This window comes from Atractosteus spatula, unplaced genomic scaffold, assembly GCF_055471065.1.
Source record: "Atractosteus spatula isolate fAtrSpa1 unplaced genomic scaffold, fAtrSpa1.hap1 Scaffold_178, whole genome shotgun sequence".
Lineage (NCBI taxonomy): Eukaryota > Metazoa > Chordata > Actinopteri > Semionotiformes > Lepisosteidae > Atractosteus > Atractosteus spatula.
This window is the reverse complement of record NW_028296739.1, coordinates 15-72103: the sequence shown is the minus strand read 5'-3', so window position 1 is coordinate 72103 and position 72089 is coordinate 15. Positions and strand designations below refer to the sequence as shown.

Sequence of the window (72089 nt, the reverse complement as noted above, 5' to 3'; positions counted from 1 at the left end):
TCCCTGTACATATTTGGGTAATGTGGCACACACCCAGCAGGCACTTTGGTTGGTTTTCTTAGCTGTCAGATAGGAGAGGCCTAAAAAGGAATTAATTCCATGTTCTCCTTTGTGGGAGAGATGATCATTAATTCCTGCGGAACATAGTCCTACAGCAACAATTATTCTTATAAACAGAAATGATTTCTTTCTGAGTCTGTAAATGGGGATGAGGCTCGTCGGCAGTGTGGCGCGTGGATCCAGCGATCTTTTCCTTCCACTCGAACCGCAGACTCGGTTGTCAACAGGATCTGGTAGGGTCCGTCCCACCTGGGCTGGAGAACCTGTGAAGGAAATTTCCTGATCCACACCCACTCTCCTGGGATGAGGTTGTGCCCTCCTTCAGGTGGTGGTCCCCACGCCTCCAGGACCTGCTCGCGGGCTCCTTGGGTGGCCTCTGTCAGCAACTTGCAATAATACAAAGGAATGGTTGATCCATCTGAGGAAACCCCAGTCTCAGCACCTGTAAGAGAACTTGTTTCAAATTATTAAAGGCGGCTTTTGCTGCGGGAACCAAGGCAATCTTGTCCTTGTACTGCACTCCCCCCTTAAGCAGATCTGTTAAGAGTTGTGCTCACCCTGTAAAAAACATTGCACCCAGGCCCTGTTAAAATTTCACAATGCTAGACACAAAAGGGCCTTATCATAACTGCTTCTATTAGACACTCTAAAGCTGAAGCAACTCAGACTTGTGGGTTTCCTCATCAGGGGAAGCACTCAGAATACCATCAACATACTGAGTGATCACAGCCAGTTGAAGCTACGTGATACCCTGTTCTGCATAGTCATTCTTTGTAATGCATAATATTCCAACCCAATAGATCTGGAATAAAACCACCCATTAAAATCTGGTACTCGGCAAGTAAAACTTGCTGTCCCAATACTCCTGTGGCCTCCTGCCATCTTCCCCTATACATTGCTCTATAGTACACTGTTGAACAGAGGAGTGAAACAAGCAGGACAGTAGTGCTCCAGTATCCCCTAACAGAGAAACCAACACTCCATTAACAGTACATTTTTATCCACTGGACTGGGACAGACTTAGGGAGGCTACAAGGGATTTACAGGATCTAATCGTTAGGTAAACAGATTTTCTCACAAGACGTTATTCTCCCCAGTCTCGATTCTAAACCTACAGCGTTTCAGCATGTCTGGTTTCGAGACATTCGAATAAAACCAAATTGTTTCCACTATTGCAACTAATTGTGTAAATTACAATTTATAATAATTTATAATAATACAAAAACTGTTTAACTACTTTTACGTCCACCAGTACTGTACTTATACGTTTCAGACGCTCTTATATTTTCCAATCTCCTTAAGTTGATTTTCGTCAAGTCTCTTTAGTTACGTCTCTAGCCAGTCCCGCTGGCTAAACACACTCACACCGTCATTTAGTATACCAAAACTCACAGTTACACACATACATGCCGGCACACAAATTCATAAAACACACATACACATCGAGAATATATTTTTCTCTTCGTAATACAATGTGCTGTATTCTTGTTTTACTTCTACATGAATCCTTTTAATTCCTGAAGCGCACTCCAGGTTCGCTGCATTTCTAATTTCGGGTGCGGTACTTTAGCCCACCGGTCAATATCTTACGGTTTTGGATTTGATCGTATGGGGGAAATCAGGGAAGGTAGGTGCGATTGCAGACCCCCTCGACGGGGTGCGAGACAGTGTTAGAGTGGCGCTGTCATCAACGGCGCCAGCCCCTGCTACATCAAGTCCTTTCCCACTTCGAGTGAGAGTACAGATCTGCGGGCGCCCTCCCTCTAACAGGGGAGACCCTGATCCGTCTTTATCACACTCATACCAAGTGTTATCCCAATCAGACCCCCCTTCTCCATATGGCCACTGAGGGAATTGATCCCAATTATTTTCGTTTCCTGCCTGTTTGTTCCCCTGTGGGAGAGCAGGATATAACTTAGTCGCTGGCTGCAGCACATTAACCAGTGCAGCGTGACCAGAAGTTAATTCCTTCTTTAGTTTCTCATTCTCCTGTACTGCCTCTTTTAGCTTTTTTTTTTATACTCTTTCGTAGCGAGTAAAGTATATTTTCTTCCGGGTTTTTATTTTCCCCGTAAACACACTTTTAAGTCACATCCCAATTTCTTTCTTTTTCGTCATGTATCTGCCACTACTGGTGCCGGCCGTGCACCAGGGTGGGAGCTACATGCTTGTGCTTTTGCCAATCAATACTCATATGCTTTCTTTACAGGCGTCTTCGCCCCAAATTCCCTCTGACAAACTCAGCTTTTTCCATATTTTTCTCCTTCTTTTCCGTCAACTTACACTTTTCCGATATTTAAACGGACCCTTCCACCACTTTCTCAAACCATCAGTTAGCGCACATGTTCGGTCTCTTTAAGATTTACTTTTGTCGTGTGTGAGGTAACAGCTCATTCAGTAGGGGGATGCTTTCACTTGAAAAACCTGTGCATTCCTGCACTCATTCAGCCAAAGGCGTCTGTTACCTCCAGATCTAAATACCTCTCAGAGACTTTAGAGAGGATTTACACCGCACTGTTCACAGGTAAGAAACGAGACCTCGAAAACCCCCTTTCTTGATCAGTAATTCACCATCCCCAGAACGCCAGCATCGCTGCTTTTGCCCCGGGGTGGACTTACGCACTGAGCTCAATCAGGGCGATTCTCGGGTCTCAACGTCCTTTAAATCCTGCTACTTAATGCTTTGCTCTTTTATTATGAGGTGTGTTTATGTTAGTGTCGTGCGTGTGTATATGTATTTCACAAACAAGGAAAACACCAAAAACATACATGCATATATCTCTTCTACTCCTGTTTCCTTTAAAACAAAAAAACCCACGCCACGCCAGAAACCACGCCACTCCAATCTGTGCACGATCAAGGCGTAGCTAATCTCAGGACCCCGGGCGTAATTAAAGCCCACACCAATCCTGGATTATACGTGCATTTAATGCACCACTCAGCTCCAGAACCCCGGGCGCAATTAAGGCCCACACCGATCCCGAGCCACAGAACTCCGGGTGCAATTAAGACCCACACCAGTCCTGAACTACGTGCATTTAATGCACCACTTGCTCTAGAACCCCGGGCGCAATTAAGGCCCACGCCGATTCTGAGCCTCAGAACTCCGGGTGCAATTAAGACCCAAACCAGTTCTGACCTTCAGAACTCCGGGTGCAATTAAGACCCACACCAGTCCTGAACTTCACGGTAAGGGTCCAAAACCCGTTCAAAACTCCACGCGCAATTAAGGCATACACCAGCTTCGAACGCCTGTACACAATACCGCGGAACCCCTGCCAGACCAAATTCTGGGCTTACAGCAACCAACCCATTACATACACCGGTGCCTTCCCCGGGCCAGAGGAATTCAGAAACTCACGTTTACTCCGTCATCTCGGGCGATTCTCGCAGGGAGCAGAGATTTCCCAATCGGTCAGAGAGAGTCGGGACTTTTAAATAAAAGAGGAGTCCTTACCTCTTAGTTATGTGCGCGCTGACCGTCTCTCCTGCCGATGGGAAGTTCTGCGCCTTCTGGAGCATCCGCCGACTACGCCAAATTTGTTGTAACAGAAGAAATAAGGTTCTTGATCCTGAGATGAAGTAAAACAGATGAGTTTATTGCATGCAAGGAACAATAAAGCCGAAGTCTTGTTTCCCGCAAGAAACAACAAAACCGAAGCATTGTTCAACGTACTGTTACAAACTTTTGGGTTATATAGTGTTTTCTTCTCCGTTTCTGACGTCACTCGGTCTGATGGTAAAGAGGGGGGTTCATGGTATTTGGCCAGTTTACGATGTTCTGGGCAAATGGTCAGTTTAACATTACACCCAGGGGGGTTCCTAGCTTGCATCTGCAATCCTTATCAGTTAACCCCCTTTCCTGCCATAAACCCCAGCTTGTGACTTAGAAGTCTAAACCCCCTACAGAAAGGATTAAATTCAAACCCCCGTCTTCACATCTTTCTTCAGCTGCAAGATAGCAATGCTAACCACTTCGCCACCATTATAAATGGATGGATATTGAAGTGGAAATCTAATAAGTAAATTGATTCTTAAAAATGTAGAGAGCTTTGAAAAAAATATATTGGTGCTTTTAGATAATATATTTCAAGGATGTAACTGCTGTGCTACAGTGCGTGCAGAATTTTAGAAAACAGTTCGTCAACAAAGTACACTGTTTAGGTTAGTTTAGAAGACAATGTACCAAAACAATATATGCTGTCTGGGTCATTAGAATTAGCTGAAAGTAACCGATAAGCTTTGAATAACAAATCTAGTTTTTCTTCTCTCGCTCTATGATGTAATCTGTTTTCTCTTAGAGAAAGGGGAAGTTTTAGAAGGGACCAAGTGCTGAACTTTTTTACAGCGCAACGTCTTATAAAAACCCTGTACTGCTTGTAACAAATTGAGTCTCTGGTTGCACTTTGCGAAGTGGCAGCAGGGCTCCCAATATTGCAATATTGAAATAAAGACCTTACTCAGGTGAGAACTCTCTTTTGTGGCTTCCTTGATAGTTATATTTCCATGACAATATCTTAGTTATCTTTCTAGTTCACAGGTTTGCATGCATGATTTAATTTTGAAAGCCACTGAGACATCAGGTACTACTGTTGTATTTATGAAAAAGAAACAAAACAAAAAACATACTAACAACTGTGCCATCCTACTCCTTAGTTAATACATTTTATTATTCATAAACAGTTAACATTGTTAGCAAAATATTTTGAATTATATTTAACCCTATTTTTTCTTTAGTTTTGTATTTAACTTATTATATGATAGTCAGACTTAATGTATATTTGAACAATGAAAATATATTTTTACAAGATGCGGGGGAAAGTGCAACATCTTATTACAGTGCTAAATTTAATATTATTGATTGCTAATAGTTTATGCTAACACCTAACTTTCTTAATTCGATGTATTTAAAACAGTGAACTAAGTGTAACATACTATTCAGAAATACAATCGAAAATAGTTTTGTGGTGTTTGTATGGATGAAACGTTTCTAAAATGTATAACGTAACAAAATTAAAGACGATTAAAATCTGTAATCTTTCCACTTGTAATGTCATTAGACAGAACAACACGTTTCTGGTTTGTTTTAATTAGTATTAGTTAGTAGTTAGTAGTTTTAATTTAATTAGTATTGCAATTCGCACTGATTCCCTTGCGAAGATATGGACTTAAGAATATTCGTGCCTGGTCAAAAAATGGCATTAAGCACTTAAAATTAATATGGTTAATAATAGTAAACTGTAACATGCTGTAACAAGATCGGTTAAACTGCGAAGAAAATGCTTTCAGAGAAAATGTTTCAGGTGTGAAGAACATAGATCTCCAATGCAATTTCAACCAAACCTGTTCCCACACACCCTGCCCCCACTACCATTAGAATATACACAAAGCACTGAAATCTTTCGAGCTAATGATCAGGTGACCCGAGAGAGAGCGAGAGAAACACCAAGGGGTGCGGAACCAGGGAACTATTTACATGGAAAACGGGCGATCTCCCCAGACTGTCCGCCCGTTTCACTGTTACCTGGATACCTCTTTATTTAGAACTCACTAACACTGATTTTTAGTTTAGAAGGATTCAAGTAGGGTTTTAGATGAAAGGCAGCGACCTTAATCAAGCCCAAATCATAATTGAACCCATTCAGAGCCTACATTACATTTTAGCGTTTCATTCTGAGCAGAAGACCCTCACACCTGAAGAAGGCTTGCGTTTTCTCTCTTCTCTTTTAAGCATGTGTACAATGTGTAATACAATTACAATGTGTAATTACAATGCGAATCGTATGAGGGTGGGGGGGAGGTGTCTTTCGCTGGAAATCTCGCCTGCTTCTACTTTACGAGCACAACCCCCTCTCTGCCGGAGTGCTGGCTGTGACGAATTAAACCGGTTTCACAGGTTTCAATCACAGACCATGTGACATGGGAGTCAGGAAACTAACACACAGCGCCACCGGATTTGATAACACTATAAAAACGCTATAAAATAATGTGACTAGGCACAGAACAAGTTTACAGCACAGTACAATAATAAATGCTGACCATGACTTTAGAAGCATAAATTGCCTTACACTCAATTTAAACACAAGCTGTCTTTAGCCCTCTAAGCTGGTTCATACAGAAATGTAGAGATCCAGGCTCAGAACACACAGCTTCATTAGCGAATACATATGCAGGACAACTAGAGAAGACGTTTTACAGAGGATGGATTTTTAGAAACATCCCATCAGTGACATCACTGAAGTCAACTCCTAGGTACTGTAACTGTCGTGTGGATAGTTTCACAAGAATCAGACAAAGGTTTAAGCATCGCTTGTTCTAGATAAAACTGCAAAAAAAACAACAACAACCCATAATGTACTTCCTTGCGGCTCTGTTTGCCCAAATCATATATTCACAACGTGAAATCTAGAAAATAATATTACGTAACCAAAATCCGCAATATGGAAACAGAACCTGTGTAATTGTTGATAGATGATGTACTCGTAACATTTTTTCAAGACGAACTACAACATTTAAAAAATGACTTGTATGTACTTGATATCTCTAATCAATCCACGGGTCCCAGCACAAAACGAAACTAAAACGCATACCGTTTCGCGCTTCTTATTAGTTGCTCAAAAGTAATTTGACCGTATGAAATGCATAATATAAACCTAGAAACATATACGTGAGCAGTACTTAAGCACTGTAGTATCGGTGTTAAGACATACCTCTCAGTCTCCTCCTCTCTTGCCAAAACCCGTTGCTTTCTTGCTGTGGTGAGATTGGTGGTAATGCAAAGACGCCACATACTGCCGACAGACGAGAGTGTTGCGGGAGAAGAGAGAAGTGATGGAAGATTGAAGAGTGTCCTAGGTGGAGCCAAGATGAAGTGTCACAATTGCATAGGGGAGGATTTCAAATATTTAAGATGGTAAAAATAACCGGAAGTGATCCCCCAGTCCGGCGCAGTCTGACGTACTTCTGTCATATAAAGTAATACTAGATGTCGAACTGGAGCCTCACCATTTGCATAAGTGAGGCTCCAGTTATACATCTAGTTTCACTTTAAATGACAAAACTGAAGAGACTTAAAAGAGCTGGAGAGGATTTCTTACAACTTTTGAGCCGGCACAGTTTTCGAAAACGTTTTCTTCACGCTGCACTATACAACACAGACAGCCAAGAGTCTCCAAAACAAAACAAATTGACAGATAGGAGAAAAGTCCCACTCGTCCTAAAGTTCCCAAAATCCAGCACTGAGCGTAAACAAAGTGTTCAAGTAGCGTGGGAATGCTACCCCTAATGCTAGCTGGAGTTTGAGTGTCTGGTTCAGAGTTTGCTCAAGAGTTTACCTTTCACAGATGCGCAAAGATGAATGTTGAGGGTGCACGCTTCAAGGCGCCTTACAGTGCAGGGAGTTATTAGAGACTATTCGTGACGTGTGCTCGTTCCCATATACCGTACGCCCCGGGTTGCAGTGCTAGGATGACGTCCAATACCGCTTCGGCACGTAACGGCATTATATTCAAGTGCAGGACGTGAGGGTTTTATTTTGTTCGTTTTGTTCTGCTCTGCTTTGCTTTGTTTTGCTTTCCATGGCGTTCGTAAGAGCGTCAATAAAAAGGCGATTCCTGCATCTAACACGAATGTAAGAGCTATTTCAAGTGCGGCTTCTAAAATGCTTGTAGACATTTGTCTGTTGTTGATTGTTTTTTTGTGTCTAACAAAGTGCCATTTTCCTGTCCGGACGGGGAGACTTTATCATTCCCACATGAAGCAACCCTTAATTCCTCGGAGGCGTGTCTGTCTGCAAGGTTTGTATTTTGGAAAGGTTTTTTTTTTAACGGAGAACGACTTTGAAAAAGATTTCCGCCGGCGTCTCGCGATCCGTGTGAGATTGTAGCAAGAACATGGTGCGGCTTCTTAAATGCTTGTGGACATTTGTCTGTTGTTGATTGTTTCTTTGTGTCTAACAAAGTGCCATTTTCCTGTCCGGACGGGGAGACTTTATCATTCCCACATGAAGCCACCCTTAAGTCCTCTGAGGCGTGTCTGTCTGCAAGGCTTGTATTTTGGAAAGGTTTTTTTTTTAATGGAGAACGACTTTGAAAAAGGTTTCCGCCAGCGCCTCACGATCCATGTGAGATTGTAGCAAGAACGCAGCAACAGCAGTGCTCACTGTAGTCGTGGCCGAGTGGTTAAGACGATGGACTAGAAATCCATTGGGGTCTCCCTGCGCAGGTTCGAATCCTACCGACTACGGTGTTCTCCTCACGTCGTCGTGTGCTGGCGCAAGCAAGGAAAAATGCCTTTCTGCTTTTCCTGGTGGTTTTAAAATGCGAGATCGCTTGTACCCGCTGCCTTGGAAAGAAATGTCTACATGTTTACTTGCACATTGTCTATTGTTTGTTTGTACATTGTCTTGATGCACTGTTTGCACTTTGTCTTGTTTTTTACACTTGTTTTACAATCGAGAGACCTTCTGTAAGTAAGAATTCCATTGTACCAGTACCGGTTACATATGGCAATAAAGTTCAAGTTCAAATGCTTCAGCGTCCGCAAACGGCATTTTGCAGCTGGAAGCAGATGGCGACGCTTTTTGCGGTCGCGTGTCTTGTGCCCCATTTCCGGCCTTTAACATCGAATCAATAAAGCTGTTAGAACCGACACCATAGGTGCTTTTCTTACAACTTTTGATCTGACTCAGTTTCGGAATGCAATTCCTGAACACTGTGAGAGACAACCTACAGATGCAGCCATTCAAAATGAGCGGTAAAAACCCGTGGTACAGTAACCAACCCGCAGGGCACCGTAGGGCACCGCGGTAAGTGATTGGCTGGCCAAAATGACCGACAGGGGCACTCGTGGTGCATTGGTTGGTAGTGAAAAGATTTAATCATCTAATGTCTTTACTGTGCACATTTCAATCTGCTTAGTTTTGAATATTTATATGGAATTTTACCACTAAAGGGAAATTTTAGTAGCTGAGCATAAAAAGAAGAGGAGCATAACGCATCTGAAGGTCATAAACGATATTAATTTAGGAACATAAACATTACTGTATGTACATAAACTGTACTGTGTATGGCTGGTCTTGATAGTTTAAAGAAAAAATACACACCAGTCTTCCATTTCTCCCTAAACATTTTAAGCATGAAAGTTGTATGAAACGGTACCCAAATATTTGATTGCTGTATAGAATGAATTTTAATTTTTAAAAATTATTTAACACGAAAATTAAGCTGTTTACATCTTCCGCCTGAGAACAGTCACCCGTTGCTACCCAACGCAGAAACACAGCCACTAACTAGCAAAGAGAGGATATTAGCTAGCTAATATGATAAAGAAATAAATGATTATTTTGTTTATTTCTTTTGCACATTTATTTGAACATTTCCATCGATTGTACAAGCACTTGGAAACTGTCCAATCCCTAGTTCATCAAGCATTTACCGGTCTGGTGCCGGTCTGTGTCTTCTAGGATATAATGCCAGCGAACTCTTGTTTTTATGTCCACTATAACTACGCTGGGCAAACGTTCCGAGGTCAAATTCTTCCAGCACGGGGGTACCTTTAAAGCGGAGACGACGGCACCGAAATTTTTTGGCGCGCCTTCTCTTTAAAGCCCTGGCCAAATATGAAGACAGTACGTACAGTTATAATTCAAACGGAATTAAAAACTACACATCCCAGTTACCATGGTGGTGCTTGTGATCATTGCGTTTAACCAACGAAACAGGGCGAAAAATCAGTCACATGACTTTGGGGCAGAGTTTCGAAAGCTTAACCTATCAGCAACAAAGCGAAATTTACACGATAGGCTACCTCAAACTGTCAGTTACACGACTGTGTATGTCGCTTAAGCCACTCCTATTTGGCATTTTAGTTATGGAGGCGAGAAGACGCCCCCTCTCTGGGTGTCTGATTTGCCGCCATCTTTAACTGTTCGGTGTCCGAATCGGAGTAGCTACGCATACGAAATAAAGTTAATCCCAACTACAAAACATATATTTTTGTGGTAAGAGGGCGCAAAACATCAGTATTTACTGCTATTAATTACTGTACGATTTATAGTTGAAATCTGAGCCTAGATATAAAGTTAGATATAAAGTTAAAATCTCGACAAAGCAATGTAGGAAATACAGAGAAAATAAATCCTTTCTGACATCTAAAATCAGTTTCGATCAAGGTCTCTAAAACGAACAAGAAAAAGAGGATTTTCGGAGGGCAATTACGCTGTGTTTATATAGAATAACTGATTTATGAGCAATCTAATTTCTTGTTCGTTTAAAACAGTGAAATGTCAGCTGCAAAAGATCGCACCAGAAACAGCACTCTCTCTGCCTGTCATAGACGTTCAGGAAAGGCTGAATGAAGTCATGTCAAGTACAATAATTCGGTGATCAATAATAACAGTTGTAGGACAGTATACAGATGCAGCCATTCAAAATGAGTGAGGTATTTCGCGGCATACCCCGGTGGGCGTGTCGCAGTATCACGCAGTATGACGCAGTTAACGTGGTGTCACGTGGTTAACTATCCGGCGTCGCCTTGTAAAACCGCCAGGGGGAGCTTAACCTCTCATGTACAGCATTTGAGCCTTTAATTTTGAACTGTGTATTACAGCATGTTAATCATCAGTCATTAAAATGTTGGTATATTTTATGAAAGCAAGATTGCTCAGTTGGACAAAAGTACACAACCTACCTTTATCAGAAATATTTATGCATCAAAGCCTTTACTGAAGATATTACTAATAGTATTAATAATGGATGACTTTGGACAAGCTGTATACTCAAAGTATAATTTCTTTAGCACATTTGTACAAGCACTTGGAATCTGTCCAAGCCATACTTTGTCAGGCATTTTGTTTTACTTCAACGGGCATAAAAACTTCCTTGCTTTTAACAGGGCGTTTCATAATTTCTAACTACGAAAATGATTTAAAATGCGACACCTATCATTCAACTAGAGCTTAAAATATCACAAGGATCCTCAAGAGCACAGCAAAGAGTGTATTAAAAGACACTTGTATTTATCAACGCTTTCTTTTCCGTATACCAGATTTTATGGAACCACTTCAGAGGGGTGTCAGCCAGTCAGATTCCAGGAATCGGCACTTTAAAGGAAAAATACACACCAGTATTCCATTTCTCCCTAACGATTTTAAGCATCGAAGTATTTAACTAGCATGTGAAATAGCGTGTGAAAAAGTGGTAGTTTTAAGCTTTTCTGCTAATATAATATGGAATCGCGTATCTAAAGAATTTAATAACGGTATTCGTGTGCTGCGACAGGGCTGTGTAGGGCTGTTTCGCCTGTTTGTTCATGCGTGCTATCTTGTAGCCGACTGGTCTAGGTGCGTGACTACCAGCTGGCAGGTTGTGTGTTTGAATCCAGCTGGTGCTAGACTTTTCTTTTAACAAACATTTCTTCGAAAAAATAGAATAGCGATATTATGGACAATCAATTGACTTTTATATTTCAAAATATCGCAACATGATCGATATTTGCGATATTTTGAACATATCTTCCCTTCTGACAGTGGTTCCTGCTTCTATTGTGTGTGTGTGTGCAACAGAGTAAATTTTTATAGAGAAATGGAGGCTGGACAGTATGTGTTACAATATAAACATTTATATTGATTTAAATCGTGTTCTGATTTAAATCGCAAACGCGTGTTTAATTATATGTGTTTTTTAATCATAATCAGGCAAATGCAACATAAATTGATAGAGTATCTTTGTCTTCTAAGTATCTTAATAAACTTTCAGCATAGCTTTCTACCCATCAAGATTTATATTTCTTGGGATTTTGGGATCAAATGTGGAAGGATTAGATTATAATCGTTTTTATTTGTCAAATACGTGATTGTATTTCTGAATGTTATGTGACACCTACAGTAGTTCACTGCTTTAAATACATCGAATTAAGAAAGTTATGTGTAGCACTTTAGAACTTTTTTCTGAACCAGGGAAAATCTGATCATGTTTCTCTATAACAATAATAAAAAACTTTATTTTACATATCGCCTTTAAAAGTGGCATCTCAAAGCAATACAGTAGATCGAAAAACAGTTAAAAGGGACCAAATTAAATACCAGACAATCGCAAACGCGTTTTCAATAAAATTATTTTATTCATTCAGCAGTTTGTGAGAGGGACATCCAGCAGGGAGAGACACACACACCGGTTTTCATTGACAAAATTGTTTTTTTTCAATTCCTCTTGTCTAACAGGAATGTTTTGTTTGTGGACAGACTGTTAGACAAGAGGAAAAGACCGCCTCCTCCTACGAAGCATTAATCGCGTATCTAAGGAAAATTGCAGTATACCTTTGTTCATGCACATCATTATACAGTACAGTATCTCAATTTGTATTTCGATTAAAAAAAATCGTTTGCCCAGCCACTACTGTTGTTATTGTTTTTATCCTGTAAAGCGTTTCCTTTTTCTGCGTTTTCCATTTCCTTTTTCTGATCACTCGCTTTCTGGATACACATCTCACCTGTCCTGTTCTTTGTTTTCCTGGTTTGCTGATTATGCCTGCTGCGGTCCACTCCTACCCTCACACCTAAAGAATACTATTTTAAATTTCTTGGCGCAGTTCATTAACCCTTGTATGTGCTGTCCGCGCCGAAAATGCAATTAAAAAAAAGTCAAAAAACGCGCTCAAAATACAATTTATAGCTTAATAAGATACACTCCACAGGCAAAATTAAAGACAAAATTAAAGACGATTAAAATCTGTAATCTTTCCACTTGTACTGTGAGTCATCGGACAGTTTCTGCTTTGTGTAAGGATGGTGAGAAAGCTGTGCTCAATGTATTTAAGGGACTTAAAAGTTAAAGGAGATGCTTCATATTGCTTGACTAATTTTAAAAACCAAGTTATAAATGCAGACGCTCCCTCGGTGCCGCGCCGGGTGTAAATATCAAAGTATACATTCCCAACAAGAATTGTACCCATCTGTCATGCAAATAAAACACCTTGAATTGAATTGAATTGAGGGAGAGAGGGGGGTAGTGGGACAGAGATACTGTAGACAGACTCAAGGCAAATAAAATACTTATGGGTACGCAGGCATTCACGACAGCAACATACGAAACGTTTGCACGTACTGTATAGTTAAGTTATTACTTGGTTTTCAAAATGCAACGAAATACAATATTGTTGTTGCTGCTGTTCTGGTTGTTTTTATCCCGTAAAGCGTTTTGAGAAGCCACCTTTAAAGGCGATATATACTGTAAAACCGCTGATTCTTATGGAATGTGTTCCGCAGGAGATTTAAATTTTTATTTATTTATTTTTTAATCACGTATCTTAGGAAATCTCAGTATAACTTTGTTCATGAACAGTGGCATGTTACATTATCATTCGTTTTTTAACAAGGCTCGCCAGCTAATGTGAATCGAAACCTGTCTTGCTAGCTTTTAAAGTCGTGCATGTGTAAACTGTACTAGAGGGCATGCAAGTTACTCTGCCCCTTTCAGCTGCAGGGAGTCCCTCTGCTGCAACACACAGCAGACAGAACGGGAGACTATTGCCTTTCATATCTGACTCCAGTGAAGTAAAAGGGGTGTCTAAAGGGGTGATTTCAGACCACATTCTAGTTACTTTATTTTGTTTACTTTTAACATTTTTGTAATTTACAGTAGATGTCACAATAGAAGCCCGAAGCCTATTATACTCAGTCTAGCCTTGGATCCTCTGAGTCCCATGACTCAGTCTTGTCTGCTTTCCTAGAATAAAACCAGTTAAGTCTTGTGTACTATGCAATTTATATTTTCCGATTCCATGCATTCCCTTAATGTTTAGAGTTTACTATATTCTCCAGACTCAAACACATAAGTACTAATAGCTCTGTCCCTTTAGGAGACTCTTTGCAGTACTGTGTCCCACTACCCCCATGAATTCTTTAGGTTGGGTCTAATATTTTCCAGTAATATACTGAATGGGATACAAAATGCTGTCAGGCAGGTAACAGAAAAGAGAAAAATATAAATATTTCCATTTTACAGACGTTCACACATTTATAACATTTTGGCTCAATAAAAAGCTAACCCAATAATTAAATGTGATAAAGTATAGTTTGGATGTTTATACATTCATGTTAATCGTATTCTTGATTTATTTCATGTTTCATTTGCTAACTTAGAGCATATTGTGCAATGAAGAATAAAATAGCTGCATGACAAGTGACTTCCTTCTCTCAGTGGAAATTAAAAGATAGCCTGATAAATTATAATAAGACAGTAAGAAAGGTTCCAATCAGGAGGAGACAATTCTTTCCATTTTTTTGTTTGATTGCTGGTAGCAAACTGATCTGAGGATCTACTCCAGCTCTTTCTCTTTTTATCATACAGTAAATCTTATTTTCTTGCTTTCTGAAACACAATATAACAAAAAATAACCTCACAAAATCAAAGAAAAAATCCTTGCTCCCCCCCCTTCCCTTGGCAGTACTTCCTCCCATGCTTTTAACTAAGGGCATCTAAAATACTGTCAAACAGCTACAATGGTATCTCTGTACAAGGCTTTGACTGTGTCAATCACAGCACCTACCATTCCCTTACCAGCAACAACATGGATTCTAACACTCAGACATTAAAAAAAGTCAGGCCAAGAGAGAAAATACCGAGCTTTACAACATGCGGTACCAGTAACATTTTACCCACAGTAGACTCACCAACCAGATGTGTTTCAGTTTCTGTGATAAGCCTAGATTAATCATATCCTCTCCTCTAGTAGGAGCACCAAGTGTAAACATGTAACGCCCCTATTAAAAATAATGGCAAAACAGAAGTTCACTCTTTCTAGAACATACCTTCCTATGGACACTCCTAAAATGTATAAAATAGTGTCCACAGCATCTCATAATAGAGGCAAATGGGGAACTTCAAACTCATTTCATACAATGCCATCCATGAGGGGTTAAATACACCCTGAGAGAAATTAATTTCTGGATAATTCAACGGCTGTGATTTCTGGAATATGTATTATCCCAAATATTTTCAAAAGAAATTGAATCATTTCAATGAATCTGTGCCATTCAAGTACCTGCTCCAGACAGTAACCACTGCTAAGGGTTTATATGAAGCTTGCATTAAAAGACTTTAAAAAAATGTCATGTTCCCATAAAAAAGTCATGCCTTGGAGTATAGACCCCCAAAGGAATGCCATAGACTCAAACTGCAAAATAAACACATACAGAAAGAAAGTATTTGTATTGTGATTGCAAATCCTGGTATGAGTGATTGGTATGACTTTCCTCATTACAAATCTCTTATTAGAATTTAAATTTCTCTGTAACTCCAGGTCAGAACAGAGAAAATGTAACTGCCTTAAGGAGTTTACAATTATGAAAAATAGAAGGATAAGCATGATACGTATGTCTTCTGTCATTTTCTAAGTCATGTTACTGAGCACCAAATCTTATTGAGAATATGAATCCATTTAAGGTTTATACCATTAAAGTAAAGGTTTATTCCATGCTGAAAATGTTTGTACCAGACTTTTTTGAGCCCTGTTTAATTGTGTCTGAAGTCTGATGTTGTAAATTTTATTGTTAAAAAGATCCATGAAAATGTCACTACTAAAGTTAGCTGGTACTGTTGGTATTGTAAGTGGCAAGTAGAGCTCATATTTTAGATTTTGTGTAGTTGCTAGCTTTGAACTGTGTGTTGGATGCACATGAATTGAAGGAATGGGCAAACATAGCTGATGCGGATCCACAGAGCCAGCATATTAAGATGTTTATAATTAGAGGCAATTTGTTTAAATAACTAGGTATGGATACTGATGTGCAAGAGAGGTGGAAAGGCTGTTTCCTTAAGCCAGCCCTATAAAATGTTTTATTCTCAGTGAGATGCTGCCATTTCATAGTGGGTTTCTAACACTGTGTATAGTTCCATCCACACAGTGCCTTTACTTCCATCCATTTCTAATCTCTTTATCCAGTACAGAGGATTTGGAGCCTATCCCAGTAAGCGACGGACACAAGGCAGAATACACCCTGGACATAGCGCCAGTCCATCACAGGACAGACAGACACAAACACACACACACCAGGGCCAGTTTAAATCTAACCTCAGAACCTTTCTTTTCAGAAGACTTAGTGTCTGTATCTGCTTCATTTTCTAATTTTGGTAGCACCTCTAACTGCTTGTCTTTCTTATATGCATTTACTTTGTAATCTGTGGTCCTTTTATCTGTTTTTACATCTACTGTATTGCTTTGAGATGCCACCTTTAATGGTGATATATCAAATAAAGTTTTTTATTATTGTTATAGGGAAACATGATCAGATTTAAAAAGATCTAAAGTATACTAGTTTGTCACTCTTCTCATTCCCTTTGCTAAATGACTTTTCATACTAGTCTGATCAATCTAACTGCCAGTTTTCTGTGCTTTCTCTATCCTGCTAGATTTGCAATTATTCTGAAAATTTTCATCTTGAAATAACTCATTTCTAAATACCTTTTTCACTGTTAACATCTTGCAGCAACTCTGCGACAAAATATACACTCTGACAGTTCATCCCGCTACCAACATTAAATAAAACAAATCTTAAGATTTCTAGATTTATGTCTTTATTTAGTGGTTTCATTAGTGACAAAGGCTAAACTTTCTTGGAAAAATGTCTTTTATGTGTTGCGGAAAAAACTGACTCGCTTTAACAAAATATGTTTACAAATCCTTTCACCTGGCATTTTCGTAGTTAGAAATTATGGAACGCTCTGTTAAAGGCAAGGGAGTTTTTATGTCCGTTGCAGTTCTTTTGCAACATGAATATAATTATATCGTTATTAATTTCTTGAGATATGCGATTCCATATTATATTCCCTTTTAATCAAATTCTAAAAGTATGCTTGTTGACTCCGGTATCGCGTTAGTTAAAGACTTCGATGCTTAAAATGTTTAGGGAGAAATGGAATACTGGTGTGTATGTTTTCTTTAAAGTACCGAGACCAGCCATATACTGTATGTTTAAGTTCCAAAATTAATATCGTTTATGGACTTCACACGCGTTGCAGTATGCTCCTATTCTTTTTATGCTTAGGCACTAAGATCTCCCTTCTGCTTTGTGTAAGGATGGTATCAAAAGCAATCTTAAGTGATGACAAACCACTACAATAACAACAGTAGTGGCTGGCTCAATGTATTTAAGGGACTTAAACGTAAAAGGAGATGCTTCATATTGCTTGACTAATTTTAAAAACTAAGTTATAAATGCAGACGCTCCCTCAGTGCGCTCCTCTGGTGCGCCGGCTCTTACACAGTGCCTGTCTGCCGAAAGCATTACAATATACATACCCAACACTGCTTGTACCCATCTGTCATGCAAATATAACACCTTGAATTGAATTGAATTGAGGGGAGAGGGGGGGAATACTAAAGACAATACTGGCTCAATACCAATACGGGCTTTGACGTGCTAATGCGTTGGTTTAACAGTCCGGGTGTGGCAGGCTTCCAATGTCAACTCGACTCGATTGGAAGACAATGAACGTATTTTAGCCCTAAATGAATTAATAGCAAACATGGTTTACATAAAATACATTTTTCCAAGAAAGTTTATAATAATACGATCTATAGTTGAAATCTGAGCCTACTTTAAAAATAAAGGAAAAGCATTTTCAGAGAGCAATCACGCTGTGTTTATGTAGAAAAAGCGATTAGGTTTATGAGCAATCTAATTACCTATTCGCATAAAACGCTATATAAAATAAAGTTTATTTAGAGATGAATGATCAGTGTCGCAGTTTAAATAATGGGAGTCAGGAAACTAACACACAATTAAATTTGCCTGTGGAGTGTATCTTATTAAGCTATAAATTGTATTTTGAGCGCGTTTTTTGACTTTTTTTTAATTGCATTTTCGGCGCGGACAGCACATACAAGGGTTAATGAACTGCGCCAAGAAATTTAAAATAGTATTCTTTAGGTGTGAGGGTAGGAGTGGACCGCAGCAGGCATAATCAGCAAACCAGGAAAACAAAGAACAGGACAGGTGAGATGTGTATCCAGAAAGCGAGTGATCAGAAAAAGGAAATGGAAAACGCAGAAAAAGGAAACGCTTTACAGGATAAAAACAATAACAACAGTAGTGGCTGGGCAAACGATTTTTTTTAATCGAAATACAAATTGAGATACTGTACTGTATAATGATGTGCATGAACAAAGGTATACTGCAATTTTCCTTAGATACGCGATTAATGCTTCGTAGGAGGAGGCGGTCTTTTCCTCTTGTCTAACAGTCTGTCCACAAACAAAACATTCCTGTTAGACAAGAGGAATTGAAAAAAAACAATTTTGTCAATGAAAACCGGTGTGTGTGTCTCTCCCTGCTGGATGTCCCTCTCACAAACTGCTGAATGAATAAAATAATTTTATTGAAAACGCGTTTGCGATTGTCTGGTATTTAATTTGGTCCCTTTTAACTGTTTTTCGATCTACTGTATTGCTTTGAGATGCCACTTTTAAAGGCGATATGTAAAATAAAGTTTTTTATTATTGTTATAGAGAAACATGATCAGATTTTCCCTGGTTCAGAAAAAAGTTCTAAAGTGCTACACATAACTTTCTTAATTCGATGTATTTAAAGCAGTGAACTGCTGTAGGTGTCACATAACATTCAGAAATACAATCACGTATTTGACAAATAAAAACGATTATAATCTAATCCTTCCACATTTGATCCCAAAATCCCAAGAAATATAAATCTTGACGGGTAGAAAGCTATGCTGAAAGTTTATTAAGATACTTAGAAGACAAAGATACTGTATCAATTTATGTTGCATTAGCCTGATTATGATTAAAAAACACATATAATTAAACACGCGTTTGCGATTTAAATCAGAACACGATTTAAATCAATATAAATGTTTATATTGTAACGCATACTGTCCAGCCTCCATTTCTCTATAAAAATTTACTCTGTTGCACACACACACACAATAGAAGCAGGAGCCACTGTCAGAAGGGAAGATATGTTCAAAATATCGCAAATATCGATCATGTTGCGATATTTTGAAATATAAAAGTCAATTGATTGTCCATAATATCGCTATTCTATTTTTTCGAAGAAATGTTTGTTAAAAGAAGAGTCTAGCACCAGCTGGATTCGAACACACAACCTGCCCGCTGGTAGTCACGCACCTAGACCAGTCGGCTACAAGACAGCACGCATGAACAGGTAGGCGAAACAGCCCTACACAGCCCTGTCGCAGCATACGAATACCGTTATTAAATTCTTTAGATACGCGATTCCATATTATATTAGCAGAAAAGCTTAAAACTACCACTTTTTCACACGCTATTTCACATGCTAGTTAAATACTTCGATGCTTAAAATCGTTAGGGAGAAATGGAATACTGGTGTGTATTTTTTTCTTTAAAGTACCAAGACCAGCTATATACTGTATGTTTATGTTCCAAAATTAATATCATTTATGGCCTTCACACGCGTTACAGTATGCTCCTATTCTTTTTATGCTCAGCTACTAAGATTTCCCTTCAGTGGTAAAATTCAATATCTACAACGGGCACAGCAAAGACGTTTACTGTACTGTAAGTCTTTCTACGACAGACCAACGGACCACGAGTGCCCCTGTTGGTCAACCAATCACGTACTGCGGTGCCACGCGTCATCTTGCGTCACACTGAGCGACGCCACCTGCGGTACGTGTCTGTAACGCGCACTTTGAATGGCTGCATCTGTATAAGGAGGATAAGGATTTTGAAGTTGACTCGAAATCTGATAGGTAACCAGTGCAAGGACTTGAAAACAGGTGTAATGCATCCCTGATAGGATTCTTGCTGTCATATTCTGAACATATTGAAGATTGCTCAGTGTGGATTTAATTTCCCCAGTGAACAGGATGTGCATTTATTAATTCTAGAAAAAAAGCCTTTCTTGATTTCTCTAGTTCCCTTTAAAATAAACTATTATTCCGCAATGCAGAGTATTACATGGCCAGTATTTACACATGATATTTGTGATTTAAAGAAATTAACACAAGCAGCTTTTGGAGATTTTAAGTGTTGGCTGAGTTATTGCAGGATAAAAGACTAGAGATGTTGGCAAGAAGAAGATAATTTGGGGAAAGCTGAGGAATACACTTATAACAAGAACACTTCCTAATGGGGTTAGGCATACTTTTGATGAAGATGATGAAGTTAACAGACTATATGTTTACATAGATACTGAAATAAGGATTGTATTTTAGATTATGTGTAGTTGCTGGCATTGAACTGTGTGTTGGATGCACATGAATTGAAGGAATGGGCAAACATAGCTGATGCGGATCCACAGAGCCAGCATATTAAGATGTTTATAATTAGAGGCAATTTGTTTAAATAACTAGGTATGGATACTGATGTGCAAGAGAGGTGGAAAGGCTGTTTCCTTAAGCCAGCACTATAAAATATTTTATTCACAGTGAGATGCTGCCATTTCATCGTGGGTTTTTAACACTGTGTATAGTTCCATCCACACAGTGCCTTTACTTCCATCCATTTCTAATCTCTTTATCCAGTACAGAGGATTTGGAGCCTATCCCAGTAAGCAACGGACACAAGGCAGAATACACCCTGGACATAGCGCCAGTCCATCACAGGACAGACAGACACAAACACACACACACCAGGGCCAGTTTTCCCATAAACCAATTAACTTACCAGTATGTTTCGGAGTGCGAGAGGGAGTCATATCACACATATGGAGAAAAACCATGTAACCCAGAGAGAACATGTAAACCCCACACACACAGGATGGCAGAAATTGAACCTAAGACCCCAGTGCTGCAAGATAGCAATGCTAACCACTTCGCCACCATTATAAATGGATGGGTATCTTAGTTATCTTTCTGGTTCACAGGTTTGCATGCATAATTTAATTTTGAAAGCCACTGAGACATCAGGTACTACTGTTGTATTTATGAAAAAGAAACAAAACAAAAAACATTCTAACAACTGTGCCATCCTACTCCTTAGTTAATACATTTTATTATTCATAAACAGTTAACATTGTTAGCAAAATATTTTGAATTATATTTAACCCTATTTTTTCTTTAGTTTTGTATTTAACTTATTATATGATAGTCAGACTTAATGTATATTTGAACAATGAAAATATATTTTTACAAGATGCGGGGGAAAGTGCAACAGCTTATTACAGTGCTAAATTTAATATTATTGATTGCTAATAGTTTATGCTAACACCTAACTTTCTTAATTAGATGTATTTAAAACAGTGAACTAAGTGTAACATACTATTCAGAAATACAATCGAAAATAGTTTTGTGGTGTTTGTATGGATGAAACGTTTCTAAAATGTATAACGTAACAAAATTAAAGACGATTAAAATCTGTAATCTTTCCACTTGTAATGTCATTAGACAGAACAACACGTTTCTGGTTTGTTTTAATTAGTATTAGTTAGTAGTTAGTAGTTTTAATTTAATTAGTATTGCAATTCGCACTGATTCCCTTGCGAAGATATGGACTTAAGAATATTCGTGCCTGGTCAAAAAATGGCATTAAGCACTTAAAATTAATATGGTTAATAATAGTAAACTGTAACATGCTGTAACAAGATCGGTTAAACAGCGAAGAAAATGCTTTCAGAGAAAATGTTTCAGGTGTGAAGAACATAGATCTCCAATGCAATTTCAACCAAACCTGTTCGCACACACCCTGCCCCCACTACCATTAGAATATACACAAAGCACTGAAATCTTTCGAGCTAATGATCAGGTGACCCGAGAGAGAGCGAGAGAAACACCAAGGGGTGCGGAACCAGGGAACTATTTACATGGAAAACGGGCGATCTCCCCAGACTGTCCGCCCGTTTCACTGTTACCTGGATACCTCTTTATTTAGAACTCACTAACACTGATTTTTAGTTTCGAAGGATTCAAGTAGGGTTTTAGATGAAAGGCAGCGACCTTAATCAAGCCCAAATCATAATTGAACCCATTCAGAGCCTACATTACATTTTAGCGTTTCATTCTGAGCAGAAGACCCTCACACCTGAAGAAGGCTTGCGTTTTCTCTCTTCTCTTTTAAGCATGTGTACAATGTGTAATACAATTACAATGTGTAATTACAATGCGAATCGTATGAGGGTGGGGGGGAGGTGTCTTTCGCTGGAAATCTCGCCTGCTTCTACTTTACGAGCACAACCCCCTCTCTGCCGGAGTGCTGGCTGTGACGAATTAAACCGGTTTCACAGGTTTCAATCACAGACCATGTGACATGGGAGTCAGGAAACTAACACACAGCGCCACCGGATTTGATAACACTATAAAAACGCTATAAAATAATGTGACTAGGCACAGAACAAGTTTACAGCACAGTACAATAATAAATGCTGACCATGACTTTAGAAGCATAAATTGCCTTACACTCAATTTAAACACAAGCTGTCTTTAGCCCTCTAAGCTGGTTCATACAGAAATGTAGAGATCCAGGCTCAGAACACACAGCTTCATTAGCGAATACATATGCAGGACAACTAGAGAAGACGTTTTACAGAGGATGGATTTTTAGAAACATCCCATCAGTGACATCACTGAAGTCAACTCCTAGGCACTGTAACTGTCGTGTGGATAGTTTCACAAGAATCAGACAAAGGTTTAAGCATCGCTTGTTCTAGATAAAACTGCAAAAAAAACAACAACAACCCATAATGTACTTCTTTGCGGCTCTGTTTGCCCAAATCATATATTCACAACGTGAAATCTAGAAAATAATATTACGTAACCAAAATCCGCAATATGGAAACAGAACCTGTGTAATTGTTGATAGATGATGTACTCGTAACATTTTTTCAAGACGAACTACAACATTTAAAAAATGACTTGTATGTACTTGATATCTCTAATCAATCCACGGGTCCCGGCACAAAACGAAACTAAAACGCATACCGTTTCGCGCTTCTTATTAGTTGCTCAAAAGTAATTTGACCGTATGAAATGCATAATATAAACCTAGAAACATATACGTGAGCAGTACTTAAGCACTGTAGTATCGGTGTTAAGACATACCTCTCAAATACTGTAAATCAAGTTAAAAATATCTCAAGACCGATTCTGGTCATAATGAAACCATGTTTCGTGTATGTTTTCTTTAATGTACCGAGACCAGCCATATACTGTATGTTTATGTTCCAAAATTAATATCGTTTATGGCTTCACACGCGTTGCAGTATGCTCCTATTCTTTTTATGCTCAGCTACTAAGATTTCCCTTCAGTGGTAAAATCAGATATGAATATTCAATACTTAAACGGGCACAGTTAAGACATTAAATATACATATACATACTGTATACAGTACAGTTTTCATACGGTAATATGTTTATGTTCCTAAATCAATCTCTTTTATGAGCATGTGAAAGGCATGGTGAATCGATTCTCAAAAATTACTGTACTTTGCATGATTGGAAACAAATGCGTGATTGCGAAATGCTGTGGTGTTACTTTTACAAAGACGGTCAATGAAAAAAAGAATGTTGACCAGGGCAATACTTTGAGTTTACACTTACAGCTTGTCCAAGGTCATTCATTATTAATACTATTAGTAATATCTTCGTTAAAGACTTTGATGGCCACAGCTCAAACATGAGAGGTTGAGCTTTATTAGCTCCACCTTGCGGAAATTCCGGATACTATTATTTTGCTTGTCGTATTATAGGAGAATTTACGGTAACTCGCGGTATTTACCGGTAGCTTGCGGTAGACTGCGTACAGCGTACCGCAAAATAATGCGGTATCGCCCGCGCATTTTGAATGGCTGCATCTGTAGGCTGCCAAAAGTCTCCGAAACCAAATTTTGATAGCAGAAAATTCTCACTCGTCCAGAAGTTTCCTTGGGACCCAACATCCAGCACAGAGTGGTAAAAAAGCGTCTTTTTTGTAGACCCTTGCAGCGTGCATTGGTGGTTCAGTGGTAGAATTCTCGCCTGCCACGCGGGAGGCCCGGGTTCGATTCCTGGCCAATGCAGTGGCTTTTGCAGCGAGCGGCTCCATCACTTGCATCCCCTTTCAACTCGCAACTGAAAACCCACTGAAGCTTAGAAGCTGTGAGCCAGGTCAGTACCCGGATGAGGATGACCTACAGGGAAAAGCAAAGCTTACAGCTGGAAGCGGTGTTAATGGAGCCAGCGGTGGGACGCTCACCCTGAGGTCTGTGCGGGTCCCAATGCCCCAGTATAGTGACGGAGACGCTGTGTGGTAAAAAGGCGCTGTCTTTTGGATGAGATGTAAAACCGAGGTCATAGCTCTCTGTGGTCATTAAAAGTGACCACCAAAACCTTTGACAAAAGCTCTTGGTAATTGATGGTCTTCAATAATGCTTCTCCTTTAGGTACATTTGAAATCAGCTGAAAAATGCTGTGAAATGGGGGGGGGCACTTCAGGCCAGTGTAGGATTTGAATTTGAATTTTTGAAGAACCATTAAACAGCACGAGAAAGCCCGTACACTGAATTGCAGGGCTTTCTATTCAAAGAAGGACAAAAGAAACTTCCCTGAATTCCATTTTTTGCAGCACAGAGAGGACAGTAGAAACAAGGCCTGTTAGCTCAGTTGGTTTGAGCGTGGTGCAAGTAACGCCAAAGTCGCTGGTTCGATCCCTGTTCGGGCCAGGCAGTCTCCTCCTCTCTTGCCAAAACCTGTTGCTTTCTTGCTGTGGTGAGATTGGTGGTAATGCAAAGACGCCACATACTACCGACAGACGAGAGTGTTGCGGGAGAAGAGAGAAGTGATGGAAGATTGAAGAGTGTCCTAGGTGGAGCCAAGATGAAGTGTCACAATTGCCTAGGGGAGGATTTCAAATGTTTAAGATGGTAAAAATAACCGGAAGTGATCCCCCAGTCCGGCGCAGTCTGACGTACTTCTGTCATATAAAGTAAAACTAGATGTCGAACTGGAGCCTCACCATTTGCATAAGTGAGGCTCCAGTTATACATCTAGTTCACTTTAAATGACAAAACTGAAGAGGCTTAAAAGAGCTGGAGAGGATTTCTTACAACTTTTGAGCCGGCACAGTTTTCGAAAACGTTTTCTTCACGCTGCACTATACAACACAGACAGCCAAGAGTCTCCAAAACAAAACGAATTGACAGATAGGAGAAAAGTCCCAATCGTCCTAAAGTTCCCAAAATCCAGCACTGAGCGTAAACAAAGTGTTCAAGTAGCGTGGGAATGCTACCCCTAATGCTAGCTGGAGTTTGAGCGTCTGGTTCAGAGTTTGCTCAAGAGTTTACCTTTCACAGATGCGCAAAGATGAATGTTGAGGGTGCACGCTACAAGGCGCCTTACAGTGCAGGGAGTGATTAGAGACGATTCGTGACGTGTGCTCGTTCCCATATACCGTACGCCCCGGGTTGCAGTGCTAGGATGACGTCCAATACCGCTTCGGCACGTAACGGCATTATATTCAAGTGCAGGACATGAGGGTTTTATTTTGTTCGTTTTGTTCTGCTCTGCTTTGCTTTGTTTTGCTTTCCATGGCGTTTGTAAGAGCGTCAATAAAAAGGCGATTCCTGCGTCTAACACGAATGTAAGAGCTATTTCAAGAGCGGCTTCTAAAATGCTTGTAGACATTTGTCTGTTGTTGATTGTTTTTTTGTGTCTAACAAAGTGCCATTTTCCTGTCCGGACGGGGAGACTTTATCATTCCCACATGAAGCAACCCTTAAGTCCTCTGAGGTGTGTCTGTCTGCAAGGCTTGTATTTTGGAAAGGTTTTTTTTTTAATGGAGAACGACTTTGAAAAAGGTTTCCGCCGGCGCCTCGCGATCCATGTGAGATTGTAGCAAGAACGCAGCAATGGCGGCGCTCGCTGTAGTCGTGTCCGAGTGGTTAAGGCAATGGACTAGAAATCCATTGGGGTCTCCCTGCGCATGTTCGAATCCTGCCGACTACGGTGTCCTCCTCACGTCGTTGTGTGCCGGCGCAAGCAAGGAAAAGTGCCTTTTTGCTTTTCCTGGTGGTTTTATAACGCGAGATCGCTTGTACCCGCTGCCTTGGAAAGAAATGTCTACATGTTTACTTGCACATTGTCTATTGTTTGTTTGTACATTGTCTTGATGCACTGTTTGCACTTTGTCTTGTTTTTTACACTTGTTTTACAATCGAGAGACCTTCTGTAAGTAAGAATTCCATTGTACCAGTACCGGTTACATATGGCAATAAAGTTCAAGTTCAAATGCTTCAGCGTCCGCAAACGGCATATTGCAGCTGGAAGCAGATGGCGACGCTTTTTGCGGTCGCGTGTCTTGTGCCCCATTTCCGGCCTTTAACATCGAATCAATAAAGCTGTTAGAACCGACACCATAGGTGCTTTTCTTACAACTTTTGATCTGACTCAGTTTCGGAATGCAATTCCTGAACACTGCGAGAGACAACCTACAGATGCAGCCATTCAAAATGAGCGGTAAAAACCCGTGGTACAGTAACCAACCCGCAGGGCACCGTAGGGCACCGCGGTAAGTGATTGGCTGGCCAAAATGACCGACAGGGGCACTCGTGGTGCATTGGTTGGTAGTGAAAAGATTTAATCATCTAATGTCTTTACTGTGCACATTTCAATCCGCTTAGTTTTGAATATTTATATGGAATTTTACCACTAAAGGGAAATTTTAGTAGCTGAGCATAAAAAGAAGAGGAGCATAACGCATCTGAAGGTCATAAACGATATTAATTTAGGAACATAAACATTACTGTATGTACATAAACTGTACTGTGTATGGCTGGTCTTGATAGTGTAGTGGTTTGATGGGTTTACTGAGACAATTATCAATTGTAGCAGTAATCACGAGGTTGTTCGTTGGGGCTTTTAGAAAATCAATCGTCAGAACAACTAACAACGCACACACACGGGTTCAATACACGAGATACATTTATTAATATAAACTGTGCACCAAACATATACTAGTCTGCCTGGATACGAGCGGCAGACCTTACTGTGAGGGTTATCAATATACAAGGTATATAATCTCGAAGAGATGCAAACACAAAGAGATACACAACAGAGAATATATGTCAATATATATCGTTCGGTTACCAAATCGCTAATCAGTGTTATTACCCACTGTTACTCTAAACTCGGAAGTAAATACATTACTCATGAATTAAATTGATAACAACTTGTGTTGAGGTACAATTAAATTCTCGAGACGCAATGTAGAACATGGGGTTTACTTATCCACTGTTTGGATTTGGAATTTCCCGGCACGAACACCAAACCAGCTGACAGGCTCTGTTGCAGCGGTTGTCCAATGGGCGTTGTGTCGGCGTCCTCTGGCTACCGGCCAACCAGTCGAGGTGCAGCTCGGAGTAGGACGGGCGGAGGAATCTGACTGCGGCGCGCAGGGCAGTCGTTGCTCCGAGGGGATCTACCAGCAGTCCGGCTGGCTAGTAGAAAGTCTCTATGCACAGAGTGTGACCGCGAGTCCTCACAAGTCACTCTTTTGCCTGGGAAGAAGCTGGTTCGTTCCCGGTCCAGCGCTGCTTCTGAATAAGCTATTCAGGTTGTCGACGAGGGTCCAACTGTAGGCTGCCGTTGATCAAGCGGAGCATTCACGTTGGTAGAATTCTGAATACGTACGGGATCCTCGGCCTCGCGCTTAGAACAAAGTCCAAGTCCTTTTGCAGACAACAGCAGTTGTCACGTGATTGTCTCTGAGGATGCGCGAAAATGGCCAAGGAGAGCCCAGAACTGAGCTTGCGCTCCCTTTTTGATCAAGACCCAGATGTGTGCTGATTGGTTGAGAGTTTGGCGGGCATTGGAGACCCACGTGGTATTACCACGCCCTGCCAGTCCCTGATTGGTTGGTCAAGGTGAGATATAAGTCACTTACTCTTGACACTTAGAAATGCAGTCCAGATGTCCATTCGGCACTCCCTAGACAGATAGGCGCCAGTGGATGACCATTGATCATTATAGCCAGGCTTAGCTAATTGCATCCCCGTCTGGGAGCTTGCTTCTTATCAAAAGAAAAACATCTTAAATCAGCTTGCATGAATTCTTTCTCTGTGGCTGCACCACAGAGATGGAGGGTGAGATGGGGCCTCCTTTAGGAGCATACCAACGCTTAATTCTGTCTTATTAACAAGCATTGCCGCTACATATCCCCCCTTTTTGAAGGTCACGAGGTCCTGAGGCGTTGTTGCCTTCAAAACAAAAACAGAGTTAAGTGATGTTTGTTGTACCACGGTGGATTCTACCACCCAATATTCACATTACCTCTCGAGAATTTGTACAGGAAATAGTGTTGGAAAGAACGTTGCGTATACCTGCTCTCAGTTATAAGGTACCTAGGAATGAGGCATTGGGCATCATCATTAGCTCTAGACCTTAAACTTCCGGCAGTTCACTATCAGTATCGGATAGCTCTGCAGCAGGCAGACGTTTGGGAGTGGTTACCTGATTTCGGTGATAAACCATTGCTCCCTTTGTCTCATTCAAACTACCCCGCAAGGCTTTGATACAAGAGAACAGCATCCAACACATTACCCCAGCCATGATCCAGCTACCCAGCAGCAGTGTCAAGATGACCACGTTTATTGTTCCTAGCGCCCCAGAGGATCCACAACGACTGTGCTTGGGACCTACCAGTGTAGTTTTTAAGTTTGTGTCGTTAAGAACAAATTCGACTACCTGTACACCCTCAAGACTTACTGTCTCTTGGATTCTCTCATCCAAGTCAATGCCGTGTCCTCTGAAAGCGTCCACAATCTCGAGTTCCGTTTCGTATAGTTCTGACTCCAGGTGATACAGTGCTAAATCGTTGAGATGCACTATCGCTCCTTCAGGAACTTGTAGAAAAACTGTTTGGTTGGGTAGCTGCACTTCGGTAGCTGTATCATGCCTGTCATATGTTATTGTAACCGTTAACTGTGGTGTGCTGAGCAGCCATTTCTTTCCCACCTGCTCAACCTGGGGTTCGTTAACCTCACTTTTGCTCGTCACTGTGGCTTTACACTTTTCAGTGGCAGCCCCCTTTCTGATACCACACAACCTCTGAGTTGTGTCCCTAAGGAATGGCTTACTTGGGCATACCCAGTGGATATCCTTGGTTGATATACACAGTTCCAGGTTTGGAACAAGATACAAATTTGGATCATCCTCCTGGTAAGCTACGAGCGGTGGGGTGGTCAACTTCACATGCATGTCCCCCCTCCAGAAGCCAACGTTCGATATAGACTTGAGTCTATAGATATCCTTGCCACTCACGATGGGAAGGTTCAACAGGAAACCTATTTCCTTGGCTTCAGGGTTGACATGTATAGGAATGGCACTGCCTAGACTGTATGCAAAATGTACCTGTAATGGCTGCACCATCTCAGAAGTGGTTGTCCTAAGTACTTCTTCTACTAAGGACAGTGGAACCAAGTAAGTTGGAATCTGTCCCATGGCTAAGCTAGTTATGGTGGCACTAAGCTCCCTAAGCAAATCCTGCATCAGCATCCTGACCTGTTGCACGTAAGCATAATCCCACTGTAACACGTCGACAATCCTGCCCACGGTGTGGAGGGTGTTATTTAACACTGCTGCATGAAGGTTTACTGCTAATATTGTGCCCTGTAAGGTTTTCCCTAGGCTTTCCAGCCGCTGCTGCTGTTGATACAGCCTGTCCTGAATTTCTGGCATTTCCTTAAGTAACCCAGACACCTGCCTTCTCAGGGTGGTCAGGGTGACAGTGTAAGCAGCAAACAGACCAGCTGAAAATAGCGAGCCCACGGCGGAGGCCGCAGCAATCAGACCCCCCAAGAACCTTTTGGGGCGGCTGAGGCCTGTCATCTCCTCCTGGCTGACTGTTGCCTTCCTCAGCTGGCGGAGCATGTGTATAGTGTCTAGCTGGGCATGCCATACAGCATCCTTAGCCCACTGCCTGCCATGATGGGACACCCTACTGTTCATGTTGATGTGCTTCCGAAACACATCACTTGGGTCCAGCCGCACATACACTCGCTGAGTATATGTTCTGCAATTTGTTAACAACAATCCGGGAGCGTCCTGCAGGACTATGCCGGTAGGAGGACCGGGTTCCACAACTTCAAGGGGCTGTGTCGAAGCGATCCACAGCACTGTCAGGACCAGCCGTGGCAGTTTTAGGATTCCCATTCTGGAACACAGATGAGGCACATGGTACAGTTCCACTATAATTTTGAATATATTTTCCTAGGAGGACCTACACTACAGTACCTAACTACCTGCAGCTACAAAGGGGCACCCCCCTCTTGATCGGGTTTAGACTTTTAACCCTATTCTGTGTCCTCCGGCGCCATTTGAGGTGGGCGATACAACCGGAGGTGGTTGCGATGCACCCACTTATAGACCAGAGATTGCCTTCCTTTTTCAATCCGAATTCGATAAGCTACCGGTGATACCTTATCGACAATCTCGTGGGGTCCTGTCCAACTGGGTAAGAATTTCCGGGCCACCCCTGTGGGTTTGGCAAATTGGAAGTACAGGACCTTGTCTCCTACTTGGAGTTCCTGGTTAACTGCCTTTCGGTCATAGTATGCTTTCCTACCCTCTGCACTCCTTCCCAGATTGTTCTGGGCAAAAGCAAAGGTTGCCTGCAGATGTGCTTGCTGACACATACTGATGGGCCGTAGCAGCCCCCGTCGTGCTCAGGTCCTCCACCCCATAAAGACAGTGTAGGGGAAGAGTCATCTTCCGACCTGTCATCATCTCAAAAGGTGGGACCCCCGTAGAGCAATGGGGCGTGGCTCGGATGGCCATCAGAACCAGGGGCAGCTTAATGTCCCAGTCCCTACTGCTGGTGGAGACAAACTTTTTGAGCATACTAACCACCGTTCGGTTTGCCCTTTCTGCCTGGCCCGAGGATTGAGGGTGGTAGGAGATATGCAACTGGGCCTTGACCCCAAGCATATTCCACAGGGTTGCCATTACTGTAGCTGTGAAATGGGTTCCCCGATCCGAGTCCACGGTCAGGGGGAGTCCCCATCGACTGAACACATGGTTCACCAACAGCACTGCAGTTGTCTCTGCCGTGTCGTTGGGTGCTGGGAGGCACTCAATCCATTTTGTGAATGCACACGTAACCGTGAGGAAATATTTGTTCCCTCTGGATGACCTCACCAGCGGCCCCACCCAATCCATTTGTAGATTGGACCAGGGGAATGTCATGCCCTTTTTCTGGAGTGGTGCACGGTGCAAGGGCCGTGATGGTTGGAACTGGCTACACGTCAGACACCCCTTTACATACGCGGCGATGTCTTGGCCCATGTGAGGCCAGAATGCCACCTGCTGGATAGTGTCGTACGTGTCCTTGATTCCCCGGTGACCCCCACAGGGCTCGTCATGAGCGTGTTGGATCATGACCCCCCGATGGCAGCGGGGAACTACCCACTTTGGGACACCTTGTGCAACTGGTACACAAACCAACAACCCCTTTATAATTTTTAGGTTGTCTTTCACCTCTGCCAGCTCCTTCAACTCTGGAGACTGGCTCAGCACCTGCTCCGAAAGAGGTTGACGCACTGGGTCAGCGATATGCTGATACATTAGCCCAATTGCTGGGTCCTGTTTCTGCATTTCCGCAAGATCGGTGTTAAAACCCTGTGACCCAAGCACTACAGATTGAGGGTCAGCTCCGACATCCTGTCTAGCCCTGCTTCGGGTGACCGCCTTGACCTCAGCCACGGTTTCTGGGGGTAGCCATTCCTGCTGGAACTGCCAGGGTTCACCCTCTAAGGCGCCAGATTTAGCCAGCCGGTCGGCCTCATCATTCCCGTCTTTGTCGAGTCTCTTCACCTGGGAGTGTCCCTTCACCTTCCTCCAGTAAACCATCATTCCAGCCTCGGTCGTGAGCTTGTCACTGGCCAGGAACAACTCTTTGTTCTTTACTTCCTTGCCCCGGGCATTTTTCATGCCGTTACCCTTCCAATACGGAAGATGGGACACGAAGCTATGTCGGGCGTAGTTCGAGTCACTACAGATGACAAATTGTTTAAGGCCATTTGTCAGGGCCTGCTGGAGGGTGATCAGCACCCCAGCTACTTCCGCATACTGACTAGTCTTTGGTCCTAGCTTATAGCGGGTCGGCCCACAGGGAGTATTGTCTTGCCAGACTACTCCTACCCCTGCTAGCACCTGCTGTTTGTGGCGAAAAGAGCAACCGTCAACATAGGCCATGGGTAAGCCCTGGCCCACGTTTTCATCGTAGTACCGGTGATTGTTCGGTAGCTCAGCAGCGGGAATTGTTTCTGGAGCTTCCATCTCAGTGTCACAGCCGTGACACACTTGGCCCAAAGCCAGGCCCTGTCCCAGGTACATTTTCTTGCTCTGTGCATAACGTACCTCTATCTCATAGCCTTGTAGGGCCATCATCCATGCCACAATCCTGCTATTTGACACCCTGCCCGCTTTGAGTCTCTGGCTATGCAGGAATGTCACAGGTTGGTGGCAGGTTTCGATGATGATCTTTTGTCCCCCTACATAACTACGGAAGTGTTCTACCGACCAGACCGTAGACAACAGGGCCTTCTCGCAGTCCAAGAACTTTTGCTCCACTGGGTTCAGGGCTCGACTGGCATACGCCACCACCCTTCGCTCTTGGTCATATTCCTGACTCAGAGCAGCCCCAAGGCAGTGCTCTGAGAACCCTGCTTCAAGGTAGAAGACCTTATTTTTGTCAGGGTAGGCCAAGCACGGCGCACTACCGAGTCTGCGCTTCAGCTCCATCACAGCCTGTTCTGAGGAAGGTCCCCACTCAAAGGGCACGTCTTTCTGCAGCAGCTTGTGGAGGGGCCTTGCTATTTCAGCGTAATCCTCAATGAACTGCCGGGAATAATTACATACTCCCAGAAAGCTGCGCAGTTCAGACAGGTTAGTGGGCGACTTCATATTCTGGATAGCTTGGACTCTGCTGGACTGTGGCTGTATGCCTTGGGCTCCAACCAATAGTCCCACGTACTCCACTTGGGTCCTACACCACTGTCCCTTAGCCAGAGACAGTTTGGCCCCTGCACGGGAGAGCTGGGTCAACACATGCCTGATCTCGGCCATGTGTTCTTCCCAGGTCTGACTCCGCATCAGAATATTGTCCACATAGACCAGGTTGCCCCTGGCGGCTGCATCACTCATGGCTTTGTGCAGAAATATGTTGAACTCCGCTGGGGAGTTGGAATACCCAAAGGGGCATCGATTCCAGGTGAACTGCCTGTTTCCAAAGGAAAAGGCCAGTTTGTACTGGTCTGTCGGTTCTACCTTAAGGGTCCAGAACCCATTGGCCACATCCACTGTGGTGAAATATTTTGCTGTTGTCACCTTGGCTAACTCCTGATCTAGGTAGATCATTGGCCATCGTGACAAAGGAACCTGTTTATTCAACTGCCGGTAGTTAATGGTCAGACGCCACTTACCATTGGGTTTCAGCACCGGCCACAGTGGGGAGTTATAAGTGGAGTTACACTCCCTTATGATCTGACGCTCTAGTAGAGCATCCAACGTCTGCTTTATGTACTCGTATGCCGTGAGGGGAATGCGATACTGCCTGACATAGGTTGGGCGGGCGCCAGGGGCCGTAGGAATGCGCACTGTGTGCAAATCCGTCACCCCGCAGTCATAGGCGTCCCGTGCAAACACTTCCTGGAAATCCTGGAAGATCTGATGCAGCTGCTGACGCTGGCTTTCCGTTTCCAGGGCATCTGCCTTACCAACCTGATCCTGTACCTGCTCTAGGAACCCCGCTTTTGACGGCATGGCGGTATCCCGGGTCGCACTCTCGGCTGAGTGGTCCGTCGGAACCCCTGCGTGTACTGTATACACAACCATCTCATCCTTATCGCTAAGGTCCACTCTGCACACCTCCTGGTTGCAGAATCCCTCTATTGGCATAATTGCAATCATCTGCCGGGGGTAGGTGTAGTACACCTGCTCGGTCCCCCCCTCCCTGGCCAAGGGACCAGGGAGCTGCCCCAGTACTGGGATGGCCAGTTCGAAATCATAGAACCCATTGTCAATTACCAGTCCCATGTCAGTGCGAGCAGGGATTTTGACATCTTGTTTTGCTATGTTTTGCACCAACAGGCAGGTGGCTCGGCCATTCCTTTCCAGTCTGGGGGTACCACAGACTGCTAGGTTCAGTCTGATAAACTGAGCTGATGGTTGGAAGAAAACCATCTCAGCATCCATCCTCTGTCCCTTCTTTAGGACAAGGCGTACCGGAAACCCTGCTGTTGACGCAGGAACGATCAGGTCCGATTCGTTTACTACCTGGCAGGCCTGAGGAATCGTCTGACCTGACCGAATGTTCTCGGGGTCGCCGCTTAGAGAGTGGGCATCTGGGTTCACCCGTGTCCACAGCACACTGTTTACTGTGTCCAGCTGGGCGCCCAGTCGAACCAACAGGTCTGCACCAATACAGACCGAATGGGTCAGCTGAGGTGCTACCTGGAAGTAGTGAGCAAACTTCCTTTTTCCGATGGAGATGGAAGCTGCACAGCTTCCTTTGCTCCAAATGGACCTATGAGGTGGGGGTGCCCACCACAGACCCTGTGATTGCGTCACCAGGGTCACCTGACGGCTTCGCGACAGGTCCTCGAACAGACCTTCACTGATTATGGACTTCTCAGAGCTGAGGCTGAGAATTACATCATCAACCTGCACTTCTGCCACCTGGACCCCTCCCACCACCATGGGGTGGTAGTCCTTGTCCCCCTGAGGTACCAGGGCGCACAGAAAGGACTCCCATTCATTACCGGACAGGGAGATCCACTCTTCTTCAGGGATGAAAAAGGGGTGTGCTTTACCTGGCGGGTCAAGCAGCTGCTCCGAGCACTGCTCCTGTAGTTGGGAGACCGTGGGAGTGCTGGCCTGGGCAGGACTTCCCTGTAGTTTTGGAAAGCAAGAAGAGACATTTATTTCTCGTCCAGAGGAACCAGGCGAATCCTCCAACTCAGCTATGGTGTTCAGTGGGCACTGTGTGATCACAGCATAACCACTGAACCCCCCTTTTTGCTGTACGACAGGCTTAGGGTGCTTGACCTGAGCCCACAATTTTCCACGCTGGCAGTCCACCAGAGGCTCCAGCCTGTCAAGCAGGTCTTGGCCAATGAGTAGTGGCTCTGTTTTAAACCTAGAGATGTAAACAGGATGCACCACGTTCATTGGCCCGAACCTAAGTGCCACCCACACTCGGTGTGTGATCCTGGCATGATCCTGGGTATAGCTGGAAATATCTATCTTACACGGTTCTACCTTAAGTCTGATGCCTTTTCCTTTCGCTACTCGTTTGAGCTCGCTGAGTAGATCAGCTGACATCAAACTAATTTCAGCCCCAGTGTCAACCAGTGCTTCTCTATCTAAGACGTTTTCAAGAGAAACCTTGATATAAATACGCCTTGCTTTGCCTTTCTGGCTGAGATTCCCTAAGAATTGTTGGAAGCCTGCCTTTTCTTTGACTTCAGGGGCGGGGTCAGCGCCCAACTCAGAGTCACAGCCTTCTTCCAGGCAGGAACCCTCCCACCCAATCAGATAGACTGAGGGAGGGGTTTGGGATGGATCCCCGCCTCCTCCAGTGAGAAGGGGCGTGGTCCCACTAAGCTCATTCACGCTTCCGGCATTCAGTGCGGAAGGTTTACCCTGTCCTGATCTCTCAAGCAGGGCTTGTTCAAGCCTGGCCAGGCGGGTTGCAGTCGACTCCCTTCGTCCAGCCTTCTGATAGGCTCTGCCTGTGCCCTTGCCTTCCCCGTAGCGCTCACGGCGGCTCTGACGCTTAGTGCGGTCCTGCCTGCCTATTTTGCGCCGGGGCTTAGCGGGCTCAGGAACCTCAGCTCCCTCGAGCTGAGGCGAGTCGTCAACCCTGCTGGCTTTAGTGGCGAACACGGCCGTTTTAGCAGGTTTTCGCTCTGAGGAAGCAGAGACTTCAGCTCCCCAGGCTTTTTGAGCCAACCTTCTAATGTCAGCCATTTTCATCGCTTTTGCATCAGTGTGCATCACAATCATTTTCCTGATTGAGGGATGCAGATTAGCAATGAATAAACCTTTGAAATTCACGTTCTCTTCGCAACCCTCTTCATTCCGCCCTGCAAAATAAGTGCGCCTAAGCCTCTCATAATAGTCGCGAGGGGCTTCAGCTTTTTCGTGCTTAATATGGTGCGCAGCGGCCACGGCAGCTATGGGATCGATAAAAGCCGAAAATTCTCCGATCATTGCCTGACACAGCTCCTCAAAGCTATTACAGACCTCCGGTCCTTGTCTAGACATCCACTCGTGGACCGCTCGGCTAGTAGTTTTCCTTACTAACATAGCCTTTTCCTGTTCGGACGCTCCGGGCATAAACTGCAAAGTATGTCTCAGCTCATCGATGTAGGTTTCCACATTATTCCCTGACACTGACGGGTCAAACCTTTCTACATCTTTGGCTAACTGCCTCAGGGAGTGGAGGTTAATTTTTACGGTTTCTCCGCGGGCAGGGGGACGGCCGTGATCAGGAGCAGGGGGTCTATGCCTGAATTGCATCGCCCTTGCGTCTCGCGCAGGACTCGGCGATCTCCCCCATGCCGATCCGACCACAGACCCTGGCCGGGAGAAACCTCCTCCCGGCGCGCTGGGTGAGCGCTCCGGGCTGCTAGGTGGGCTGGCATGCAAGTGGGATCTAGCCTGTTTTGCTTCCAGTACGGCAGCATCTAACTCCTTTTGCCTTTCCTGGCTGAGCTCATTTAAACGCTCAATTTCTTTTTCTTTTTCTTTCAAGCTCGCTTCCAGGTCTCTCCTAGCTACCTCAGCCGCAGTTTCTCTAGCAGACAGGTCATCTAATTTACCTAAAACTTCCCTGAGTCTGTCTTCACTTTCCTCATTTTTCACTCTCTTTTCTCTGATTATATCCAACAACTCAACTCGCTCCGCCTTATATCTTTCTAGCTTTCCCTGAAGCTTTTGAAACTTTGTCAGCTCGGACAAAGACAGTTCCAGCTGTTTAGCTAGATTTAAGGCGAAACTCGATAGGACCTGAACTGCGTTCACGGACCCTCCTGTGTTAAGCTGGTTCGCTACCTTAGCTACTAAATCTACTTGCAGCTTCTCAATATCATCAAAGTTCAACTTTTCGATACCGCTCCAGTAACCAGGATTGTCGTCGCTAGAAATAGTACTTATAAGCGACTCCACTTCAGACATTTTAGCAGCCATTGTCATTACGTCAGAGAAACTTTAAGAGTATTACTTTTTTTTCTTTTACCAAAATACAGTATGGAATCTAAACACCCGAGCAGATGGATTTCCAATCAGTACACGTTACACTAAACGCTAGAAAACAGGGGGATTTCTTTACGCAGTTATCAGCACACCCGGTATTCGCGTATAGAAGCCGCGGTGCTGTGCTGAACTTGAACTCACAGCAATATCAGTTATTCTGTGCGATTGATTCTCATTTCATTCTAAACTCGCCCACCCAGGGACGCCATTAAATGTAGTGGTTTGATGGGTTTACTGAGACAATTATCAATTGTAGCAGTAATCACGAGGTTGTTCGTTGGGGCTTTTAGAAAATCAATCGTCAGAACAACTAACAACGCACACACACGGGTTCAATACACGAGATACATTTATTAATATAAACTGTGCACCAAACATATACTAGTCTGCCTGGATACGAGCGGCAGACCTTACTGTGAGGGTTATCAATATACAAGGTATATAATCTCGAAGAGATGCAAACACAAAGAGATACACAACAGAGAATATATGTCAATATATATCGTTCTGTTACCAAATCGCTAATCAGTGTTATTACCCACTGTTACTCTAAACTCGGAAGTAAATACATTACTCATGAATTAAATTGATAACAACTTGTGTTGAGGTACAATTAAATTCTCGAGACGCAATGTAGAACATGGGGTTTACTTATCCACTGTGTTTGGATTTGGAATTTCCCGGCACGAACACCAAACCAGCTGACAGGCTCTGTTGCAGCGGTTGTCCAATGGGCGTTGTGTCGGCGTCCTCTGGCTACCGGCCAACCAGTCGAGGTGCAGCTCGGAGTAGGACGGGCGGAGGAATCTGACTGCGGCGCGCAGGGCAGTCGTTGCTCCGAGGGGATCTACCAGCAGTCCGGCTGGCTAGTAGAAAGTCTCTATGCACAGAGTGTGACCGCGAGTCCTCATAAGTCACTCTTTTGCCTGGGAAGAAGCTGGTTCGTTCCCGGTCCAGCGCTGCTTCTGAATAAGCTATTCAGGTTGTCGACGAGGGTCCAACTGTAGGCTGCCGTTGATCAAGCGGAGCATTCACGTTGGTAGAATTCTGAATACGTACGGGATCCTCGGCCTCGAGCTTAGAACAAAGTCCAAGTCCTTTTGCAGACAACAGCAGTTGTCACGTGATTGTCTCTGAGGATGCGTGAAAATGGCCAAGGAGAGCCCAGAACTGAGCTTGCGCTCCCTTTTTGATCAAGACCCAGATGTGTGCTGATTGGTTGAGAGTTTGGCGGGCATTGGAGACCCACGTGGTATTACCACGCCCTGCCAGTCCCTGATTGGTTGGTCAAGGTGAGATATAAGTCACTTACTCTTGACACTTAGAAATGCAGTCCAGATGTCCATTCGGCACTCCCTAGACAGATAGGCGCCAGTGGATGACCATTGATCATGATAGCCAGGCTTAGCTAATTGCATCCCCGTCTGGGAGCTTGCTTCTTATCAAAAGAAAAACATCTTAAATCAGCTTGCATGAATTCTTTCTCTGTGGCTGCACCACAGAGATGGAGGGTGAGATGGGGCCTCCTTTAGGAGCATACCAACGCTTAATTCTGTCTTATTAACAAGCATTGCCACTACAATAGTTTAAAGAAAAAATACACACCAGTCTTCCATTTCTCCCTAAACATTTTAAGCATGAAAGTTTTATGAAACGGTACCCAAATATGTGATTGCTGTATAGAATGAATTTTAATTTTTAAAAATTATTTAACACGAAAATTAAGCTGTTTACATCTTCCGCCTGAGAACAGTCACCCGTTGCTACCCAACGCAGAAACACAGCCACTAACTAGCAAAGAGAGGATATTAGCTAGCTAATATGATAAAGAAATAAATGATTATTTTGTTTATTTCTTTTGCACATTTATTTGAACATTTCCATCGATTGTACAAGCACTTGGAAACTGTCCAATCCCTAGTTCATCAAGCATTTACCGGTCTGGTGCCGGTCTGTGTCTTCTAGGATATAATGCCAGCGAACTCTTGTTTTTATGTCCACTATAACTACGCTGGGCAAACGTTCCGAGGTCAAATTCTTCCAGCACGGGGGTACCTTTAATGCGGAGACGACGGCACCGAATTTTTTTGGCGCGCCTTCTCTTTAAAGCCCTGGCCAAATATGAAGACAGTACGTACAGTTATAATTCAAACGGAATTAAAAACTACACATCCCAGTTACCATGGTGGTGCTTGTGATCATTGCGTTTAACCAACGAAACAGGGCGAAAAATCAGTCACATGACTTTGGGGCAGAGTTTCGAAAGCTTAACCTATCAGCAACAAAGCGAAATTTACACGATAGACTACCTCAAACTGTCAGTTACACGACTGTGTATGGCGCTTAAGCCACTCCTATTTGGCATTTTAGTTATGGAGGCGAGAAGACGCCCCCCCCCCCCCCTCTCTGGGTGTCTGATTTGCCGCCATCTTTAACTGTTCGGTGTCCGAATCGGAGTAGCTACGCATACGAAATAAAGTTAATCCCAACTACAAAACATATATTTTTGTGGTAAGAGGGCGCAAAACATCAGTATTTACTGCTATTAATTACTGTACGATTTATAGTTGAAATCTGAGCCTAGATATAAAGTTAGATATAAAGTTAAAATCTCGACAAAGCAATGTAGGAAATACAGAGAAAATAAATCCTTTCTGACATCTAAAATCAGTTTCGATCAAGGTCTCTAAAACGAACAAGAAAAAGAGGATTTTCGGAGGGCAATTACGCTGTGTTTATATAGAATAACTGATTTATGAGCAATCTAATTTCTTGTTCGTTTAAAACAGTGAAATGTAGGCTGCAAAAGATCGCACCAGAAACAGCACTCTCTCTGCCTGTCATAGACGTTCAGGAAAGGCTGATTGAAGTCATGTCAAGTACAATAATTCAGTGATCAATAATAACAGTTGTAGGACAGTATATAAGGAGGATAAGGATTTTGAAGTTGACTCGAAATCTGATAGGTAACCAGTGCAAGGACTTGAAAACAGGTGTAATGCATCCCTGATAGGATTCTTGCTGTCATATTCTGAACATATTGAAGATTGCTCAGTGTGGATTTAATTTCCCCAGTGAACAGGATGTGCATTTATTAATTCTAGAAAAAAAGCCTTTCTTGATTTCTCTAGTTCCCTTTAAAATAAACTATTAATCCACAATGCAGAGTATTACATGGCCAGTATTTACACATGATATTTGTGATTTAAAGAAATTAACACAAGCAGCTTTTGGAGATTTAAGTGTTGGCTGAGTTATTGCAGGATAAAAGACTAGAGATGTTGGCAAGAAGAAGATAATTTGGGGAAAGCTGAGGAATACACTTATAACAAGAACACTTCCTAATGGGGTTAGGCATACTTTTGATGAAGATGATGAAGTTAACAGACTATATGTTTACATAGATACTGAAATAAGGATTGTATTTTAGATTATGTGTAGTTGCTGGCATTGAACTGTGTGTTGGATGCACATGAATTGAAGGAATGGGCAAACATAGCTGATGCGGATCCACAGAGCCAGCATATTAAGATGTTTATACTTAGAGGCAATTTGTTTAAATAACTAGGTATGGATACTGATGTGCAAGAGAGGTGGAAAGGCTGTTTCCTTAAGCCAGCACTATAAAATATTTTATTCTCAGTGAGATGCTGCCATTTCATCGTGGGTTTCTAACACTGTGTATAGTTCCATCCACACAGTGCCTTTACTTCCATCCATTTCTAATCTCTTTATCCAGTACAGAGGATTTGGAGCCTATCCCAGTAAGCAACGGACACAAGGCAGAATACACTCTGGACATAGCGCCAGTCCGTCACAGGACAGACAGACACAAACACACACACACCAGGGCCAGTTTTCCCATAAACCAATTAACTTACCAGTATGTTTTGGAGAGCGAGAGGGAGTCATATCACACATATGGAGAAAAACCATGTAACCCAGAGAGAACATGTAAACCCCACACACACAGGATGGCAGGAATTGAACCTAGGACCCCAGTGCTGCAAGATAGCAATGCTAACCATTTCGCCACCATTATAAATGGATGGATATCTTAGTTATCTTTCTAGTTCACAGGTTTGCATGCATGATTTAATTTTGAAAGCCACTGAGACATCAGGTACTACTGTTGTATTTATGAAAAAGAAACAAAACAAAAAACATACTAACAACTGTGCCATCCTACTCCTTAGTTAATACATTTTATTATTCATAAACAGTTAACATTGTTAGCAAAATATTTTGAATTATATTTAACCCTATTTTTTCTTTAGTTTTGTATTTAACTTATTATATGATAGTCAGACTTAATGTATATTTGAACAATGAAAATATATTTTTACAAGATGCGGGGGAAAGTGCAACAGCTTATTACAGTGCTAAATTTAATATTATTGATTGCTAATAGTTTATGCTAACACCTAACTTTCTTAATTAGATGTATTTAAAACAGTGAACTAAGTGTAACATACTATTCAGAAATACAATCGAAAATAGTTTTGTGGTGTTTGTATGGATGAAACGTTTCTAAAATGTATAACGTAACAAAATTAAAGACGATTAAAATCTGTAATCTTTCCACTTGTAATGTCATTAAACAGAACAACACGTTTCTGGTTTGTTTTAATTAGTATTAGTTAGTAGTTAGTAGTTTTAATTTAATTAGTATTTCAATTCGCACTGATTCACTTGCGAAGATATGGACTTAAGAATATTCGTGCCTGGTCAAAAAATGGCATTAAGCACTTAAAATTAATATGGTTAATAATAGTAAACTGTAACATGCTGTAACAAGATCGGTTAAACTGCGAAGAAAATGCTTTCAGAGAAAATGTTTCAGGTGTGAAGAATATAGATCTCCAATGCAATTTCAACCAAACCTGTTCCCACACACCCTGCCCCCACTACCATTAGAATATACACAAAGCACTGAAATCTTTCGAGCTAATGATCAGGTGACCCGAGAGAGAGCGAGAGAAACACCAAGGGGTGCGGAACCAGGGAACTATTTACATGGAAAACGGGCGATCTCCCCAGACTGTCCGCCCGTTTCACTGTTACCTGGATACCTCTTTATTTAGAACTCACTAACGCTGATTTTTAGTTTCGAAGGATTCAAGTACGGTTTTAGATGAAAGGCAGCGACCTTAATCAAGCCCAAATCATAATTGAACCCATTCAGAGCCTACATTACATTTTAGCGTTTCATTCTGAGCAGAAGACCCTCACACCTGAAGAAGGCTTGCGTTTTCTCTCTTCTCTTTTAAGCATGTGTACAATGTGTAATACAATTACAATGTGTAATTACAATGCGAATCGTATGAGGGTGGGGGGGAGGTGTCTTTCGCTGGAAATCTCGCCTGCTTCTACTTTACGAGTACAACCCCCTCTCTGCCGGAGTGCTGGCTGTGACGAATTAAACCGGTTTCACAGATTTCAATCACAGACCATGTGACATGGGAGTCAGGAAACTAACACACAGCGCCACCGGATTTGATAACACTATAAAAACGCTATAAAATAATGTGACTAGGCACAGAACAAGTTTACAGCACAGTACAATAATAAATGCTGACCATGACTTTAGAAGCATAAATTGCCTTACACTCAATTTAAACACAAGCTGTCTTTAGCCCTCTAAGCTGGTTCATACAGAAATGTAGAGATCCAGGCTCAGAACACACAGCTTCATTAGCGAATACATATGCAGGACAACTAGAGAAGACGTTTTACAGAGGATGGATTTTTAGAAACATCCCATCAGTGACATCACTGAAGTCAACTCCTAGGTACTGTAACTGTCGTGTGGATAGTTTCACAAGAATCAGACAAAGGTTTAAGCATCGCTTGTTCTAGATAAAACTGCAAAAAAAACAACAACAACCCATAATGTACTTCTTTGCGGCTCTGTTTGCCCAAATCATATATTCACAACGTGAAATCTAGAAAATAATATTACGTAACCAAAATCCGCAATATGGAAACAGAACCTGTGTAATTGTTGATAGATGATGTACTCGTAACATTTTTTCAAGACGAACTACAACATTTAAAAAATGACTTGTATGTACTTGATATCTCTAATCAATCCACGGGTCCCAGCACAAAACGAAACTAAAACGCATACCGTTTCGTGCTTCTTATTAGTTGCTCAAAAGTAATTTGACCGTATGAAATGTATAATATAAATCTAGAAACATATACGTGAGCAGTACTTAAGCACTGTAGTATCGGTGTTAAGACATACCTCTCAAATACTGTAAATCAAGTTAAAAATATCTCAAGACCGATTCTGGTCATAATGAAACCATGTTTCGTGTATGTTTTCTTTAAAGTACCGAGACCAGCCATATACTGTATGTTTATGTTCCAAAATTAATATCGTTTATGGCCTTCACACGCGTTGCAGTATGCTCTTATTCTTTTTATGCTCAGCTACTAAGATTTCCCTTCAGTGGTAAAATTAGATATGAATATTCAATACTTAAACGGGCACAGTTAAGACATTAAATATACATATACATACTGTATACATTACAGTTTTCATATGGTAATATGTTTATGTTCCTAAATCAATCTCTTTTATGAGCATGTGAAAGGCATGGTGAAGCGATTCTCAAAAATTACTGTACTTTGCATGATTGGAAACAAATGCGTGATTGCGAAATGCTGTGGTGTTACTTTTACAAAGATGGTCAATGAAAAAAAAAATGTTGACCAGGGCAATACTTTGAGTTTACACTTACAGCTTGTCCAAGGTCATTCATTATTAATACTATTAGTAATATCTTCGTTAAAGACTTTGATGGCCACAGCTCAAACATGAGAGGTTGAGCTTTATTAGCTCCACCTTGCGGAAATTCCGGATACTATTATTTTGCTTGTCGTATTATAGGAGAATTTACGGTAACTCGCGGTATTTACCGGTAGCTTGCGGTAGACTGCGTACAGCGTACCGCAAAATAATGCGGTATCGCCTGCGGATTTTGAATGGCTGCATCTGTAGGCTGCCAAAAGTCTCCGAAACCAAATTTTGATAGCAGAAAATTCTCACTCGTCCAGAAGTTCCCTTGGGACCCAACATCCAGCACAGAGTGGTAAAAAAAAGTCTTTTTTGTAGACGCTTGCAGCGTGCATTGGTGGTTCAGTTGTAGAATTCTCACCTGCCACGTGGGAGGCCCGGGTTCGATTCCCGGCCAATGCAGTGGCTTTTGCAGTTAGCGGCTCCATCACTTGCATCCCCTTTCAACTCGCAACTGAAAACCCACTGAAGCTTAGAAGCTGTGAGCCAGGTCAGTAACCGCATGAGGGTGACCTACAGGGAAAAGCAAAGCTTACAGCTGGAAGCGGTGTTAATGGAGCCAGCAGTGGGACGCTCACCCTGAGGTCTGTGCGGGTCCCAATGCCCCAGTATAGTGACGGAGACGCTGTGTGGTAAAAAGGCGCCGTCTTTTGGATGAGATGTAAATCCGAGGTCATAGCTCTCTGTGCTCATTAATAGTGACCACCAAAACCTTTGACAAAAGCTCTTGGTAATTGATGGTCTTCAATAATGCTTCTCCTTTAGGTACATTTGAAATCAGCTGAAAAATGCTATGAAATGGGGGGGCACTTCAGGCCAGTGTAGGATTTGGGTTACAAGAACCATTAAACAGCACGAGAAAGCCCGTACACTGAATCGCAGGGCTTTCTATTCAAAGAAGGACAAAAGAAACTTCCCTGAATTCCATTTTTTGCAGCACAGAGAGGACAGCAGGCACTAGGCCTGTTAGCTCAGTTGGTTAGAGCGTGGTGCTAATAACGCCAAGGTCGCGGGTTCGATCCCCGTTCGGGCCAGGCAGTCTCCTCCTCTCTTGCCAAAACCCGTTGTTTTCTTGCTGTGGTGAGATTGGTGGTAATGCAAAGACGCCACATACTGCCGACAGACGAGAGTGTTGCGGGAGAAGAGAGAAGTGATGGAAGATTGAAGAGTGTCCTAGGTGGAGCCAAGATGAAGTGTCACAATTGCCTAGGGGAGGATTTCAAATGTTTAAGATGGTAAAAATAACCGGAAATGATCCCCCAGTCCGGCGCAGTCTGACGTACTTCTGTCATATAAAGTGAAAGTAGATGTCGAACTGGAGCCTCACCATTTGCATAAGTGAGGCTCCAGTTATACATCTAGTTTCACTTTAAATGACAAAACTGAAGAGACTTAAAAGAGCTGGAGAGGATTTCTTACAACTTTTGAGCCGGCACAGTTTTCGAAAACGTTTTCTTCACGCTGCACTATACAACACAGACAGCCAAGAGTCTCCAAAACAAAACGAATTGACAGATAGGAGAAAAGTCCCACTCGTCCTAAAGTTCCCAAAATCCAGCACTGAGCGTAAACAAAGTGTTCAAGTAGCGTGGGAATGCAACCCCTAATCCTAGCTGGAGTTTGAGCGTCTGGTTCAGAGTTTGCTCAAGAGTTTACCTTTCACAGATGCGCAAAGATGAATGTTGAGGGTGCACGCTTCAAGGCGCCTTACAGTGCAGGGAGTGATTAGAGACGATTCGTGACGTGTGCTCGTTCCCATATACCGTACGCCCCGGGTTGCAGTGCTAGGATGACGTCCAATACCGCTTCGGCACGTAACGGCATTATATTCAAGTGCAGGACGTGAGGGTTTTATTTTGTTCGTTTTGTTCTGCTCTGCTTTGCTTTGTTTTGCTTTCCATGGCGTTCGTAAGAGCGTCAATAAAAAGGCGATTCCAGCGTCTAACACGAATATAAGAGCTATTTCAAGTGCGGCTTCTAAAATGCTTGTAGACATTTGTCTGTTGTTGATTGTTTTTTTGTGTCTAACAAAGTGCCATTTTCCTGTCCGGACGGGGAGACTTTATCATTCCCACATGAAGCAACCCTTAAGTCCTCTGAGGCGTGTCTGTCTGCAAGGTTTGTATTTTGGAAAGGTTTTTTTTTAACGGAGAACGACTTTGAAAAAGATTTCCGCCGGCGTCTCGCGATCCGTGTGAGATTGTAGCAAGAACATGGTGCGGCTTCTTAAATGCTTGTGGACATTTGTCTGTTGTTGATTGTTTCTTTGTGTCTAACAAAGTGCCATTTTCCTGTCCGGACGGGGAGACTTTATCATTCCCACATGAAGCAACCCTTAAGTCCTCTGAGGCGTGTCTGTCTGCAAGTCTTGTATTTTGGAAAGGTTTTTTTTTTAATGGAGAACGACTTTGAAAAAGGTTTCCGCCGGCGCCTCGCGATCCATGTGAGATTGTAGCAAGAACGCAGCAACAGTGGCGCGCGCTGTAGTCGTGGCCGAGTGGTTAAGGCGATGGACTAAAAATCCATTGGGGTCTCCCTGCGCAGGTTCGAATCCTGCCGACTACGGTGTCCTCCTCACGTCGTCGTGTGTCGGCGCAAGCAAGTGCCTTTCTGCTTTTCCTGGTGGTTTTAAAACGCGAGATCGCTTGTACCCGCTGCCTTGGAAAGAAATGTCTACATGTTTACTTGCACATTGTCTATTGTTTGTTTGTATATTGTCTTGATGCACTGTTTGCACTTTGTCTTGTTTTTGTCTTGTTTTTTACACTTGTTTTACAATCGAGAGACCTTCTGTAAGTAAGAATTCCATTGTACCAGTACCGGTTACATATGGCAATAAAGTTCAAGTTCAAATGCTTCAGCGTCCGCAAACTGCATTTTGCAGCTGGAAGCAGATGGCGACGCTTTTTGCGGTCGCGTGTCTTGTGCCCCATTTCCGGCCTTTAACATCGAATCAATAAAGCTGTTAGAACCGACACCATAGGTGCTTTTCTTACAACTTTCGATCTGACTCAGTTTCGGAATGCAATTCCTGAACACTGCGAGAGACAACCTACAGATGCAGCCATTCAAAATGAGCGGTAAAAACCCCTGGTACAGTAACCAACCCGCAGGGCACCGTAGGGCACCGCGGTAAGTGATTGGTTGGCCAAAATGACCGACAGGGGCACTCGTGGTGCATTGGTTAGTAGTGAAAAGATTTAATCATCTAATATCTGTACTGTGCACATTTTAATCCGCTTAGTTTTGAATATTTATATGGAATTTTACCACTAAAGGGAAATTTTAGTAGCTGAGCATAAAAAGAAGAGGAGCATAACGCATCTGAAGGTCATAAACGATATTAATTTAGGAACATAAACATTACTGTATGTACATAAACTGTACTGTGTAAGGCTGGTCTTGATAGTTTAAAGAAAAAATTCACACCAGTCTTCCATTTCTCCCTAAACATTTTAAGCATGTAAGTTTTATGAAACGGTACCCAAATATGTGATTGCTGTATAGAATGAATTTTAATTTTTAAAAATTATTTAACACGAAAATTAAGCTGTTTACATCTTCCGCCTGAGAACAGTCACCCGTTGCTACCCAACGCAGAAACACAGCCACTAACTAGCAAAGAGAGGACATTAGCTAGCCAATATGATAAAGAAATAAATGATTATTTTGTTTATTTCTTTTGCACATTTATTTGAACATTTCCATCGATTGTACAAGCACTTGGAAACTGTCCAATCCCTAGTTCATCAAGCATTTACCGGTCTGGTGCCGGTCTGTGTCTTCTAGGATATAATGCCAGCGAACTCTTGTTTTTATGTCCACTATAACTACGCTGGGCAAACGTTCCGAGGTCAAATTCTTCCAGCACGGGGGTACCTTTAAAGCGGAGACGACGGCACCGAAATTTTTTGGCGCGCCTTCTCTTTAAAGCCCTGGCCAAATATGAAGACAGTACGTACAGTTATAATTCAAACGGAATTAAAAACTACACATCCCAGTTACCATGGTGGTGCATGTGATCATTGCGTTTAACCAACGAAACAGGGCGAAAAATCAGTCACATGACTTTGGGGCAGAGTTTCGAAAGCTTAACCTATCAGCAACAAAGCGAAATTTACACGATAGGCTACCTCAAACTGTCAGTTACACGACTGTGTATGTCGCTTAAGCCACTCCTATTTGGCATTTTAGTTATGGAGGCGAGAAGACGCCCCCTCTCTGGGTGTCTGATTTGCCGCCATCTTTAACTGTTCGGTGTCCGAATCGGAGTAGCTACGCGTACGAAATAAAGTTAATCCCAACTACAAAACATATATTTTTGTGGTAAGAGGGCGCAAAACATCAGTATTTACTGCTATTAATTACTGTACGATTTATAGTTGAAATCTGAGCCTAGATATAAAGTTAGATATAAAGTTAAAATCTCGACAAAGCAATGTAGGAAATACAGAGAAAATAAATCCTTTCTGACATCTAAAATCAGTTTCGATCAAGGTCTCTAAAACGAACAAGAAAAAGAGGATTTTCGGAGGGCAATTACGCTGTGTTTATATAGAATAACTGATTTATGAGCAATCTAATTTCTTGTTCGTTTAAAACAGTGAAATGTCAGCTGCAAAAGATCGCACCAGAAACAGCACTCTCTCTGCCTGTCATAGACGTTCAGGAAAGGCTGAATGAAGTCATGTCAAGTACAATAATTCGGTGATCAATAATAACAGTTGTAGGACAGTATATAAGGAGGATAAGGATTTTGAAGTTGACTCGAAATCTGATAGGTAACCAGTGCAAGGACTTGAAAACAGGTGTAATGCATCCCTGATAGGATTCTTGCTGTCATATTCTGAACATATTGAAGATTGCTCAGTGTGGATTTAATTTCCCCAGTGAACAGGATGTGCATTTATTAATTCTAGAAAAAAATCCTTTCTTGATTTCTCTAGTTCCCTTTAAAATAAACTATTATTCCACAATGCAGAGTATTACATGGCCAGTATTTACACATGATATTTGTGATTTAAAGAAATTAACACAAGCAGCTTTTGGAGATTTAAGTGTTGGCTGAGTTATTGCAGGATAAAAGACTAGAGATGTTGGCAAGAAGAAGATAATTTGGGGAAAGCTGAGGAATACACTTATAACAAGAACACTTCCTAATGGGGTTAGGCATACTTTTGATGAAGATGATGAAGTTAACAGACTATATGTTTACATAGATACTGAAATAAGGATTGTATTTTAGATTATGTGTAGTTGCTGGCATTGAACTGTGTGTTGGATGCACATGAATTGAAGGAATGGGCAAACATAGCTGATGCGGATCCACAGAGCCAGCATATTAAGATGTTTATACTTAGAGGCAATTTGTTTAAATAACTAGGTATGGATACTGATGTGCAAGAGAGGTGGAAAGGCTGTTTCCTTAAGCAAGCACTATAAAATATTTTATTCTCAGTGAGATGCTGCCATTTCATCGTGGGTTTCTAACACTGTGTATAGTTCCATCCACACAGTGCCTTTACTTCCATCCATTTCTAATCTCTTTATCCAGTACAGAGGATTTGGAGCCTATCCCAGTAAGCAACGGACACAAGGCAGAATACACCCTGGACATAGCGCCAGTCCATCACAGGACAGACAGACACAAACACACACACACCAGGGCCAGTTTTCCCATAAACCAATTAACTTACCAGTATGTTTTGGAGTGCGAGAGGGAGTCATATCACACATATGGAGAAAAACCATGTAACCCAGAGAGAACATGTAAACCCCTCACACACAGGATGGCAGGAATTGAACCTAGGACCCCAGTGCTGCAAGATAGCAATGCTAACCACTTCGCCACCATTATAAATGGATGGATATCTTAGTTATCTTTCTAGTTCACAGGTTTGCATGCATAATTTAATTTTGAAAGCCACTGAGACATCAGGTACTACTGTTGTATTTATGAAAAAGAAACAAAACAAAAAAACATACTAACAACTGAGCCATCCTACTCCTTAGTTAATACATTTTATTATTCATAAACAGTTAACATTGTTAGCAAAATATTTTGAATTATATTTAACCCTATTTTTTCTTTAGTTTTGTATTTAACTTATTATATGATAGTCAGACTTAATGTATATTTGAACAATGAAAATATATTTTTACAAGATGCGGGGGAAAGTGCAACAGCTTATTACAGTGCTAAATTTAATATTATCGATTGCTAATAGTTTATGCTAACACTTAACTTTCTTAATTAGATCTATTTAAAACAGTGAACTAAGTGTAACATACAGATGCAGCCATTCAAAGTGCGCGGTACAGACACCGCGGTACAGATACCGCAGGTATGATGACGCGGGATACCACGGTGCGTGATTGGTTGACCGACAGGGGCACTCATGGTCCATTGGTCTGTCGTAGAAAGACTTACTGTAAACATCTTTACTGTGCTCGTTGTAGATATTGAATTTTACCACTGAAGGGAAATCTTAGTAGCTGAGCATAAAAAGAATAGGAGCATACTGTAACGCGTGTGAAGGCCATAAACGATATTAATTTTGGAACATAAACATACAGTATATAGCTGGTCTTGGTACTTTAAAGAAAAAAATACACACCAGTATTCCATTTCTCCCTAAACATTGTAAGCTTCGAAGTCTTTAACTAACGTGATACCGGAGTCAACAAGCATACTTTTAGAATTTGATTAAAAGGGAATATAATATGGAATCGCGTATCTCAAGAATTTAATAACGGTATGATTATATCCGTGTACTGCGGCAGGGCTGTGTAGGGCTGTTTCGCCTGCCTGATCATGCGAGCTGTCTTGTAGCCTACTGGTCTAGGTGCGTACCTACCAACTGGCAGGTTGTGTGTTCGAATCCAGCTGGTGCTGGACTTTTATTTTAACAAACATTTCTTCGAAAAAATAGGTAAGCGATATTATGGACAATCAGTTGACAAATCCATTTCCTTTTTCTGATCACTCGCTTTCTGGCTACACATCTCACCTGTCCTGTTCTTTGTTTTCCTGGTTTGCTGATTATGCCTGCTGCGGTCCATTCCTACCCTCACACCTAAAGAAAACTATTTTAAATTTCTTGGCGCAGTTCATTAACCCTTGTATGTGCTGTCCGCGCCCAAAATGCAATTTTAAGAAAGTCAAAAACCGTGCTCAAATGCAATTTTCAAAGTGCAATGAAATACAATATTGTTGTCGCTGCTGTTCTGGTTGTTTTTATCCCGTAAAGCGTTTTGAGAAGCCACCTTTAAAGGCGATATATGTTGTAGAACCGCTGATTCTTATGGAATGTGTTCCGCAGGAGATTCAAATTTTTATTTATTTTTTAATCGCGTATCTAAGGAAGTCTCAGTATAACTTTGTTCATGAACAAACAGTGGCATGTTACATTGTCATTGTTTTTTTTAACAAGGCTCGCCAGCTAATGTGAATCGAAACCTGTCTTGCTAGCTTTTAAAGTCGTGCATGTGTAAACGACAATTGAAAAAGAGAAAAAAAGACCTGACTGACAAGCCGATACATACTCTTAGAGTTTGATTAATAGGGAATATAATACGAAAAAACCATAAGGGACTTAAAAGCTAAAGGAGATGCTTCATATTGCTTGACTAATTTTAAAAACTAAGTTATAAATGCAGACGCTCCCTCGGTGACGCGCCGGGTGTAAATATCAAAGTATACATTCCCAACAAGAATTGTACCCATCTGTCATGCAAATAAAACACCTTGAATTGAATTGAATTGAGGGAGATAGGGGGACAAATATACTGTAGACAGGCCTCAAGGCAAATAAGATACTTATGGGTACGCAGGCATTCAAGACAGCAACATACAAAACGTTTGCACGTACTGAGTTAAGTTATTACTTGGTTTTCAAAGTGCAATGAAATACAATATTGTTGTTGCTGCTGTTCTGGTTGTTTTTATCCCGTAAAGCGTTTTGAGAAGCCACCTTTAAAGGCGATATATGTTGTAGAACCGCTGATTCTTATGGAATGTGTTCCGCAGGAGATTCAAATTTTTATTTATTTTTTAATCGCGTATCTAAGGAAATCTCAGTATAACTTTGTTCATGAACAAACAGTGGCATGTTACATTGTCATTGTTTTTTTTAACAAGGCTCGCCAGCTAATGTGAATCGAAACCTGTCATGCTAGCTTTTAAAGTCGTGCATGTGTAAACGACAATTGAAATAGAGAAAAAAAGACCTGACTGACAAGATTTAATTAATGCAGATCAGTAAATCAAGGGACAAAACAACTATTGCGCCCGGGTCCTCAATGCGCTTTGATGTGCTAATGCGTTGGTTTAACAGTCCGGGTGTGGCAAGCCCCCAATGTCTCCCGACTTCGGCAAAAGGCACCCGCCTTTCATTGGAAGACAATGAACACACTCTAGCCGTACAGGTGAATATAGCATAAAAGACACCAAGGGATTGGGTGAGCTCCCATCGCAAAAAAAAAAACTGCGAACCTGCACTACAGCGACCATAGTACAGTATGGAGACCAAGACCTTTTACGGGAAGAGACGAGGTGCTTCTGCCGCCCCAGCTTCCAAAGAGCGAAGGGTAAGCAAATACAGCAGACTTCATCTGAAATACGCGATTACAGCGCATATTACAAGGTATTATTGCCGTTTTGAATTTTAAATTCAATTATAATTATTTCTTCGTAGCCTGTTCTTCAAGAAAACACCGCACGGGCGAAACGATCTACCACAAGGACAGTAAAAAAGAAAGCGGTAAGACGGAAAAAAAGAAAAGTTTATTTTGACTTCTGTTCCGCGACTGATGAATACTACTGTGTGACTTTATTTCTTACATGACTTATGTTATTTTGCCACAGGCCGTGGGTCTCTGCTCTCGGCCACTGGCCAGGGTGCCAACCTGTAGAAGCAGCACCTGTATGGAGACATTTCGGCAGCAGCGGGAGCAATACGATGCATTACTGGGGAGGACTGGGAGGCTAGAGACACTCCTGAAAATGCAGAGGAAGGAGACAGTATGTTCCAGCAGTCAAACAGTTGAGCAGCTGTCTCCTGAAAAGTGCCTCTCCCCGCCGCGCAGGTTGCAATGCCTGGCGGAAGCTCTGCCCCCCGCAGAGCACACACCGCCTCAGGACACTCCATCCCGGCCTCTCAGTTCACCACCGCGCAGGACTCTGTTGATGCTGTCCCCGCCGGCTATCTCCCCCCAGGAAGCACAGCGGAATTCACAGATGCCAGTGGGACGAATAATTCTCCCAGATGTCCAACTGCTACCCATCACCCAGGAGATGGAGGGGGGGTTGTACTTGCAGTGCATCGGCATAGACGGGAAAGCAAGAGCCGACCGCTACGCCGCCCTCGTGTTTCGAAATCTTGTGACTTTTGAAATTTACTGGGGGTGGACCACGTCTGTAAATTTCGATGGGTCCAGAGGCAAAAGTGCCTTGCCTTGCAATCTCCGGGAAACCATTAGTACGATGGTGAATCGGAGATTCTCAACCCTTGCTGCGTACGACTGGAAAAGAATTCGTGATCGGATCAACGAAATGCTTCGTAGGAGGAGGCGGTCTTTTCCTCTTGTCTAACAGTCTGTCCACAAACAAAACATTCCTGTTAGACAAGAGGAATTGAAAAAAAAACAATGTTGTCAATGAAAACCGGTGTGTGTGTCTCTCCCTGCTGGATGTCCCTCTCACAAACTGCTGAATGAATAAAATAATTTTATTGAAAACGAGTTTGCGATTGTCTGGTCTTTAAATTCTGGAGATACGCGATTCCATATTATATTCCCTTTTAATCAAATTCTAAAAGTATGCTTGTTGACTCCGGTATCGCGTTAGTTAAAGACTTCGATGCTTAAAATGTTTAGGGAGAAATGGAATACTGGTGTGTATGTTTTCTTTAAAGTACCGAGACCAGCCATATACTGTATGTTTAAGTTCCAAAATTAATATCGTTTATGGGCTTCACACGCGTTGCAGTATGCTCAGGCACTAAGTAAAAGGAGATGCTTCGTATTGCTTGACTAATTTTAAAAACTAAGTTATAAATGCAGGCGCTGCTCTGGTGCGTCGGCTCCTACACAGTGCCTGTCTGCTGTAAGCGTTACAATATACATACCCAACACTGCTTGTACCCATCTGTCATGCAAATAAAACACCTTGAATTGAATTGAATTGAGGGGAGAAGGGGGGGATACTAAAGCCAATACTGGCTCAATGGGCTTTGACGTGCTAATGCGTTGGTTTAACAGTCCGGGTGTGGCAGGCTTCCAATGTCGACTCGATTGGAAGACAATGAACGTACAGATGCAGCCATTCAAAATGCGTGCGTTATTTTGCGGCATACCCCGGTGGGCGTGTCGCGGCATCACGCAGTGTCACGCAGTGTGACGTGGTTAATCGCGCGTCATTTGACGCTCTGCCGGAAACTATCCGGCGTCACCTTGTAAAACCGCCAGGGGGAGCTTAACCTCTCATGTACAGCATTTGAGCCTTTAATTTTGAACAGTGTATTACAGCATGTTAATCTTCAGTCATTAAAATGTTGGTATATTTTATGAAAGCAAGATTGCTCAGTTGGACAAAAGTACACAACCTACCTTTATCAGAAATATTTATGCATCAAAGCCTTTACCGAAGATATTACTAATAGTATTAATAATGGATGACTTTGGACAAGCTGTATACTCAAAGTATAATTTCTTTAGCACATTTGTACAAGCACTTGGAATCTGTCCAAGCCATACTTTGTCAGGCATTTTGTTTTACTTCAACGGGCATAAAAACTTCCTTGCTTTTAACAGGGCGTTTCATAATTTCTAACTACGAAAATGATTTAAAATGCGACACCTATCATTCAACTAGAGCTTAAAATATCACAAGGAAAAATACACACCGGTATTCCATTTCTCCCTAAACATTGTAAGCTTCGAAGTCTTTAACTAACGTGATACCGGAGTCAACAAGCATACTTTTAGAATTTGATTAAAAGGGAATATAATATGGAATCGCGTATCTCAAGAATTTAATAACGGTATGATTATATCCGTGTACTGCGGCAGGGCTGTGTAGGGCTGTTTCGCCTGCCTGCTCATGCGAGCTGACTGTAGCTGACTGGTCTAGGTGCGTGCCTGCCAACGGGCAGGGTGTGTGCTCGAATCCAGCTGGTGCTGAACCTTCCAGTTTTATTTATTTATTTTTTAATCGCGTAACATATTACCGTATGCAAACTGTACTGTATACAGTATGTATATGTATATTTAATGTCTTAACTGTGCCCGTTTAATTGAATATTAAAAAATTATTTAACACGAACATTAAGCTGTTTACATCTTCCGCCTGAGAACAGTCACCCGTTGCTACCCAACGCAGAATGGTGATTGGCTGACACCATCTGACACCCCTCTGATTGGAGAAAAAAGACGTGCTAGTTTGCTATACATACTGTAACAGGAAGAGGATTTCTTTCTATTCAAAACGTGTATTTTAAAAGTTTAAGAAGTAAAAACTTTACAGCGTACACAGATTTCTAAACTGATCAGGATCGTTATCTTTGTCTTATGCATAATAATATTCACCGCTCTGTGCAGCAAATTAATAATAAACTTTATTTTATATAGCGTTTTAAACGAATAAGTAATTAGATTGCTCATAAACCTAATCACTTGCTTTTTCTTTTTATTTAGGCTCAGATTTCAACTATAGATCGTATTATTAATAACCATAATAACAACCAACCAACAAAAACAACCATATAAACATAATACCAACCAAAAACATAGATAACAACCACAATACAAAATCAAATATATCAAACCATTTTACTCTCGCAAAGTCCTCCAATTATCATAATCCCGCCCCTTATGCAAAACCAAACCTTCCTCCCATCCCAGTTTATCCTGTTTATCATAAACAAAATCCACCTCAATTTTCAACATAAAGCATTACACAAAATCAATACCTCAACACTCCATACTCAACAACGATAATTCACAAACAGCCAGAACATGTAACTACACATTCCCAAACAGACCTAATTTCCATAGCCCCGCCCCTTATGCAAAACCAACATCCCTCCCCTGTTCTCTCTCTCCCCTGGCGGTTGTAATTGTTTTTATTTTCAAATAAATTTTAGCAAAGTCATGCATTTTAAAAATCTTAAGATTTTTATATTTATGTCTTTATTTAGTGGTTTCATTAGTGACAAAGGCTAAACTTTCTTGGAAAAATGTCTTTTATGTAAACCATGTTTGCTATTTATTCATTCAGGGCTAAAATATGTTCATTGTATTCTAATGAAAGAAGGGTTCCTTTCGCCGTAGTCGGGAGCCTAGCCTTTAACTAGTAAGTACTGTACTTACTGGGTTTTTGAGGGGGGGGGGAGTGTCTTTCGCTGGAAATCTCGCCTCCTACTTTGAAAATACCCGTGAGACCGGTTCAATTCGTCGCAGCCAGCACTCCTGCAGAGAGGGGGGTTGTACTTGCAGTGTATGCAGTACACGCGTTATGCTCTTCGTTAATGTCTAAGCCGGAACATATCATTATATCTCATTTTGTATTTCTTAAAAAAAATCGTTTTCCCAGCCTAACAGTATTGTTTTTAACCTGTAAATTTGCTGGACAGAGAGGTGAACATTATTACACAGAAGACAAAGATAGCGATTTACGTTGCATTGTGTATCGTGCTGCTTTAATACAGTTTTAAATAATTGGAAGTCTAAACAGTATCAGCTTTATTTATGGGTTTTAAATAAAGGTGATTTAAACGCGATTTAAATCAATATAAATGTTTATATTGTAACGCATAGGTGACTATTCATTGTTATTAAAATGACTTAAATTCGATCATGTTGTGATATTTAGAAATATACATTTGTTTGGTGCGAGTGAAGTTTTATTTAATCTCTGAGCCATACTGATTCTTCTGGAAGCCAGTTTCCGCCAGGGAGTAAAAAAAAACACACTATGGTATTCTCTCCAATGCAGTGCAGTTAAAAACATACCTCTGATGCTGCTCCTAAATGAATATCGTTTATGACCATCAGAAGCTTTATGCTCCTTTTCTTTTTTCCAGTGGATTGAACAGGGAGAGGCATTTCATGATGTACTTTTCACTGATGAAACAACAGTGGCTCTGGAACAGTTTTCAACCATGTCGTTTTATAAAAAGGGGAGATATGTACACGTTACTGAAGCTAAACGTTTAGCCTTTGTCACTAATGTAAACACTAAATAAAGACGTATAGAAATCCCTACGTTACAGACTGTATATGGCTGGTATTGGTAGTTTAAAGAAAAAATACACACCAGTATTCCACTTTCTCCCTAAACATTTTAAGCATCAGAGTCTTACATGTGGTTATTTATTGCATAATTTAATTTTGAAAGCCACTGAGACATCAGGTACTACTGTTGTATGGTACAAGTGTGGTACTTTTAGGGGTACCACGGTACAGAACACTAGTTATTTAAATATGATTGATAGATAAATAGGCCCACTTTATTCATCCTGAAGAAGATAGAAGACATCCTGATGTCTTAACACAGATACTACAGTGCTTAAGTACTACTCACGTATATGTTTCTAGGTTTATATTATGCATTTCATACGGTCAAATTACTTTTGAGCAACTAATAAGAAGCGCGAAACGGTATGCGTTTTAGTTTCGTTTCGTGCTGGGACCCGTGGATTGATTAGAGATATCAAGTACATACAAGTCATTTTTTAAATGTTGTAGTTCGTCTTGAAAAAATGTTACGAGTACATCATCTATCAACAATTACACAGGTTCTGTTTCCATATTGCGGATTTTGGTTACGTAATATTATGTTCTAGATTTCACGTTGTGAATATATGATTTGGGCAAACAGAGCCGCAAAGAAGTACATTATGGGTGGTTGTTTTTTTTTTGCAGTTTTATCTAGAACAAGCGATGCTTAAACCTTTGTCTGATTCTTGTGAAACTATCCACACGACAGTTACAGTACCTAGGAGTTGACTTCAGTGATGTCACTGATGGGATGTTTCTAAAAATCCATCCTCTGTAAAACGTCTTCTCTAGTTGTCCTGCATATGTATTCGCTAATGAAGCTGTGTGTTCTGAGCCTGGATCTCTACATTTGTGTATGAACCAGCTTAGAGGGCTAAAGACAGCTTGTGTTTAAATTGAGTGTAAGGCAATTTATGCTTCTAAAGTCATGGTCACCATTTTTGTACTGTGCTGTAAACTTGTTCTGTGCCAAGTCACATTATTTTGTAGCGTTTTTATAGCGTTATCAAATCCGGTGGCGCGGTGTTAGTTTCCTGACTCCCATGTCACATGGTCTGTGATTGAAACCTGTAATACCGGTTTAATTCGTCACAGCCAGCACTCCGGTTGTAAAGTAGAAGCAGGCGAGATTTCCAGCGAAAAACACCTCCCCCTTCTTCAGGTGTGAGGGTCTTCTGCTCAGAATGAAACGCTAAAATGTAATGTAGGCTCTGAATGGGTTCAATTGTGATTTGGGCTTGATTAAGGTCGCTGCCTTTCATCTAAAACCCTACCTGAATCCTTCTAAACTAAAAATCAGTGTTAGTGAGTTCTAAATAAAGAGGTATCCAGGTAACAGTGAAACGGGCGGACAGTCTGGGGAGATCGCCCGTTTTCCATGTAAATAGTTCCCTGGTTCCGCACCCCTTGGTGTTTCTCTCGCTCTCTCTCGGGTCACCTGATCATTAGCTCGAAAGATTTCAGTGCTTTGTGTATATTCTAATGGTAGTGGGGGCAGGGTGTGTGGAAACAGGTTTGGTTGAAATTGCATTGGAGATCTATGTTCTTCACACCTGAAACATTTTCTCTGAAAGCATTTTCTTCGCTGTTTAACCGATCTTGTTACAGCATGTTACAGTTTACTATTATTAACCATATTAATTTTAAGTGCTTAATGTAAAATCTTGTAAAAATATATTTTCATTGTTCAAATATACATTAAGTCTGACTATCATATAATAAGTTAAATACAAAACTAAAGAAAAAATAGGGTTAAATATAATTCAAAATATTTTGCTAACAATGTTAACTGTTTATGAATAATAAAATGTATTAGCTAAGGAGTAGGATGGCACAGTTGTTAGTATGTTTTTTGTTTTGTTTCTTTTTCATAAATACAACAGTAGTACCTGATGTCTCAGTGGCTTTCAAAATTAAATTATGCATGCAAACCTGTGAACTAGAAAGATAACTAAGATATCCATCCATTTATAATGGTGGCAAAGTGGTTAGCATTGCTATCTTGCAGCACTGGGGTCCTAGGTTCAATTCCTGCCATCCTGTGTGTGTGGGGTTTACATGTTCTCTCTGGGTTACATGGTTTTTCTCCATATGTGTGATATGACTCCCTCTCGCACTCCAAAACATACTGGTAAGTTAATTAGTTTATGGGAAACCTGGCCCTGGTCTGTGTGTGTTTGTGTCTGTCTGTCCTGTGATGGACTGGCGCTATGTCCAGGGTGTATTCTGCCTTGTGTCCGTTGCTTACTGGGATAGGCTCCAAATCCTCTGTACTGGATAAAGAGATTAGAAATGGAAGTAAAGGCACTGTGTGGATGGAACTATACACAGTGTTAGAAACCCACTATGAAATGGCAGCATCTCACTGAGAATAAAATATTTTATACTGCTGGCTTAAGGAAACAGCCTTTCCACCTCTCTTGCACATCAGTATCCATACCTAGTTATTTAAACAAATTGCCTCTAATTATAAACATCTTAATATGCTGGCTCTGTGGATCCGCATCAGCTATGTTTGCCCATTCCTTCAATTCATGTGCATCCAACACACAGTTAAATGCCAGCAACTACACATAATCTAAAATACAATCCTTATTTCAGTATCTATGTAAACATATAGTCTGTTAACTTCATCATCTTCATCAAAAGTATGCCTAACCCCATTAGGAAGTGTTCTTGTTATAAGTGTATTCCTCAGCTTTCCCCAAACTATCTTCTTCTTGCCAACATCTCTAGTCTTTTATCCTGCAATAACTCAGCCAACACTTAAATCTCCAAAAGCTGCTTGTGTTAATTTCTTTAAATCACAAATATCATATGTAAATACTGGCCATGTAATACTCTGCATTGTGGAATAATAGTTTATTTTAAAGGGAACTAGAGAAACTAAGAACTAGAGAAATCAAGAAAGGCTTTTTTTCTAGAATTAATAAATGCACATCCTGTTCACTGGGGAAATTAAATCCACACTGAGCAATCTTCAATATGTTCACAATATGACAGCAAGAATCCTATCAGGGATGCATTACACCTGTTTTCAAGTCCTTGCACTGGTTACCTATCAGATTTCGAGTCAACTTCAAAATCCTTATCCTCCTTATGTACTGTCCTACAACTGGTATTATTGATCTCCGAATTATTGTACTTGACATGACTTCATTCAGCCTTTCCTGAACGTCTATGACAGGCAGAGAGAGTGCTGTTTCTGGTGCGATCTTTTACAGCTGACATTTCACTGTTTTAAACGAACAAGAAATTAGATTGCTCATAAATCACTTATTCTATATAAACACAGCGTAATTGCCCTCCGAAAATCTTCTTTTTCTTGTTCGTTTTAGAGACCTTGATCGAAACTGATTTTAGATGTCAGAAAGGATTTATTTTCTCTGTATTTCCTACATTGCTTTGTCGAGATTTTAACTTTATATCTAGGCTCAGATTTCAACTATAAATCGTACAGTAATTAATAGCAGTAAATACTGATGTTTATACATAAAAAAGTCATGCCTTGGAGTATAGACCCCCAAAGGAATGCCATAGACTCAAACTGCAAAATAAACACATACAGAAAGAAAGTATTTGTATTGTAATTGCAAATCCTGGTACTGTATGAGTGATTGGTATGACTTTCCTCATTACAAATCTCTTATTAGAATTTAAATTTCTCTGTAACTCCAGGTCAGAACAGAGAAAATGTAACTGCCTTAAGGAGTTTACGATTATGAAAAATAGAAGGATAAGCATGATACGTATGTCTTCTGTCATTTTCTAAGTCATGTTACTGAGCACCAAATCTTATTGAGAATATGAATCCATTTAAGGTTTATACCATTAAAGTAACGGTTTATTCCATGCTGAAAATGTTTGTACCAGACTTTTTTGAGGCCTGTTTAATTGTGTCTGAAGTCTGATGTTGTAAATTTTATTGTTAAAAAGATCCATGAAAATGTCACTACTAAAGTTAGCTGGTACTGTTGGTACTGTAAGTGGCAAGTAGAGCTCATATTTTAGATTTTGTGTAGTTGCTAGCGTTGAACTGTGTGTTGGATGCACTTGAATGAAGCGACGGACACAAGGCAGAATACACCCTGGACATAGCGCCAGTCCATCACAGGACAGACACAAACACACACACACCAGGGCCAGTTTAAATCTAACCTCAGAACCTTTCTTTTCAGAAGACTTAGTGTCTGTATCTGCTTCATTTTCTAATTTTGGTAGCACCTCTACCTGCTGGTCTTTCTTATATGCATTTACTTTGTAATCTGTGGTCCTTTTATCTGTTTTTACATCTACTGTATTGCTTTGAGATGCCACCTTTAATGGTGATATATCAAATAAAGTTTTTTATTATTGTTATAGGGAAACATGATCAGATTGTCCCTGGTTCAGAAAAAAAAGATCTAAAGTATACTAGTTTGTCACTCTTCTAATTCCCTTTGCTAAATGACTTTTCATACTAATCTGATCAATCTAACTGCCAGTTTTCTGTGCTTTCTCTATCCTGCTAGATTTGCAATTATTCTGAAAATTTTCATCTTGAAATAATTCATTTCTAAATACCTTTTTCACTGTTAACATCTTGCAGCAACTCTGCGACAAAATATACACTCTGACAGTTCATCCTGCTACCAACATTAAATAAAACAAATCTTAAGATTTCTATATTTATGTCTTTATTTAGTGGTTTCATTAGTGACAAAGGCTAAACTTTCTTGGAAAAATGTCTTTTATGTGTTGCGGAAAAAACTGACTTGCTTTAACAAAATATGTTTACAAATCCTTTCACCTGGCATTTTCGTAGTTAGAAATTATGGAACGCTCTATTAAAAGCAAGGGAGTTTTTATGTCCGTTGCAGTTCTTTTGCAACATGAATATAATTATATCGTTATTAATTTCTTGAGATATGCGATTCCATATTATATTCCCTTTTAATCAAATTCTAAAAGTATGCTTGTTGACTCCGGTATCACGTTAGTTAAAGACTTCAAAGCTTAAAATGTTTAGGGAGAAATGGAATACTGGTGTGTATTTTTTTCTTTAAAGTACCAAGACCAGCTATATACTGTATGTTTATGTTCCAAAATTAATATCGTTTATGGCCTTCACACGCGTTACAGTATGCTCCTATTCTTTTTATGCTCAGCTACTAAGATTTCCCTTCAGTGGTAAAATTCAATATCTACAACGGGCACAGCAAAGACGTTTACTGTAAGTCTTTCTACGACAGACCAACGAACCACGAGTGCCCCTGTTGGTCAACCAATCACTTACTGCGGTGCCACGCATCATCTTGCGTCATACTGAGCGACGTCACCTGCGGTACGTGTCTGTGACGCGCACTTTGAATGGCTGCATCTGTATTTTAGCCCTAAATGAATTAATAGCAAACATGGTTTACATAAAATACATTTTTCCAAGAAAGTTTATAATAATACGATCTGAGCCTACTTTAAAAATAAAGGAAAAGCATTTTCAGAGAGCAATCACACTGTGTTTATGTAGAAAAAGCGATTAGGTTTATGAGCAATCTAATTACCTAATCGCTTAAAACGCTATATAAAATAAAGTTTATTTAGAGATGAATGATCAGTGTGGTAGTTTAAATAATGTGAGTCAGGAAACTAACACAGCGCCACCGGATTTAATAACGCAATAAAAACGCTATAAAATAATGTGACACAGTACAGCACAGTACAATAATACTGACCATGACTTTAGAAGCATAAATTACCTTACACTCAATTTAAACACAAGCTGTCTTTCTGTATGAACCTCTAAGCTGGTTCATACAGAAAATGTAGAAATGCATTAGCCTGATTATGATTAAAAACACATAATTAAACACGCGTTTGCGATTTAAATCAGAACACGATTAAAATCAATATAAATGTTTATATTGTAACGCATACTGTCCAGCCTCCATTTCTCTATAAAAATTTACTGTTGCACACACACACACACAATAGAAGCAGGAACCGCTGTCAGAAGGGAAGATATGTTCAAAATATCGCAAATATCGATCATGTTGCGATATTTTGAAATATAAAAGTCAACTGATTGTCCATAATATCGCTTACCTATTTTTTCGAAGAAATGTTTGTTAAAATAAAAGTCCAGCACCAGCTGGATTTGAACACACAACCTGCCAGTTGGTAGTCACGCACCTAGACCAGTAGGCTACAAGAGAGCTCGCATGATCAGGCAGGCGAAACAGCCCTACACAGCCCTGCCGCAGTACACGGATGTAATCATACCGTTATTAAATTCTTGAGATACGCGATTCCATATTATATTCCCTTTTAATCAAATTCTAAAAGTATGCTTGTTGACTCCGGTATCACGTTAGTTAAAGACTTCGAAGCTTACAATGTTTAGGGAGAAATGAAATACCGGTGTGTATTTTTCCTTGTGATATTTTAAGCTCTAGTTGAATGATAGGTGTCGCATTTTAAATCATTTTCGTAGCTAGAAATTATGAAACGCCCTGTTAAAAGCAAGGAAGTTTTTATGCCCGTTGAAGTAAAACAAAATGCCTGACAAAGTATGGCTTGGACAGATTCCAAGTGCTTGTACAAATGTGCTAAAGAAATTATACTTTGAGTATACAGCTTGTCCAAAGTCATCCATTATTAATACTATTAGTAATATCTTCAGTAAAGGCTTTGATATTTCTGATAAAGGTAGGTTGTGTACTTTTGTCCAACTGAGCAATCTTGCTTTCATAAAATATACCAACATTTTAATGACTGATGATTAACATGCTGTAATACACAGTTCAAAATTAAAGGCTCAAATGCTGTACATGAGAGGTTAAGCTCCCCCTGGCGGTTTTACAAGGCGACGCCGGATAGTTAACCACGTGACACCACGTTAACTGCGTCATACCGCGTGATACTGTGACACGCCCACCGGGGTATGCCGCGAAATACCTCACGCATTTTGAATGGCTGCATCTGTACTATTCAGAAATACAATCGAAAATAGTTTTGTGGTGTTTGTATGGATGAAACGTTTCTAAAATGTATAACGTAACAAAATTAAAGACGATTAAAATCTGTAATCTTTCCACTTGTAATGTCATTAGACAGAACAACACGTTTCTGGTTTGTTTTAATTAGTATTAGTTAGTAGTTAGTAGTTTTAATTTAATTAGTATTACAATTCGCACTGATTCCCTTGCGAAGATATGGACTTAAGAATATTCGTGCCTGGTCAAAAAATGGCATTAAGCACTTAAAATTAATATGGTTAATAATAGTAAACTGTAACATGCTGTAACAAGATCGGTTAAACTGCGAAGAAAATGCTTTCAGAGAAAATGTTTCAGGTGTGAAGAACATAGATCTCCAATGCAATTTCAACCAAACCTGTTTCCACACACCCTGCCCCCACTACCATTAGAATATACACAAAGCACTGAAATCTTTCGAGCTAATGATCAGGTGACCCGAGAGAGAGCGAGAGAAACACCAAGGGGTGCGGAACCAGGGAACTATTTACATGGAAAACGGGCGATCTCCCCAGACTGTCGCCCGTTTCACTGTTACCTGGATACCTCTTTATTTAGAACTCACTAATGCTGATTTTTAGTTTCGAAGGATTCAAGTAGGGTTTTAGATGAAAGGCAGCGACCTTAATCAAGCCCAAATCATAATTGAACCCATTCAGAGCCTACATTACATTTTAGCGTTTCATTCTGAGCAGAAGACCCTCACACCTGAAGAAGGCTTGCGTTTTCTCTCTTCTCTTTTAAGCATGTGTACAATGTGTAATACAATTACAATGTGTAATTACAATGCGAATCGTATGAGGGTGGGGGGGAGGTGTCTTTCGCTGGAAATCTCGCCTGCTTCTACTTTACGAGTACAACCCCCTCTCTGCCGGAGTGCTGGCTGTGACGAATTAAACCGGTTTCACAGGTTTCAATCACAGACCATGTGACATGGGAGTCAGGAAACTAACACACAGCGCCACCGGATTTGATAACACTATAAAAACGCTATAAAATAATGTGACTAGGCACAGAACAAGTTTACAGCACAGTACAATAATAAATGCTGACCATGACTTTAGAAGCATAAATTGCCTTACACTCAATTTAAACACAAGCTGTCTTTAGCCCTCTAAGCTGGTTCATACAGAAATGTAGAGATCCAGGCTCAGAACACACAGCTTCATTAGCGAATACATATGCAGGACAACTAGAGAAGACGTTTTACAGAGGATGGATTTTTAGAAACATCCCATCAGTGACATCACTGAAGTCAACTCCTAGGTACTGTAACTGTCGTGTGGATAGTTTCACAAGAATCAGACAAAGGTTTAAGCATCGCTTGTTCTAGATAAAACTGCAAAAAAAACAACAACAACCCATAATGTACTTCTTTGCGGCTCTGTTTGCCCAAATCATATATTCACAACGTGAAATCTAGAAAATAATATTACGTAACCAAAATCCGCAATATGGAAACAGAACCTGTGTAATTGTTGATAGATGATGTACTCGTAACATTTTTTCAAGACGAACTACAACATTTAAAAAATGACTTGTATGTACTTGATATCTCTAATCAATCCACGGGTCCCAGCACAAAACGAAACTAAAACGCATACCGTTTCGCGCTTCTTATTAGTTGCTCAAAAGTAATTTGACCGTATGAAATGCATAATATAAACCTAGAAACATATACGTGAGCAGTACTTAAGCACTGTGGTATCGGTGTTAAGACATACCTCTCAAATACTGTAAATCAAGTTAAAAATATCTCAAGACCGATTCTGGTCATAATGAAACCATGTTTCGTGTATGTTTTCTTTAAAGTACCGAGACCAGCCATATACTCTATGTTTATGTTCCAAAATTAATATCGTTTATGGCCTTCACACGCGTTGCAGTATGCTCCTATTCTTTTTATGCTCAGCTACTAAGATTTCCCTTCAGTGGTAAAATCAGATATGAATATTCAATACTTAAACGGGCACAGTTAAGACATTAAATATACATATACATACTGTATACAGTACAGTTTTCATACGGTAATATGTTTATGTTCCTAAATCAATCTCTTTTATGAGCATGTGAAAGGCATGGTGAATCGATTCTCAAAAATTACTGTACTTTGCATGATTGGAAACAAATGCGTGATTGCGAAATGCTGTGGTGTTACTTTTACAAAGACGGTCAATGAAAAAAAGAATGTTGACCAGGGCAATACTTTGAGTTTACACTTACAGCTTGTCCAAGGTCATTCATTATTAATACTATTAGTAATATCTTCGTTAAAGACTTTGATGGCCACAGCTCAAACATGAGAGGTTGAGCTTTATTAGCTCCACCTTGCGGAAATTCCGGATACTATTATTTTGCTTGTCGTATTATAGGAGAATTTACGGTAACTCGCGGTATTTACCGGTAGCTTGCGGTAGACTGCGTACAGCGTACCGCAAAATAACGCGGTATCGCCCGCGCATTTTGAATGGCTGCATCTGTAGGCTGCCAAAAGTCTCCGAAACCAAATTTTGATAGCAGAAAATTCTCACTCGTCCAGAAGTTCCCTTGGGACCCAACATCCAGCACAGAGTGGTAAAAACGCGTCTTTTTTGGAGCCCCTTTCAGCGTGAATTGGTGGTTCAGTGGTAGAATTCTTGCCAGCCACGCGGGAGGCCCGGGTTCAATTCCCGGCCAATCCAGTGGCTTTTGCAGCGAGCGGCTCCATCACTTGCATCCCCTTTCAACTCGCAACTGAAAACCCACTAAAGCTTAGAAGGTGTGAGCCAGGTCAGTACCCGGATGAGGGTGACCTACAGGGAAAAGCAAAGCTTACAGCTGGAAGCGGTGTTAATGGAGCCAGCTGTGGGACGCTCACCCTGAGGTCTGTGCGGGTCCCAATGCCCCAGTATAGTGACGGAGACGCTGTGTGGTAAAAGGCGCCGTCTTTTGGATGAGATGTAAAACCGAGGTCATAGCTCTCTGTGGTCATTAAAAGTGACCACCAAAACCTTTGACAAAAGCTCTTGGTAATTGATGGTCTTCAATAATGCTTCTCCTTTAGGTACATTTGAAATCAGCTAAAAAATGCTGTGAAATGGGGGGGCACTTCAGGCCAGTGTAGGATTTGGGTTACAAGAACCATTAAACAGCACGAGAAAGCCCGTACACTGAATCGCAGGGCTTTCTATTCAAAGAAGGACAAAAGAAACTTCCCTGAATTCCATTTTTTGCAGCACAGAGAGGACAGCGGGCACGAGGCCTGTTAGCTCAGTTGGTTAGAGCGTGGTGCTAATAACGCCAAGGACGCGGGTTCGATCCCCGTTCAGGCCAGGTAGTCTCCTCCTCTCTTGCCAAAACCCGTTGCTTTCTTGCTGTGGTGAGATTGGTGGTAATTCAAAGACGCCACATACTGCCGACAGACGAGAGTGTTGTGGGAGACGAGAGAAGTGATGGAAGATTGAAGAGTGTCCTAGGTGGAGCCAAGATAAAGTGTCACAATTGCATAGGGGAGAATTTCAAATGTTTAAGATGGTAAAAATAACCGGAAGTGATCCCCCAGTCCGGCACAGTCTGATGTACTTCTGTCATATAAAGTGAAACTAGATGTCGAACTGGAGCCTCACTTATGTAAATTTGCAATATTTGCATAAGTGAGGCACCAGTTATACATCTAGTTTCACTTTAAATGACAAAACTGAAGAGACTTAAAAGAGCTGGAGAGGATTTCTTACAACTTTTGAGCCGGCACAGTTTTCGAAAACGTTTTCTTCACGCTGCACTATACAACACAGACAGCCAAGAGTCTCCAAAACAAAGCGAATTGACAGATAGGAGAAAAGTCCCACTCGTCCTAAAGTTCCCAAAATCCAGCACTGAGCGTAAACAAAGTGTTCAAGTAGCGTGGAGTTACTTGAACCCCTAATCCTAGCTGGAGTTTGAGCGTCTGGTTCAGAGTTTGCTCAAGAGTTTACCTTTCACAGATGCGCAAAGATGAATGTTGAGTGTACACGCTTCAAGGCGCCTTACAGTGCAGGGAGTGATTAGAGACGATTCGTGACGTGTGCTCGTTCCCATATACCGTACGCCCCGGGTTGCAGTGCTAGGATGACGTCCAATACCGCTTCGGCACGTAACGGCATTATATTCAAGTGCAGGACATGAGGGTTTTATTTTGTTCGTTTTGTTCTGCTCTGCTTTGCTTTGTTTTGCTTTCCATGGCGTTTGTAAGAGCGTCAATAAAAAGGCGATTCCTGCGTCTAACACGAATGTAAGAGCTATTTCAAGTGCGGCTTCTAAAATGCTTGTAGACATTTGTCTGTTGTTGATTGTTTTTTTGTGTCTAACAAAGTGCCATTTTCCTGTCCGGACGGGGAGACTTTATCATTTCCACATGAAGCAACCCTTAATTCCTCGGAGGCGTGTCTGTCTGCAAGGTTTGTATTTTGGAAAGGTTTTTTTTTTTAACGGAGACGATTTTGAAAAAGATTTACGCCGGCGTCTCGCGATCCATGTGAGATTGTAGCAAGAATGCAGCAATAGCAGCGTTTGCTGTAGTCGTGGCTGAGTTGTTAAGGCGATGGACTACTGATACATTGTGTTCTGCATGCATGGGTTCAAATCACACACTTGTCGCTCTCCATGTCTGACACGTGTGGTACTAGAGCAGTACGTTTTCCAGCGGTGGCTGAACATGGTATAGTAGGCTAACGTTGGTATCAAGCAGTGACAATAACAGTGGTTAAGTGCCGCTACTGCCAAGTGACTCTGGGTTGAGACTGTGTTTCCATTTACTTGCAACGCAAATGGAGAAAGAGATTTTTGACAGTCTCTCGAGAGACTGCGCTAGGTGTTTAGAGATAGACTTTGTCAGTTCCCCCTGGAATCATGGCCTCTCAAATAGTTTGTGATTCCTCTAGACGTTTATACAGTAGAAGCATGGTTCGTGGCTTAAATTCAAGCTGACCAAGACTTAGGAAACGAGTTAGAGGTCTGATGCAGAACTGCGAATTCAGTGAACGGGAACACTACAGTACATTGCACTGCATGTGTGAGGAAAGCTGCCCACTTCAGTCCCTTGTCGACCGAACAGAGGACTGTAAAGGATACCACCAAGAAACTTTAGGATGCTGGTTGGAATTCAGCTCCAAAGAAGCCCCTTTGGATGTTATGTCATCAAAAAGTAAGAACAACGAATCTCCCTTTGATCAAAAGCGCAACAAAACTGTTTTCTGTGGAGCAGGTTTCAGACCCGTAGACCTGTTTTATTTTTAGGGCAGGGCGCATTCCCAAACGCGAATCTCCTGTTTTAGAAATGCTTTGGGCGGCGTGAAGTGAAAATAAGAAATTAACTCCAGATGCACATGGAAGCAATCAAGTGTTTCATCCGAGCTGTTTCAAAGACTGCTCAAGAGCTTTCCTTTCACAGAGGCGCAACGATTAATGATGGCGGTGCACCCTTCAATGCGCCTTACAACTCTAGGGAGTGATTGAGACGATTCGTAGTGTGTGCTCGTTTCCCTATATTCCCCGTGCTGCAGTGGTAGGATGACGTACGTTACTGCTTCGACACGTAACGGCATTATATTCAACTGCAGGAGCTGAGGGCTTTCGTAAGCGCGTAAACCAAAGGCAATTCCTGCGTCTAACACTAATTTAAATGCTTTTCAAAGTGCAGTGTGGTGCAGCTTGTAAAATCCTTGTCCACATTTGTGGTTTGTTGATGTTTTTTCTGTCTGCCAAAGTTGCATTTTGACATCAGGACGGGGAGACTTTATCCTTTGAACGTGAAGCCACCCTTAAACCCTCGGAGGCGTGTCTGTCTGCCGGCACGTATTTTGTCAAAGGTATTTTTTTTTAACGGGGAGCGACTCTGAAAAGGTTTCCCCAGCCACCTCGCACTCGTGTTAGATTATAGGAGGAATGCGGCAGTGGCGAGCTCGCCGTAGTCGTGGCCGAGTGTTTAAGGCGATGGACTCGAAATCTGGTGGGGACTCCCCGCGCAGGTTCAAATCCTGTCGTCTACGGCGGCTGCCGCACGTTGTAGTGTGCCTGCGTGGCAGAGGCGAAGTGCCGCTTCTCCTTTTCTGGTACTATAAAAACGCTAAATCGCTTGGACCCGCTGCCATGGAAATCAATTCTTCAGATAACCACACATTTTGCGTTCGCACGTCTGGTGCTCTACTTATGCCTTTGAAAATCGGATCAATAAAGCTCAAAGAACCGACAAGATAGGTGCTCGTAAAGCACGCAGTAAAGAATTCTTATCAGCGAGGGTTTCAGTGGGTTAACTGAGGAGAAGGCGTGATCGCTAATTGTTGAGTTTTTATTTGGTGTTAGAAACACTCTTACTGTGCATGAAGTGCAACAAATGTAGCCACAGAAATTGCATCGTGCTTTCATTTATGCTATTGCAGACACCAACGTTGCCTAGATAGAAAACCGAAAAAGCCGTGGGTTTGCTTGCCAGTCTGAAGGATCTCTCTTCGAATCTCTATCATTTGTCAATGGAAGTAAAAGGCGCTGCAATCTGATACGTTCACATTCAAACCCTCAGCTGTTGTTCGACTTTATTTCTTGACTAATTACAACTGAGTGTCGCATGAGCAGTTACGTAAACTTGTCTGCTATATTTGAACACAAATGCCGTTCTTCAATTAAAACTAACAGTACATTGTCAGGGACATTCAGTTATATACAAACAAGAGACAGACAAGAGAATATTTCTACCTTTCATGTGGACTACGTGTTGACTTACTGATCGGAATAATTGAAATGTTCGGGTTCATAGCCGATGCAGTGCGTGCTAATTAGAACAGCAACGCTGGGCTCTCAGCACCGTACTGAGCCCAGGTGCAGTTCATTTACATGAAGGAAATCTCGTACTGGGTACGATTACACCCACATACAGTAAGTAGCACAGGCTACTTAGGGAGTAGCCTGATGCGTTTAAAAGTGACCCGAGCCAGGCAGGAGTCGAACCTACAATCTCCTGATCCGTAGTCAGACGCGTTATCCATTGCGCCACTGGCCCTGGTGTCACACTGCATGACTGCAACCCAGTGAGCTCAGCACTGCAACTAGTAAAACATTACCCCCGGTCCATTCTTTTCCAAAAGTGAGAAACACCTGTTTTCTACATTGTGTCTGTTTAAAACCATATCTCTTTAAACCAAACCAAGAGTTTGTCCTTTGCACTGATATTCTGATTCATTTCGATTTCAAAGAAAAAAAAAACACTTTCTTCCAAAGCATCATAAAATTGTCCCTTCTTCCAGACTCTACTTCTCTCTTGTAGTAGTACAGCAGACCTTTCCAGGTGAGCAGATCACAGAGTCCGAAATGAGCTTCCTCCATCCAGCAAAGTACCTGAACATGACTCTGTCATCAAAAAAGCACCCCTGTAGTAAAGCAATTAAATCCGAAATCAAGAGGGCAATTGCCTACTGAAGTTCAAGAAGTCATCAATTTTAACCTAGCAACACATTAAAGGCTGCATCTATACAAGTACGATTCTAGAAATGCTCACCAGATTACGTTTTAAGAAGGAACTGCGGCTCAGGTTCCGCCGAGATCTAAACTCGGATGGCAGGATTCAGAGTCCAGAGTTTGGACGGGTGGCGCACAGAGGGTCCATATACTGTAGATCCCTCAGTGATCTTCCGCGTGTTCAAACCGCCAGCGTGTGACTCCCCTGTCCCCGTGACCTCATTGCTCTGCTCTCGCCTGTGTGCA

The 72089-nt window shown here is 41.6% G+C and overlaps 5 non-coding genes across 5 annotated transcripts; 4 read left to right on the top strand and 1 right to left on the bottom strand.

Moving 5' to 3' along the window:
- The first annotated feature begins 45045 nt into the window (after positions 1-45045).
- On the top strand, positions 45046-45119 carry trnai-aau (transfer RNA isoleucine (anticodon AAU)). Its single transcript has one exon. It is a non-coding gene; the product is annotated as a tRNA-Ile (tRNA).
- A 1449-nt stretch (positions 45120-46568) lies between these two features.
- Positions 46569-46650, top strand: trnaf-aaa (transfer RNA phenylalanine (anticodon AAA)). The gene has a single exon. It is a non-coding gene; the product is annotated as a tRNA-Phe (tRNA).
- A 20964-nt stretch (positions 46651-67614) lies between these two features.
- trnai-aau (transfer RNA isoleucine (anticodon AAU)) lies at positions 67615-67688 on the top strand. The gene has a single exon. It is a non-coding gene; the product is annotated as a tRNA-Ile (tRNA).
- A 2611-nt stretch (positions 67689-70299) lies between these two features.
- trnas-cga (transfer RNA serine (anticodon CGA)) lies at positions 70300-70381 on the top strand. Its single transcript has one exon. It is a non-coding gene; the product is annotated as a tRNA-Ser (tRNA).
- A 934-nt stretch (positions 70382-71315) lies between these two features.
- trnar-acg (transfer RNA arginine (anticodon ACG)) lies at positions 71316-71388 on the bottom strand. The gene has a single exon. It is a non-coding gene; the product is annotated as a tRNA-Arg (tRNA).
- Between the last annotated feature and the right edge of the window lie 701 nt (positions 71389-72089).